Source organism: Dendrobates tinctorius, unplaced genomic scaffold, assembly GCF_039654945.1.
Source record: "Dendrobates tinctorius isolate UK_male_01 unplaced genomic scaffold, ASM3965494v1 ptg000069l, whole genome shotgun sequence".
NCBI lineage: Eukaryota > Metazoa > Chordata > Amphibia > Anura > Dendrobatidae > Dendrobates > Dendrobates tinctorius.
Window position 1 is genome coordinate 33093331 of NW_027361737.1, and position 72089 is coordinate 33165419.

The 72089-nt window shown below is 44.4% G+C and overlaps 1 long non-coding RNA gene across 2 annotated transcripts; it reads left to right on the forward strand.

Moving 5' to 3' along the window:
• Window positions 1–1092: 1092 nt before the first annotated feature.
• On the forward strand, window positions 1093–53412 carry LOC141095340 (uncharacterized). Of its 2 annotated transcripts, none has more exons than XR_012233354.1 (4): window positions 1093–1393; window positions 31211–31273; window positions 31503–31653; window positions 52739–53412. It is a non-coding gene; the product is annotated as an uncharacterized lncRNA (long non-coding RNA). The 2 variants fall into 2 exon arrangements; XR_012233355.1 differs by lacking the exon at window positions 1093–1393 and adding an exon at window positions 1428–2199.
• Window positions 53413–72089: the final 18677 nt, after the last annotated feature.

The following is a 72089-nucleotide window of genomic DNA, read 5'->3' on the forward strand; positions in this document are numbered from 1 at the left end:
CATCAACATTAAAAGGTTTGTGCTACGTATTTATAAAGACTATAGTCAAGAATCAGCAGATCTGTTACTAGTTTTCACAATACAAACTTCATAAAAGTTAATTAGATCCCTAAGATCAGAAAAGGCTGATGCACTGACTTTGAAAATCCATGTTGGAAAGACTGTACAGTATATTCCTCCTGCTAAATGAGCATTTTATGAGTCCAGAACTGAAATCATAATACAATAATTTTTAACATAATAATGAAAACTTTTCAAAATTGATTTTACAGCCAATCTGATGTTAATTTTCATAGTAGGTACATCAGCAGCAACAGGTCTAACAGATCTATTTAATAATGTATATAGTTTGATAATGAAATCTGATGACAGATACCCTTTAATACAGCTACAATATAAACATTCATGCTTTATGGTTAATACTGATTATATACATGATTTCTTTAAAAAATAGCATTAATTTATGAAATTGCTCCCCAGAGGGGTTGCGTCAAGTATGCCATAGCTGGAATGACTCCTTGCAGTAGCTCCCACCTGCTGCTTGAAGAGGTCTATGACATTTCTAAGGGCAATGTAATAATAATGTATATGGACAGCACAGTGGCTCAGTGTTTAGCAGTGTTGCTTTGCAGCGCTGGGATCCTGGGTTCAAATGCCACCAAGGGCAACATCTGCAAAGAGTTTGTATGTTCTCCCCGTGTTTCTGTGGGTTTTCTCCCCATCCGAATTCTTGGTGATAGGGAATTTAGATTATGAGAATAATTATTTAATTGATTGATAAATGCTGCTTGTATTACTCTGTACGAGGCCAAGGATGTGCCGGACTGACAGGCTCAATCATCTTTCACTTGCCCAATATTACCAGTGACAGCAGAGGCTCAGAGGGAACGCACGGCCATTGTGTTTGCACTGTTTGGGCCATTTCTTATGTCCGTCAGATTGTTTTACAAACCTTAGACACCATTTTACCCGTAATGAATGGAGAGGTACATCTGAGCAGGTCCGTGACAATCAGGAGGCCCCTACTTTGCTCTTCGCGTCATTTCTGGACTCTCGGGCCTGGACATGTTAAGTGATATTATTGGTCTGCTAAATGTTAATCCCTGAAGTGAGCTGGTGTCACCCTCTGGGCCTAAGGGGCCCTTACTGGCTGTCCCCAGGTGTTGTTGAGCTGTCACAGGAGCCGGCTGGCCGGTATGAGAAGAATCTTAGCTGCCCCTCACAGCTGTCCAGAGCTATTGTATGTGGGGGTCTCACAGCTGCACCCCCAACCCCCATCCCATTACAGAAGTCAGTGACAGACAGCTCCCAATCGCAGCCACCTGGCCTCCATCACCCCCGCCCAGATGGAAAGTGGGACTCAGCAGCAGCACTTAGCTCTGTGACCAGGCGGGTGAGGCCTTGAGATCTGACGGGTCACTAGGGAGGGAGAGTGGGGGCGATCTGCTGGAATGTGTTAGTGCAGCACCTCTTCGGGCTAATTGTTACACTACCCTAATGCCACCAGCCAGTCTCCCAGCACTAATCCCCCCCCCAGAAAGTATATATATCACTATCACTAATGAGCACCTACCACACTCTCCTGTAATTAGCGCACTGCTCTGTATACCTGCAGCTACAGCCTGTGCTAGTCCACAGATATTATAGAAGATGTGTCACGCACATTTTTATCTGCAAGCTTGGTCAAAAAAGTCTGTTGCCTTTTAGGCAACTTTTCTCTTTGCATTTTCTTTATTGTGTTTTTAAAGTAGTTCTCCACTTAGGCCTATGGCAGAGTAAGAAAAAAATCAACAAACTCTACTCAGACCGGTGCTACTCCTTCACATTCTGTACTATGTCCTCCAAAGGGCTCCGTGCATCAACTTCCAAAAGGGGGAATGTCACTGAACTGCTGCGGACAATCTGCTGCTACTAATCGTCTGCAGCTTTCACATTCCATCCAAACAGGTAGAAACAGTCCTGACGTAATCCTCCAGAATCTTCTGGATGTCTGCAACAACGACAGGTGTCCAAATACGGGGTTGTTTTTTTTGCCACTTACCACTGATTCTGTGGTCCAACACTTCACAAGAAACCACTGCTTTTTTTATTTTTACTAGAACAGGAAGGTGTGGGAATTGGTGAGGTCTACAGTCGTGCTATTCTGTAATTGATCCTGTATGAACATCAGAGGTGTATCAAGGTTTTCTGGCTCCCAGGGTAAGAATTCAGTTTAGCGCCCCCCCCCTCACACTTAGGGCTCATACTCATTTGCGAGAAAAACGGACGAGTGCAATCCCAGTAAAAATCAGTTTGCACTCGGACCAATGTTATTCAGTGGGTGACATCTCATCTGCATTTTTTTTTCCCAGCTGAAATCGGACTGAGAAAAAAATCGCAGCATGCTGCATATTGCTGCGTATCTTGGACGAGACTCGCCAATACAAGTCAATGGGTGCGAGAAAAAAATTGCACAGCTTGCGGACCATCCGTATGCCGTCCGTTTTTACAGATACCTTACCATTCTGTGGCATAGAACACTAAATGGTCCTGTAAAAGACTGTCCAAAAAAAAAAACAAAAAAAAAACCTCATTGCATACGCATGTCATACAGATGCTATGTGAGAAAAATCGCATTGTACTCGCATGACACTTGTCCGTTTTTCGGTCCTGATATCGCAACTTTTTTTCACACATATGGGTATGAGCCCTTAGGCCATGTTCACACGTTTAGTATTTGGTCAGTATTTTACATCAGTATTTGTAACTTCAAACCAGGAGTGAGCGATAAATCCAGAAGTGGTGATGCGTTTCTATTATATTTTTCCTCTGATTGTCCCACTCCTGATTTTGTTCTACAAATACTGATGTAAAGTACTGACCAAATACTAAATGTGTGAATGTGGCAATAAAGTCATGTGTGACTAGCTAATCTTACTAATTCTCTCAATGCTCAATGAAAAACTGAGAGAAGCAGGAAGAAAACCTTATTGTCACTTGTCCATAAGTATAGTATGAAAATCACATATAAGTGAAGCAGCCATGTGATGACTGAAGGAACATGCAGAGCTGAATCCTGACAGTGAGGATATTACACGCTGTTAGGATTGGCATGCTACATGGCTTTATTTTATAATTAAAGGGCTTGTCCAGGTTTGAGAAGAAAGAATGCAGTCATTCTAGCTGACTGCAGGCTTCTGAATTCTCACAATGCATGCATTGCACACTTTTAGTATTTTCCCTTGCCGGTGGCAAGAGTGGATGGTCATGTGAGCATAAGTATGCAATTTGTATACTTTTGGCCGCATTCTGACTAGCCTCACTCAATTCATTTTGAGTGCTTCCACGCACGTCTCGTCGGAACATTACAGCATGTATGCAAATCACCGGCACGAGAGAATCCGGACAGCGTGTACTGCGCACTGTGAGAATTCAGAAGTCTGTAGAAACATACAATCACAAAAAACATTTTCATCCAGATACCTTATGGATGACGCTGTCTCTGATTGCAGTCGTTCTCTTTCTTTTCTTCTTCAACTTGTCCAGACTCCATGATGACGTTTTCATAGCCAAAGCTCGTCTCTGCAAACGACCATCTCCGGTCTTGTGCAGCACATCACCACGCAATACAATTAAAACAGCAGTGTCATTATAATGCAACAGAATAAAAGTATCTGTCCTGCAGTGAGCCTCTGAATAATTAATTGCCCCTCACTATATTTCTTGCTCAAAATATGACCCACACAGTCCCTTATGGTACATGCCCTCCACACTGCCCTCTCCTTTCCATACTGGGACCCCTCTTCATACTGTCCTCTCACACTGGGTCCCCACTTTAAGGTCCCGTCTCTATGCTGTGCCCCCTCATCACATTTCCCCTCTTTGGCATACTGTCTCCTCCTGGCTGCGCCCTTACACTGTCCTCCCATGCTACTACCCACAACTCAGTCTCTACTCTGTTCCCACTAATACTTTTTTCCCCTCATACTATCTCCTCACACTATTCCTCGTAATAGTTTCCTCACAGGTTTTTCCCCACCTCCTCATACTGTCTCCTCTCACAACCCCCTGCTAATCATACTGTCTCCTAAATTTACCTCCTCACTCTCCATACTACCTCCTCACAGATCCCCCAACTCCCCATACCTTGTCCCCACCCATCCCACTTGCCCACATACTGTGTCCGCATACATTCTTCCCCTCTCTTCATACTGTGTCTGCATACATTCACTCCTCACTACTTATACTATATCTGCACCTATCCCCCCACTCACCATACTGTGTCTTCACCCATCCCCTCCCTCGCTCCCCATACTGTGTCTGCATACATTCCCCCTTTGTTCCCCATATTGCATCCACACCCATCCTCCCCATTCTGTGTTCACACTAACCCCCCTCTCACCATAGTGTATCTGCACCAATCCCCCTCTCATGTTGTTTCCTAAGGCCTGTTTCACACTTCCGTTGTTGGGGAAGAGCAGACATCCACCAAAAATGAAAATTAACGGATCTGCCTCCGTTGTGACATATAGATGTCAGCGGACGCTAATTTGGCCGGATCCGCCGAAGAAGAAAAGTGCAGTAAATTTAAAGCGCCACTAATGTAAGTCTATGGGGGGAAAAAACGGATCTGCCCCTTTTTTGGCTGATCCATTTTTTTCAAAAATTGGTGGATTTTGACTGATGTAAAAAAAACAGAAGTGTGAAACAGGCCTTATAGATTACCCTTCTCGCTCTTGAAACTTTGCACTCATACTCCCACTCACCATATTGTGTCTGCACACATCCCCTCTTACTGTTTCCTCATACATTCCCCCTTGCTCCTCATACTGTGTACACACCCATCCCCCCACACACACCATACTGTTTGCACCCATCCCCCCATACTTTTTCCTCATACATACTACTATACTTTCTCCTCATACATACCCCCATCTCCCACCTTGCTCATCATATTGTGTCTTAAAATTTCACACGCTCCCCATATTGTGACTGCACCTGTCATTTTCTTGCTCCTCAAACTGTGTCCTCAAATCTTACTTCCTCCCCCCGAGTTATACTAAATCTTCTGTGTCTTCTGCTCAACTAGAGCACTTGCTACCAATTTTCGCCTCTGCAAATTTGGGTAACCTTCACAGTTCTATTACCTAATGGGGTTAGTTTAATATAATATAGAATCATAGAATCGTAGAGTTGGAAGGGACCTCCTGGGCCATCTGGTCCAACCCCCTGCTCAAAGCAGGATTCGCTAAATCATCCCAGACTGATGTCTGTCCAGCCTCTGTTTGAAGACTTCTATTGAAAGAGAACTCACCAACTCTCGTGGCAGCCTGTTCCACTCATTGATCGCTCTAACTGTCAAAAAGTTTTTTTAATATCTAATCTGTGTCTCCTCCCATTCAGTTTCATCCCATTGGTTCTAGTCTTTCCTTGTGCAAAAGAGAATAAAGATGATCCTTCTGCAATGTGACAGCCCTTGAGATATTTGTAGACAGTTATTAAGTCTCCTCTCAGTCTTCTCTTTTGCAGGTTAAACATTCCCAAATCCTGCAACCTTTCCTCATAAGACAGGGTTTGCAGACCGGTCACCATTCTGGTTGCTCTTTTCTGAACTTGCTCCAGTTTGTTGATGTCTTTTTTAAAATATGGCGCCCAAAACTGGACACAGTATTCCAGATGAGGTCTGACCAAAGAGGAGTAGAGGGCAATAATGACTTCATGTGATCTAGACTGTATGCTTCTGTTAATACATCCTAGAATTGCATTTGCCTTTTTTGCTGCTGCATCACACTGTTGACTCATATTCAGTCTGTGATCTATTAGTATACCCAAGTCTTTTCACATGTGCTGTTGCTTAGCCCTATTCCTCCCATTCTGTATATGCCTCTTTCATTTTTATTGCCCAGATGTAGTACTTTGCATTTTTCCCTGTTAAAAACCATTCTGTTAGTTGCTGCCCACTGCTCCAGTTTATTTATATCTTTTTGAATCTTCTCTCTCTCTTCTCTCGTATTAGCTATCCCTCCTAGCTTTGTGTCATCAGCATATTTAATCAGTTTACTCTCAATTCCTTCATCTAAATCATTGATAAAGATGTTGAACAATACAGGGCCCAGGACAGAGCCCTGTGGTACCCCACGTGAGACATTCTTCCAACTGGATGTGCAGCCATTTACGGCCACTCTTTGGGTCCGATCACTAAGCCAGTTATAAATCCACATAACAGTTGCCTTGTCCATTCCATACTTAGTCATTATTACAATAAGGATTGTGTGAGATACTTTGTCAAATGCTTTGCTGAAGTCAAGATATACTATATCTACAGCATTTCCCTGATCCACCCAATCAGTGATTCTGTCATAGAAGGAAATTAAGTTAGTCTGACATGACTTATTAATTACAAACCCATGCTGACTCTGTTTAATCACTTCATTCTTATCCAGGTACTGGCATACATGTTGTTTAATAATTTGTTCAAAGATCTTTCCTGGTATAGAAGTCAGACTCACCGGCCTATAGTTGCCTAGGTCCACCTTCTTCCCCTTTTTGAAGATAGGAACAACATTTGCTCTTCTCTAGTCTTCTGTGACTTCTCCTGTTGTCCACGAATTTTCAAAGATTATGGAGAGCGGTTCAAAAATTTCTTCTGCTATCTCCTTCAATACTCTGGGGTGTAATTCATCTGGACCTGGAGACTTGAATTCATTTAGGTTAGCTAAGTGTTTCCTCACCATATTTCTGTTTATAGATATCCTGGATTCTTCTATTCCCTTAATAGGACAGTGAAGAATAGTTGATGTTACATTTCCTTTCTGAGAGAAAACAGATGCAAAATAGGAATTTAAAAGTTCTGCCTTCTCAACATCCTGTCTTACCATTTCATCATTTTCATCCTGTAAAAATCCTATAGCATCTTTGACTTTTCTTTTACTTTTGACATGTCCCCAAAATCCTTTATTATTGCTTTTGACGTCTCTTGCAAGCCTCAATTCATTGTCAGCTTTAGAAAATCTGATTCGGGCCCTGCAGTTTCTGCAGACAGCATTATATTCTTCTTTAGATATGCCTCCCTCTTTCCATTTTATAAACATTTCTTTCTTCCTTTTTAGCATGTGCTTAAGTTCTGTGTTCACCCATCCTGGTTTCCTTAAATGCTTCCTATTCTTCCCTTTTTTTGGAATTGTTAATGATTGTGCTTTGAGAATTTCATTTTTCAAGATTTCCCATCCTTCCTGGACATTTTTGTCTTTAAGGACATCCAGCCATTGGATCCCTCCAATTCTCTTTCTGAATCCCTTAAAATCTGCCTTTCTGAAATCTAACCTTGACGTCTGAGTCTTCACAGGTCTTCCTTCGCTAGTTATCCAAAATTCTAAAACAGCATGGTCGCTACCTCCTAGGGTCCCAGCCACTTTTACCTCCTCAACCATTTCCTCCCTGTTTATAAGGATTAGATCCAAGGTAGCAGATCCCCTTGTTTTCTGCCCTACCTTTTGGAAGATAAAGTTGTCAATATATTATTTATGATTTTCTGTCATCAGTCATGTCTACATTCAGACAACTTTTGGGATACATTACAGTAATTAATTTTATTTTCTACCTCTATAAATCACAGCAATGTGTGAAAGTTTGGAAAAGTGTGAAGTTGTGTCCACTGCATAGCTTCATAGCTAAATAATTAAGAGGAGGTGCAAAGAGTCAATTGGATTGTCTCCTTTAAGGCTCACTCATACGAGCATATACTTCAGACAAATGCTATCCATTTATTTACTGGACAGCACTCAGACCAATGTTATTCAATGGTTTGATGCTTATGCAAGATTATTTTTCACTGATAGAATCTGTCAGTGGAAATAATTGCAGAAAGGATAAATATCAATTGCGCACTCCTTTTGAATTCAAACAAGATTACTTTTATTAAAGTTCAAAACATAGGAGCAACCTTTGAATGTCAATACGTTTCGGCCAAATAGGCCTTTTTCATGACAGCTGCTAAAAAATGAAACAAGGATAAAACATAACATAAGTATATACAGTAGTGTAACATGTATCGGTAGTACACATACATGTGGGTGATTTATATACCTATATACAATGCAACAAGATAATACCACGGCAAGTGTCTTAACATCACTTGCTTGATTATTTACATATCTCAGAGTATCAAATCAGCGATCAAAATGTACTGTCAAAAGCTTGCCAAGTATATCAGCGGGTTCATTTCACTTTACTCTAATGTGCATATGGGCCTTAGCACAGGTGGTACAACCCAATTAATGCACCTAGTAGTCACAGAAGTTTAGAAAATGTCATAAATGTCATGGAAAATTACCACAAGCTAATTTTTAAACATGTACATTGATTATACTACACAAATTAATTACTGCTTCATTCCATGGGTTCCCATAGCTGTAATAGATTTTAAAGGGGGCAATGTATTTGAAATCCTCTTTCTTTTAAGATTTGAGAATATACCAGGTAGCGGACCCTCACTGATGCCATGCTATTGACATGCCTTACACAGGCCAAGCACATTAAATCTACATTACTATGCATAAGTTTTAGGAGGTGTGGAAAAAAACAGCAAAGTAAAAATGCTTTCGAAAGTTGAAGTGTTAATAGTTTTTTTTACCAGTTACAAAAATAAAAAGAATGAACTAAATAGAAATCTAATCAAATCAATATTTATTGATTGCAAATGAGGCTCCCACAGAGCCCGGATCTCAGTATCATAAAGTCTGCCTGGGATCATACGAAGAGCCTATATCTAGAGAAGATCTGTGGTCAGTTCTCCAAGATGTTTAGAATTGATACTTTGATGCTGTGATGAAGGAGGTTCACACCAAATATTAATTTTATTTAGATTTCTCTATTATTCATTCACTTTCCATTTTGATAACTGATAAAGATAAAACTATTACCACTTCTATTTTTGCAAGCATTTTTACTTTGCAGCATTTTTTTCCACACTTGCCTAAAACGATTGCACAGTGCTGTATGTTGGCCAACCAGCAAGCCATCTAATGTGCATTAGGGGCCTTCCGACTCTCCCCAACAGCAAATGTTGGAGAGTTAAAAATTGGCCTCATCCTTGGGAGCATCATTCTGCCGTCTTCCTGCTGAGATTGCAGTAGACACTTATCTCTCCTCAACCTCCATATGCATGTGTTCTTGGTAGGAAGATGCTAGAATGCTCCTACAGAGGACACATGCTTGTTTACAGAGAGGTCAGGAGAGGAGACAAGTCAACAGCAATCTAACATCTATGGCCAGTGCTAAAAGGGTTGATCCACAAGCAAAGTAGATTTTAATTAATAGATCTTGGAATAATAAATTCCACAATTTGATGTGTTAAAATGTTTTCCTATGCTGAAATAATCTTATAAATATACCACTGCTATGTATTGTTTTATATACTGTGTCAAACCATGCAAAGCTGCTCATGGTCAGCGCATTTGCTTCCATCCTTCGCCAGAAGCTGTGGTAAGTCACTTAAGATGGCAGAAGGGGATTACAGCTGCTGCTTTTTGGGGTAGAACATTTCTCTGCCTGTTTTATCACAGGAGCGAGTATTTCTGCTGCATCTCCAGCCAACTAAGCTCATCATAAATCATGTCAGTGACATATAAGCTCCCATAGCTGCTGAGATTTCATGTAATTGACTTACTTTATGATGAGCTTAGAGGGATGGAGATGCAGCGACATCAGAAACACTTGTTCCTGTGATAAAGCAGGCAGGGAAATATGTTCCCTCAGAAAGTAGCAGCTGTATTCCCCTTATGTTTCGTCTGTATAGTTTATCATGAGTGACAAATGCTTTGTCCCCTGTTCAACACATGGGGGATGTGCCGATGATAGAGCTGCAGCAGCTCTGCACGGTTAGATACAGTCATTACACGGTACATAGCAGGGGCTCTTTTATAGGATTATCTTAGCACAAGAACATTTAAAAAAAATCATCCAAACATATTACTTTTCCATTATTCTATTAACTAATTTGCAGGTGCCCCCTGGTGAGGATGGCATTAATCAGTGAAAGGACAGATTGTAAGGACCGCAACTGCTCCAACAGACAACCCAACAGCTCTACTCTCCCACATCACAGGGAACCAGGAAGGAGGACCAATGGTCTCACAGATATTTAGTAGAGATTTTCAGAGATAAGAAGCAGAAGAGGTTCAGTGCAGCATGATATATTTGGGACGTGATGCACAGCATATATGAGGCCAAACAGTGAGTGAGCGATAACCGATTTCCCCTTCACCTCTTGCTTTGGACATTAGATAACTATGATAAAATCACGTAAAAAATTAGAGTCGCTTTTCAGTGTTGAAATGTTTTCAGATGCAGCATTCTTCCAATGCTATAGTGACAGCCAATGTGTTCGGCATTGTGAGCTTTCATCAGTACTCTTACAGCTTAATGCACATATACCATTAACATGCTTAGCATAAATTCCAGACACATATAGTTCCCGAGGATTGTGCTCACAGTTCTGGATACCATTGGGAAAGAGCGGAGGTCACGTATAACATCACAGAGTATATGAAGAAAGAAAGAATAATGCAAGTGCTTATGGCTAGATATGTGCGAACCTTTCAAGGTTCGGTTTGGTTCGGCGAACGGTTCAATGAACATAGCTGAACCTCATTGAATTCAATGGGAAGCAAAACCAAACGCATAGACAACAACTTCAGGGGGGGGGCAAAAAAGCTGCAAAAACAGATCAAATTAGGGGCATACACCAGGAAAAATGGCATCAATTATCACACAGTAGAAATTTGCAAATGGCACAGCAGAAATCAGCCTTGGGCCATACATGAAGTTTCAATGAGGACCTGGTGATTAAGGGAGCGGTGTAAGCCTTCTTATCTGGGAGCCTTGATACCTCATGTGCTATAAAAAAATAATTAAAAAAAATTGATGTGGGTTCCCCTGTATTTTTGATAACCAGCCAGGCAAAACTGCCAGGTGCGGTCTGCAACCCTAAGCGTAAGCTTTGGCAAGACTAGTTATCAAGAATACAGTAGTCCCTATGCTGTTTTTTAAATTATTGAATTAAATAATTAAAAACTGTGTGGGGTCCCCCCATTTTTGACAACCTGCCAAGCTAAAGTTGACAGCTGGGGGCTGGTATTCTCAGGCTGGTAAGGGGTCATGGATAATGGCCTATAAATACCAGCCTGCAGCCACACAGAAATGGCCCATCTCTTAGATGCAACAATTCTGGTGCTTTTCCCAGCTTTTCCCACTTGCCCTGTGGCGGTGGCAAGTGGGATTCATATGTGAAAGGTTGATGTTACCTTTGTATTGTCCAGTGATATCAAGCCCATAGGATAGTAATGGAGAGGCATCTATAAGACACCTGTCCATTACTAATCCTATAGTTATGTTGTAAATAAACACACACCCTGAATAAAGTCATTTAATTGAAAGAATGACACAGATTCCTTTAATGAATCTAAATTAAACCATGCTCACGTCATCACCCAGTCCACAGAAGCCATGGTCTCCTGTAACAATTAAAATAATTAACAACAATATTCCTTACCTGTTCACCGAAAAGATAATTCATTTGCCCCCTCGTCGGGTCTGGCTCTGCTACATCTTTGGCTGTGAACTTTCAGGACCTTTCTGATGGCACTGCGAGCGTGAGAACCTTCTCATGCTTGCGGTGATGTTAATTACGTAATAGGAGCTCACTGCGAGACACTGAGCAGTGGTAGCACACGCTGCTCAGTGTATCTGCTGGATGGCAGGCTGTATAGTCCCATCATGCAGCAATGAAACCTACAATCTAGATGTAGCAGAGCTAGACCCATCTCGGGACAAATAGATTATTATCTTCTCTGCGGACAGGTGAAGAATATTGTTTATTATTTTAATTCTGTTACAGGAGACATTGAATTCTGTGGACTGGGTGATAACCTTTTGTCTGGTTTAAATTAGATTCATTAAAGGAGTCTATATCATTTTTTCAATGAAAGGACTTTATTCTGGCTGTGTTTTTTATACAATATGACTATGGGGTTAGTAATGGGGGCATCTTATAGATCCATGGCCCCTTCCTAGGCTATTAATATCAGCCTGCAGCTCTCTGCCTAGTCTTTGGTGGTTATTAAATATAGGGGAACCATACATCATTTTTAGAGGGGGTCCTATCTTTTTAATAACCAGGAAAGCCTAAGTATACAACTGTGAGCTGATAGTAATAGCCAGGGAACCTTTATGAATATCGTCTCTTTCCCAGAATATTAACATGAGCCCCCAGCGATCGTATTTCTCCCTACTGATTATGAAAATCACGGGGGACCCCAACTCTTTTTTTTCAATTACTTTTTTAATTGTCAACAAGAACAGTAAGGTCACCAGAGTTCATAACAAGTGTTTCTCCTTTTTGCAAGTGCCAGTGCCTGACTGATGAACACCCACGAGTAATGCCCTCAGCACTCTGGCATTCAACACTCCAGCACTGGAGCTACCATGAGACCCAGTGGCTTGAACTCAGGTAACTTTCCAGGTTACCAGAGTTTGCAGCCACCGAGTTTACTGGGAGCTGCGAGGCCCAGAAACCTCATATGAAAATTTGAGGGAAATTTTAAGGTTACTGAAGTTTCCAGCTGCTGGAACACCTGAAGGTTGTGTACTAAGGTTACCATGTGTGTGTATTTTACTGTACTTATTAATAATTTAAAAAAAAATGAAAAAAGTGGAGTGGGATGCCCCGTAATTTTTTTAAACAGCAGAGGGAAAGCCGACGGCTAGGGGCTGATGTTAATATTCTGGGAAACAGACAATATTTTTCCACTCCTGCCTAAAACGTTTGGACTGCACTGTATGTAGGCTACGGACATATGTAGGTAGGGTGACCTGATATAGGATTTGCATTGTGACTCAGGAGCTTCAAATTCTTTCCCTCACATGCGTATAAAGGATTTAAAAACAGTTAAGGTCCCAATACAGAAGAAAACTGGCTTACGAACAATCATTCATCAGCACATCAAACAATTGTTCATCGATGGCACCAAATGCATAGCAGAATACTTTATCAACTGTTAGAATTTTTCTGCTGAAAAAATATCCAACTCTCAAGGAAGATGTTTTGAACTATTACAAACGTTCATCATCTGGTTGCCGGTCAAAATGAACGCTCATTCTTTCTACCAAACCAGCTGTCAATCATTTTTTATGGTGAACTCAGAAATTCTAATAGAGTTTTATCTATGTGTATGGTTTTCCTTAGAGCTCCATGCATTCTTGTGTCCAAAGTTGAGGCTTCACGCTTATGTCCATGTCAATAGACGCCCATTTATTTTGCTGATTGCTCTGTGATGTATCATTTATTTGATAGAGGTAGAAGAATCACTTAAGGAAACCAGTCACTAGTTTCTTATTGTCTGATCAATTCCACCACCTTTTACAGCTCATGTACTTAATTGCACAAAGTTGTCTATTGTCTCCTGACTCTCCCTGTATACCAGTACAAATACCTTTTGAATTGCTCTCTGTTCAATGTAAATTGGATGGTCCGGTTGGATGGGCGTTATTGCTGCGACATCTGTGCTTCTAATGGCCGTCCAACGGGTATGATTGATCTGGATGATGCATCCTGCATCATCCACATAGCCTAATTAAACCTTGCTCCTGCTCAGTAGCATTGCTGGCTTACACAGGCACACTTTGCTCTTCCCTACTGGTTGCAGCACATATGAGCTTAGATGACATGTCTCAGCGCAAATCCAGTTATGTTTTATGCCCTGCCCGCATAAGGGCAGATCAAAGTGCACCTACTCAAGCCAGCGATGCTACTTTGCTGGCGCAAGATTTCCTTGGGGTAGGTGGATGACGCAAGATGCGTCATTCACATGAAAGCCGGAGGATGGCCATTAAAAGAGGCACACATGCCACAGCAATGACACCCATCCAATCAGACCATAAAATTTACATACAGCGCGAGTGCAATTCAAAAGGTATTTTTGGTGGTACATAGGGAGAGTCAGGAGACAATAGACAACTTTGTGGAATGTAGTACAGGAGCTGTAAAAGGTGATGGCATTTGTCAAGACTCTAAAAAACTGGTGAGACAGGTTCCTTTTAAGAGGGTTGCATCTTTTGTACCCCATATATGTCCTTAGTGGGGCACATGGATGGGATAGTACTTCTAATACCAGGTGATCTGTCTATAGCAGAGACATGTTCAAAGCTGAACAGTCCCTTTAAATTGTGTCTTCCACTCATATAAAAGCTGATTACAGGGTTTCCTCCCTTGTCTGACATCTCGTTAGTATCACGGTCAGACACGGGTATGTCTGGCAGACAACAAAGCATATAAATATGATGGGAAAGAAAAGGGAGAGGAGGGCCCTAAAGGTAGGGAGTGAGTGATAGGACACCAACCTGTGCCTGTCCCTAAACTCCTCTAACGCCCTATAGGGGTCCTTCCCCCTGCCGCCGTCACGTACCTACTCCCTGACTGTCATCACTATTGACCCTGGCTAGTGCATCGGCTGGCAAGGATGACAGCCTAACCACTGCAGATGGTAATACACAGGGGAAAAGACAAACACAGGACAGACAATAAAGGGAAATACTCAGCTCCAGCTCAACTGCTAAGCTCTGCAGCAGCAGAGCAAACGGTACCAGGAATCAGAGCTCAAACAGCAGCAACATCACCATCACAGGAGAGCTCCACACTCCTAGCTGGTCTGTATAGAAGAACTCTATAACCAACGAGTATCTGATGGGTCATGTGACTATTTAAAGGGAGGTGGGAGTGGTTACCCGCCAACATCAGATGACCAGCAAGAGGCTAACATTAACTGTTGCTGGACCAAAGGAAAAAAATAAACATTTAAATTTCAGCAGACCCAGAGCTGCCACAAATCCCTTAATGATTTGTGACAGTTACATCACAGTTTGTAATCTAAAACGAGGACATCTGTAATGTTATAATTATCTAAAAATGTAAATCTAGTAAGTGCAATATATAATGAAGGTTTAAGCTGCATTTCAGTCAATGAATGTAAAGAGATTAAACTTGGTTAAGCTACCCACCTAGTGTTCATATTGCTTTCAAATGTGTCTATCACTAAAAATGACACTCTGCCCCCTCTCTGCATCCCTCAATTCCTCTCCTAATGCAACCTGTATTTCTGACAGGAAGGATTTTCATCCTTAACACAGAGCAGCTGGGGTCTATCTTGGATACCCGAGAACAAGCCTTTCAACCTCATAATTCCCAGCTGAGATTTTGGTGTAAAAGTATACAGAGATTCCAAGCTTTCCTGCTATTGTCTGATCTTGCTTGAGATACATGCATTTTTTTAATATTAGGGGATACGAAAAACTGTACAATGGGGCCAGTAAACTGGCCTATAGCATTACTGTGTGGTGCCTCAATAAGGCATTACACTCCTGCCTAAAAGCAACATGATATAAAGGGCACTATGCTACCATGCTAGAACTGCTTATTAAAAAGGCATCCAGCTGGCACTTCTTAGTGGGGCATTGTTCAACTCAAAACACTATTCAAACATAGTTGACATGTAAATATCATGCCGCCAAGAACAGCATTGCATAACTATGGCTATTCATGGCAAAATGTATCATGTTTTGCCACATGTCATATTACAGTAGTTGTGGACCCAATCTTAAAGAGGTTGTCCACTACTTTGAGGTTGATGACCTATCTGTAGGATAGATTGTCACCGTCTGATTGATGAGGTTGTGACACCTGGTGCCACTGCCTAATAGCTTTTCCGTGTGGGTTGGAGAAGTTGCACATTCACCATGGTGGGGTTCCTGCACATTCACCACCTATTGAGTTTAAAAGGGGGCTGATGTGCAGTACCGGTCTGCGGCCACTAAGGAATTGGAGGAGCTGCTCTGTGTAGCTATGTAACTGAGCAGTTCCAGCCGCCGCCGACACTGGGAAAAGCTGATTGGAGGGTGCACCCAGTGATCCACCCCCCACTGATCACACAATGATGACTATCCAAAAGATAGGCCATCAATCTTAAAGTAGTGGACAACCTCTTTAATTTATGTTTCACATAATTTAAACAAAGGAACATTATAGTTTTGAAGTGATCAGCTGGAAAGTAACCAAAGAAAACAAAAAGGCATGCTTACTTTCGGTATTCACCCCATGTTTCAGTATTTCAGCTCAAATGGCCTCAACCAGGCTAAAAGTGATGGTAGTGATAGCATCATGACCACCAGTGAACTGACCACTGCGACCACAGATTAGCTGCAGCGTCAGGTCAAGATGTCCCCAGAATATAGACAAGAATGATGACTGGGTAAGCGTCTGAATTGTTGTGGGGGTTGATTGTGTTGATAAGTTTATATTTTTTAAGCAATGTCAAAAACCTCTTTTAGCCTTGAAATGTCGGTCAGCTGCCCAATTTTTTTTATCAGAATGTGAGGAAGACGAGAACATTGCAGTTTCTTTGGGTGCTGCCGATATCCACTGGGACATAAGCCAAGTATGCTTTATAGGGCAACGCGTTTCAGAGTTGGTCCAACTCCTTCATCAGGCTCAAGCAAATGGAAATAGTGTGAATCTGACAATCGAGTGCCTCTCTTGTTTTTGTTACGATTTTTTTTATTGGAGAGCACATGGACCCACGACCAATTCTGATCCTCAAAATCACATCAGAACAGATCATGCTCTGAGTTTCACAGATCTCATTCTCAGATCCATTATTTTAACAGTTGTTTGAATAGATCAGTTTAATTTAATGGGTCTGTGTGTAGAACTCGGATATTTCACATGGATGTGAGAATGCAGTCTTATTCACACATCAGTAATTGGTCAGTATTTTACATCAGTATGTCTATGTCAAAATCAGAAGTGAAACCTACAGAAAGAAAAAGTATAATTGAAAGATTCTCAGCTGTTCTGTTTTGAGCTATTCATGGTTTCAGCCTACAAATGCTGATGAAATACTGACCAAAATTCAGATGTGTAAATAACGTTTAAAGCCATGTTCACATTTATCCTAAACTCTGCATTTCTTCTGTCTTTCTTTGTATGTGCAGAAAATCTGCATCTTTTATACAGCTCAATATTTTATACCGTTTACAGAATGCAGTTTTCGGAATAGATTGCCATTGTGTATTTTGATGCAGACACCTGCAGACAAAATGCTGTGTGGGGGTAAAAAGCAGTGCTTTCCCATGTGGCAACATGGCCTTAGGGTACGTGCACACATCTTTATCAGGAGGGAATGCTCTGCAATCCTCTTGAGAAAGGGCTAAAAAAAATGCTAAAACGAATAAACATATACTCTGCAAAGTGAAACGACTCACTGTGCACATGTGTAAAAGTGGGGGACCGTGCTGTCATGCTCCTACCACTGAAAACACTAATCGCGTGATGTTTAAGTCATGTCTTGCATAGTTAACGGTAGTTTAGGTAATGACAGTAGGGAAAGATGTAAGTAATGTTTGGGACAAGCCCATTGAGAGTGAAGAGTGCTGCTGTTAGGGTAATTCACAAAAGGAAAGGACAGAGATAGCAAGATCCTGAAGTAAACGATGAGACAAAGTGGTCTTCCAGAAAAGGCTTCTTGGATAGGATGAAGCGTCACGAGAAACCCTGAGCTAGAAAACGCTGAAAGTAACGAGCCTAAATAGGACTGAGTTTGTGATACTAGTGGGGGTCCTGAGCAGCAGATGCAGGGCACCAGTAGTGGAAGAAATAGGATGCAGAACTGCTGAGTGAGGTGAGAGACTTGCTGATCTGGACTGTGGCATGGAAGTTGGGTTGTGACGAAGTAGGGCAAAACAGTGTACTTCACCGACCCAGAAGTCAACAACAGAGGAAGGATACTGTGTGAGTGAAAATGTTTTGTACTGGAAAAGAAATGTACAGTACATAAGATTTTGTAACCGCTATCCCTTGTGCATAACCCTTATGAAGTTACCATTCAGTAAAGACTGTGTTTTTGAATGGAAGTATCCTTTATTGAACGGTAGAACCTATGGTTCTGGCCAGCCAACACCACCTGCCAACACACGGCCTGCACGGGCACAAAGCCTCACAACATGAGTACAAATGTGGCGCCCTTGAGGGTTCAGTCGCCACAGAGGTACTGCACCTCCTCCTGTGGTGTAGTATCCCACTTCCCAGGTAACATGGGGACACCTGACCAGACTCCAGTACCTGCACCCAGCACGGAAACCTTAGAACAGCAGAGCACCCTCTATGGCCCCTGCTTGGTTCATGAAGGGTGCTGGGAGGTGGGTGGAGCTTAGCTTGCACTAGAGAGGGGAAAGCTGACAGGAAGTTAGGTCAGTTCCCCAGAGGAGGAAGCAGAGAGAGGACGTTTATGCAACAGCCTCCTTTGAGCTGGAGCTCCTGGCAAGGAAGGAAAGGAAGAGAGAGATCAGTTCTTCAGAAGAAAGATAGAAAAGGACGGAACGTGAGGAGGAGAGAGCTGGGGACTAGGGCTAGAGCAGAGCCCTTCCCTAAGTTAATGTGCCAAAGGCTGGGCGCCGGTATCCGAGGCTGTGTGTGATACTAAGGATCCTACAGCAGAAACCGGAGGAATAGATGTTGTGACTACTTTATTCCCACCTAAGACACGATGGCACAGCAGTAACGTGTATGTGAGCCGGGACATGATTGTAAGGAGTCCCCGAAGTAGGCTACAACTGCCTGTCATGCGAGTGGCGTTCTAAGTAAGAGCAAGAAAGAGGAACTTGAGTGTAATTCATAACTACAAGTACTTCAGATTAGCGCTAGTAAGGAGACATTTAGAAAAGGCACACGAAATGGAGTGCTGGAAAGGTGTATTCCATCTGCCTGGGAGTTGGCTGAGCCCCTCACCTGGAGGACGAGGCACTGAAGCGGGCACCTGTCTATGCCAGAAACGTAAGTAAAGCATTGGAACTGCATTTAGCTGTGTCATTGCCTTCTTCCTGCGTCAACTCCTTCAGCACTGCTACATCTCTGTGCCTAAACACTACACCATCTACCTCAACATCTACTACTGCTGCCCTGGGACTACAGCTCTGCATGTGGAGAGCTATTACACCCCTGCTGCACCACACCATCTGTCCCAGAGGTGATCTGCACTGCAGCGCTGATCACCTCTGACCAGATACCACAGGTGACGTCATGAACTTATCAATACATAAACTTTATTAATTTCCACTTATTTTACATGGACACCCAGGGCCATGGACCGGGTCACCGCCACCGCGACATATTCCCTTTAAGACACCGGCCCGGAATCGAGTAAAGGAACCCCACCTGCCCTGGGGGTGATCCACAAACACCCAGCCAGAACCCACTCTTTCATTTAGCGGGCCGGAGTGTAAAAGGAGAAGGTGAGTGGCCAACACCCCTCGCCATGCTACACATGTTCAGTCTTTTGAGCTTCTTTTAACAGCTTCAGGTTTCGAAAACTGTGAAGCAATAGCAAGAAGTGATCAGTCCATTTTCAGGCGGCTCACTATTTCTTGTGCACATGCTCTAAATACTGCAATTTGACATCAAATATTGTTTTTTTGTGTGGTTTTATTTTTTGATTATTTCAAATTATTAAGACAGCTTTTTAACTTTACAATATAGTTATAATGTCTATTACATGTGTCACTAGTTGAGTATTCTGTACCTCTGTGATAGCGCTCTGACTTCCTTCACAAGTACAATCAGGGCTGGGACTGAACACTCTGAACTGTTTTAGGCCCTTTTATTTTGGATTAAGAAATACCTAAACAGATTAGTCTCGGCACTTCTGCCTGGAGATATATGGTAAGTGTCTGTCATTGAAAAGCATTGTGCAGTATAGATACTTTTCACCTCATATACTGACTTTGGAAAGTGTCAAAACCTTCAATGTAGACATAACCCAGAAATGTCAGACTTTTCTGCAGCATTGATGACTGTATGATATATTGTGGCTTGAATGAGTGTACGACATACACGGGGTGCACAATTATTATGCAGTTTGTATTTTTGATGAAAAATATTATTATTGAACAATTACATTGTTGTCGGTCCATCCAAAAAGTTAATAAAGCTGAAACCTGATTACCGTATTTAAGAAAGTAAAAGTGATTTGTTTTACTTTCTTAGGAGACTGTGAGCAGAATTATTATGCAGCTAAATGAAAATGATAAATTTTCCCATCTCAATTATTTATTTTCATCTGTTACAGTGACAATAATAATTGAACTCAAAATGTACAAAAATACATGTCTGGCAATTCCCCCCAAAATATTCAGTGGTCAATATAGCCTCCCTTCTTTTCAATAACAGCCATAAGTCTCCCATCCATGAAGTCTGTCAGTTTCTTTATCTGTTGACGATCAACTTTTTGGGCAGCACCAACCACAGCCTCCCAGATACTGATCAGCGAAGTGACTGTTCTCCTTCACTGTAAATCTTCCTTTTAAGGGCCCACAAGTTCTCAATCGGGTTTAGGTCAAATGAGGAAGGGGGCCATATCATTATTCTTTCATCTTTAAAGGGAATCTGTCACCATATTTGACCTATCTAAATTATTAATATGGGCATACAGGCTACAGAATGCTGAAAACAATCCTACCTGTGTGTTTCATATCAGATGCCTTGTTATTGAGAAATCAGCTTTGATCACTTTTTGTAAATGACCTCTTCCAGGCTCTGGGGTGGGTGCTGCCTTGAAGATAACTCCACCTCCAGAGCTTATTTTAAATAAAAGGGAGACTTACCAGTGTGAGTAACTAACTTTATCTTCTTTGCAGCTCTCTGAGCTCTGCTGTACTGCAACAATATTGCAGCCCTGTCTGGCTGTGAGCTGGAAGCTGAAGCTGAGAGGAACCTGCAGATGTGTCAGTTATAATCACACAGAATTCTGCAGTGAGATCAGGATAGCAGATATTATACATCACACTGGTAACGCCCCCTTCATGTAAAATAATCTCTGGAGGCAGAGTTATCTTCGAGGCAGCGCCCATCCCATGTGTGTGCCACGTCATAGCTGTCTCCCTCCCCCTGCCTGGAGTTTTTGCTGCACATGCATGAGCAGTGTGACTTCCGGGACGTTGGCCACAGGAGCGATGCACTATGCATGATATGCATGCACCCATCTACATGGATTGATCGCAGGTGACCTTTTATTGTATATACCAAATTGTAAAAATGCCTCAGTACCCACTGACTAAGCTGTACATGAAATGAGTGTTGGGGTGCTGGGTAGTGTGGTTATTTAGGACATCATGGCACATGGTTTGTATTAATTTGACTTGTGTATGCCTATCTGCCTGCACTTAGGTGCATCCCTTCTGACTGAGGGGTATTCATGTAATAGAGAGACACCTGAGTGTTTAGGCACTCTCATTCTTTACTTCTTCTTGTACTGCTCTTATCTATGTACTATACCAGTATATGTACTTGCAGTCTCTATGAGCAAATATATATATAGATTTTCCTTTTTTTATTCCAGGTGTTATATGTAACAATACATGTTATTCTATTTTCATATCACCTTAATTGTATACCATACACTGTTATAACCATCTGTACATTTTCATCTGCATATATGTCTATGTTCACATGACTTGATATAGAGCAGGGGTCTCCAACCTGTAGCTCGGGAGCCACATGTGGCTCGCGGCCCCATGAATTGTAGCTCGCGACTGTCTGCCAGCTTGGTGCATTAGCTCCAGGTATAGCAAACAGGTATGAAGAGTACATCTCAAAATGGTGAATTTTGTGTGTAGCCCTGCACAGAAGAGCAGATCTGGATGCACATTTAATAGTCTTGGGGGTTTAGAGATGTTTTAGGTATGGTACGCTGGAGGATGGTACTACCTGTTAGAGGAGGTGCTCAAAGCTGGATGTGACGGTGTGTTGGGAGTCCTTGATGGGAGAATACTGAATGGGGGAATTGTGGGAACCCCTGGATCTCTGTGTACTGCTTTGGAGTGATTTCTGCGGAAAAGCTTTCGCTATCATTATACCTGTATTGGGGGCTTTGGTTGACACTACTTTGAAGGGGGTGGGAGCTGGATGTGGCTCACAACCCTCTCTCAGTGCTGAATGTTGCTCTCAAGGTCAGAAAGGTTGGGGACCACTGATAAAGAGTGATATCTGTAATTACAAAATGCCTATAATGTATGTATACCCACACTGCTCTATATCTGTGTTTTTATGGTTTTTAAAGGGGCTTTTTTATAGGTTTTTATGTCTACTTATCTGTCAACAATAATAAAGATTAAATTTATATGAGATTATATCGATATACATGATTTATCACTCAATTTAGTTGTAATTATTTGGATATGATATTCGGTACATCTCTAGTACCCTCAAAATCTATAAATATTTAGAAATCATAATAAAATGGGTCTATATATCCTTATTTATGTATTAAGCGCCCAACCTATAGCCTGGTGGAAGTCATTAATATAAAGTGCTAAAAGATAATTTCTCAACAACAAGGCATCAGATATGGGACACACATAGGCTTGGAATGGCCCATAGGGTAACAGGGGAATCCCCCAGTGGGCCCCTGTGCAGATCTGGGCCCCCAACCCCACTGTATGAGAAGTACTTGGCATAATTCAATTGATTCTGTATAGAAAAAGGCCGCATCTAATCATTCATTAATTAAACTACCCAGTTTATTATTATATAGCGATATAGGTAAATTTGTGAACGACGGTAGTGTAATATTTGTATGCAATTGGGCCCCCAAAGTCAGTGTTACTGGTGGGCCCTTGGCACTCCAGTCCGACACTGGACACACAGGTATTATTATTTCAGCAGTCAATAACCTACGGTATATGCTTATATTAATAGTTTAGATAGGTCAAATATGGTGACAAATGTGGTGGCAACCAAGCAGTGGAGACTTTGATGCAGCGATAGAGCACTGTCCTGCATAAAAAACAGGGTTTTCTCGAAAGATGTAGACTTTTTTGTGTACCACTGCTTGAAGAAAGTGTCTTCTAAAAACTGGCAGTAGATTTGGGAGCTGATTTTGAATCCTTCTAAAACCGAAGTCCAACTAACTCATCTTTAATAATGCCAGCAAATAGGAATACCCACACTTCCACCTTTCTGGTGTCTGAGTCATTACTGTGGGTTGCCCTCCCAGGGCTGTGGGGTACTCGGTATCGGGCCGGTGCCAGGGGAATGTGTCACAGCAGCGGTGACCCGGTCCGTGGCCCTGGGCGCCCAAGTAATGGGGGAATGTAGTTAATGGAATAGTTTGTGACGCCACCTGGGGTGTTCGGCAAGTAGGATGTTAGGCCAATGCTGCATGCAGATCCTCTGGGGCTGATGCTGTGTTGCAGCCTACATGGTGTAGCTCCCCACAAGTGAAGCTGTAGCCCCAGGGCAGTGTGGATGCAATGGAAGAGGAGAGGTGCAGGCGGCGTGGAGAATGGTACCCAGCTGTAGCGGTGCTGAATGTGTTAGCGCACAAATGAATGGAGGACACCGGGGCTTATAGTTCCAAAGCTTTACTCACAGTCCGTTGTACACACACAGGTGCCTGCCTCCGGGCCGTGTCCTCCGGGTCAGAGACTCAATCAACCTCACACAACAGTGCAAATAAACCCTCCAGGGTAACGAGAGTTATTAATGCTGATCCCCTCCTGGGGTTCTGGAAGCTGATTGGGAACTGCCAGCAGACGAAAAGAATGCATCTACAGTACTCAAATATTCCTCCTCCAGTGGGGTGAAGCTTGTGGTTTTCTGTACCTTTGGTACACTCTGGCCAATGGGAGCAGTAGGTGGTTTCTGCCGAGATGCTGCTGCTTGGGGTACCGCAGTCGGGGATCGTCGGCGGAGGTCAACTGGACCATTCCTATCCATGGGTTCTGCTCCCAAAGCTAGGGTCAACCCCGGGGCAGTAATCGTACCTGGCGTTTCCAGCCGCGGTTCTGGCTCCGGTATAGGCATGAGACGGTGGGCCGCTGTAGGGATATCCACCGGAATGGCTGGTATGGGTGCCGGCGGTGGTGGAGTGGATGGTGGCTCCGAGTCCGCAGGGGCCTCCGGTGGGACCTGCGCAGCCGCGTCAGGTCCAGGCGAGAGCACGGCCTCGGCTCCCGGGGTCTCCGGTGACTCCTTCGGGCAGGCCGCGACTAGCTGTATGGACAGCGTGGAGGTGTAAACTGGCGCTGCCTGAGGACAGTCCAGTGCAGCGGTGTCAGGTACCGTTGATGAAGGTACCAGGTCCAGAGGTGCCGCTGGTGTAGGCCCCTCCTGGGCGTGCGGCCTGCTCAGCCTCGATAAGGCCTCCTGCCTCAATCGCAGACGGCACGTCAGCTGGGTGATGTCATCCTCCAGCTGCTGGCGGTTCATCTCAGAGACTGGGTCGGAGCCTTCAGCCATGGTGCCGGGGAGATCCATCTTAACCTCCGCGCGCTCTACAGGCCTCCTTCCCTCTCTCTCCAAAATGGCGTTCTGGCGTTCTTCTACCCGCCTCAGCCCCTTTCCCGCCACTGGCTTCTTCTGCCCCTCCTTCTGGGGACGGCGTCTTCTTCCAGCGCCTCCATACCAAGCCAGTATACGAACCCCTCGGGGGGTGGGCCATGTTGCTGTCACATAGTAATTCAGGCAGGGGAGGCCCAAGACTCTTTTCATAGAATCATAGAATCATAGAATCGTCGAGTTGGAAGGGACCTCCTGGGCCATCTGGTCCAACCCCCTGCTCAAAGCAGGATTCGCTAAATCATCCCAGTCAGATGTCTGTCCAGCCTCTGTTTGAAGACTTCCATTGAAGGAGAACTCACCACTTCTCGTGGCAGCCTGTTCCACTCATTGATCACTCTAACTGTCAAAAAGTTTTTTCTAATATCTAATCTGTGTCTCTTCCCATTCAGTTTCATCCCATTGCTTCTAGTCTTTCCTTGTGCAAATGAGAATAAAGTTGATCCTTCTACAATGTGACAGCCCTTTAGATATTTGTAGACAGCTATTAAGTCTCCTCTCAGTCTTCTCTTTTGCAAACTAAACATTCCCAAATCCTGCAACCTTTCCTCATAAGACAGGGTTTGCAGACCGGTCACCATTCTGGTCGCTCTTTTCTGAACTTGCTCCAGTTTGTTGATGTCTTTTTTAAAATGTGGTGCCCAAAACTGGACACAATATTCCAGATGAGGTCTGACCAAAGAGGAGTAGAGGGAAATAATGACTTCACGTGATCTAGACTGTATGCTTCTGTTAATACATCCTAGAATTTCATTTGCCTTTTTTGCTGCTGCATCACACTGTTGACTCATATTCAGTCTGTGATCTATTAGTATACCCAAGTCTTTTTCACATGTGCTGTCACTTAGCTCTATTCCTCCCATTCTATATATGCTTTTTTCATTTTTATTGCCCAGATGTAGTACTTTGTATTTCTCCCTGTTAAAAACCATTCTGTTAGTTGCTGCCCACTTCTCCAGTTTATTTAAATCTTTTTGAATCCTCTCTCTCTTCTCTAGTATTAGCTATCCCTCCTAGCTTTGTGTCATCAGCAAATTTAATCAGTTTACCCTCAATTCCTTCATCTAAATCGTTGATAAAGATGTTGAACAATACAGGGCCCAGGACTGAGCCCTGTGGTACCCCACTTGAGACATTCTTCCAACTGGATGTGCAGCCATTTACGACCACTCTTTGGGTCCGATCACTAAGCCAGTTATGAATCCACCTAACAGTTGCCTTGTCCATTCCATACTTAGTCATTTTTTCAATAAGGATTGTATGAGAGACTTTGTCAAATGCTTTGCTGAAGTCAAGATATACTATATCTACAGCATTTCCTTGATCCACCCAATCAGTGATACCGTCATAGAAGGAAATTAAGTTAGTCTGACATGACTTATTAGTTACAAACCCATGCTGACTCTGTTTAATCACTTCATTCTTATCCAGGTATTGACATACATGTTGTTTAATAATTTGTTCAAAGATCTTTCCTGGTATAGAAGTCAGACTCACCGGCCTATAGTTGCCTGGGTCCACCTTCTTCCCCTTTTTGAAGATAGGAACAACATTTGCTCTTCTCCAGTCTTCTGGCACTTCTCCTGTTCTCCAAGAATTTTCAAAGATTATGGAGAGGGGTTCAAAAATTTCTTCTGCTATCTCCTTCAGTACTCTGGGGTGTAATTCATCTGGACCTGGAGATTTGAATTCATTTAGGTTAGCTAAGTGTTTCCTCACTATCTTTCTGTTTATAGATATCCTGGATTCTTCTATTCCCTTAATAGGACAGTGAATAACAGTTGATGTTGCATTTCCTTTCTGAGAGAAAACAGATGCAAAATAGGAATTTAAAAGTTCAGCCTTCTCAACATCCTGTCTTACCATTTCATCATTTTCATCCTGTAAAAATCCTATAGCATCTTTGACTTTTCTTTTACTTTTGACATATCCCCAAAATCCTTTATTATTGCTTTTGACATCTCTTGCAAGCCTCAGTTCATTTTCAGCTTTAGCTAATCTGATTTGTGCCCTGCAGGTTCTGCAGACAGCATTATATTCTTCTTTAGATATGCCTCCCTCTTTCCATTTTATAAACATTTTTTTCTTCCTTTTTAGCATGTGCTTAAGTTCTGTGTTCATCCATCCTGGTTTCCTTAAATGCTTCCTATTCTTCCCTCTTTTCAGAATTGTTAACAACTGTGCTTTGAGAATTTCATTTTTCAAGATTTCCCATCCTTCCTGGACATTTTTGTCTTTAAGGATATCAAGCCATTGGATCCCTCCAATTCTCTTTCTGAATCCCTTAAAATCTGCCTTTCTGAAATCTAACCTTGACGTCTGAGTCTTCACAGGTCTTCCACCTCTAGTAATCCAAAATTCTAAAATAGCATGGTCGCTACCTCCTAGGGTCCCAGCCACTTTTACCTCCTCAACCATTTCCTCCCTGTTTATAAGGATTAGATCCAAGGTAGCAGTTCCCCTTGTTTTCTCCCTTACCTTTTGGAAGATAAAGTTGTCAGCAAGAGAGGATAAGAATTTCCTTGACCTGTTAGTTTTGCCTGAGAGAGATTCCCAACAAATGTCTGGATAGTTGAAATCTCCCATGACAACTATGTCATATTTTTTGGAGAACTTGGCCATCTGATGCATAAAGAGTTCATCTATATCTTCGGCTTGCACAGGCGGCCTGTAGTAAATGCCTACAATGGTGTCCTTTCCATTGTTCTGTCCTTGTATTCTTACCCAAACAGTTTCCACAGAACTCCCAGTCTCTGAAGCTTCAATCTCTGTGCAGATATACGCGTTTCGAACATACAATGCGACACCCCCTCCTCGTTTATCAAGTCTGTTTCTTGCAAATAAGTTGTATCCTTCTAGTCTTGTATTCCAATCATGTGTATTGTCCCACCAAGTTTCAGTGATTCCAATTACATCATATTTCTGTTCCTGTGTTAGTAGTTCCAATTCTCCTTGTTTGTTGCCCATGCTTTGTGCATTAGTATAGAAACATTTTAGTTTGTGATTGGTTTCTCTTTCTCCAATATTTTTATTAATTAGATTCTTTCGTCTTTGTTCTTCCTTTCCACTTCTAATAGCAGAGTTCTCAATAGCATTTGTCAGGTGTATGGCTTTTTCTGGTCTTTTGCTTCCCTTCCCATGTTGTTCTAGTTTAAAGCTCTCCTTACAAGTGTAGCAAGGCGACTTCCAAATACATGCTTTCCAGTCTTCGTAAGGTGCACCCCATCTCTAGCAAGTAGTCCATCGTATAAGTAGTTCACTCCGTGATCCAGAAATCCAAATCGTTGCTGACGGCACCATCGACGTAGCCAGTTGTTCACCTGCAGAATCTTATTCCACCTCCTTGTTCCATGGCCATCCACTGGGAGGATGGAAGAGAAGACCACCTGCGCTCCCAGTTCTTTCACTTTCTTGCCTAAGTCTTCAAAGTCTCTGCAGATGATTTCCAGGTCGTTTCTTGCGGTGTCATTTGTCCCCACATGTAGTAGCAGGAATGGGTAGTCATCCAGGCCCGGATTGGCCATTTACCCAACCGGGCATTTTCCCGCTGGGCCGCCATTTTCAAAAGGTGATGGGCCGCTGGCGGCGGCGGCGGATCGGCCTCTTTTTTTCCTGCCGCCGGCCCTTTAAATTTTCTGGCAAGGCGGCAGGCAGCGGGGGTTAAACACGTGACGCGACGTGGTGACGCTGACAAGGCCCTGCCCCCGGACCGCAGCAGGAGCAGAGGAGACCTGGCGGCCGCGGCCATTTGTAATGAGGCAGCGGCACCGCTTGGCGTGGGTGGCGGGCGTCTGGACTGGGTGAGTCGGAGTCGCCCTGGGGCTGGGGCCGGGCTGCCTGGCGCTGGTGGCGGGCCCATGATGATGTGAGTGAGTGACTCTCTCTGTTGATAAAAAAATACTGCCCTGGGCTGGCCTGCTGTCTGTCACTGTGTCCGCTATAGACCCTGCCTGATTAAACAGTGTGTGCGGTCACACCTCACGGTCCCCTGCAGAGAAGCATAAGGCTGCTGAGTGCTGAGCCCAATCTGCCCCCTGGCAGGACACGGCAGCTTCCCCGACAGGACACGGTGACGGCAGCCCCCCCGACAGGAAACGGCGGCCCCCCAAAAGGACACGTCAGCGCAGCCCCCCTGATTGGACACAGCAGCCCAACGACAGGACACGGCAGCTTCCCTGACTGGACACGGCAGCCCCTCCCAACAGGACACGGCAGCCCCCCCGACAGGAAACGGCGGCCCCCCAAAAGGACACGTCAGCGCAGCCCCCCTGATTGGACACAGCAGCCCCCCGACAGGACACGGCAGCCCACCTGTCTGGACACGGCAGTCCCTCCCGACAGGACACGGCAGCCCCCCCGACAGGACACGGCAGCCCCCCCGACAGGACACGGCAGCCCCCCCGACAGGACACGGCAGCCCCTCCCGACAGGACACTGCAGCCCCCCCGACAGGACACGGCGGCCCCCCAAAAGGACACGGCAGCGCAGACCCCCTTACTGGACACGGCAGCCCCCCGACAGGACACGGCAGCTTCCCTGACTGGACACGGCAGTCCCCCCACTGTCTGGACACGGCAGCCCCTCCCGACAAGACACGGCAGCCCCCCAAAAGGTCACGGCAGCCCCACCCCAACAGGACACGGCAGGGGGCAGATGGGGCACAGCAGCCTCATGTGTCCCTACAGGGCAGGGGGTCTCTAGGACGCTGCTCATCAGGATTTATAGCTGAGGAATAGGTTCACCTCCCAGAGATGTCATGTACAGAAGCACACTAATAGATATATATATATATAACTGAGGCCGGCCTCCAGCATGAGATATATACGGCATATACAGGGCAGGACTGGGGGGCCGCCATCTGCCTGCGCTGATGTGTATGTATATACAAGGTCTGGGGGGATGTAGATGCTGGGTCTGGTGTGTATTCACAGGTGCTGGTGGATATACGTTGTTGGGGCTGATGTGTATACAGGTCCTGTATATACAACAGTCCCAGCACCTGTATATACCTAGCCCCAGCAATGTATCTCCACCAGCACTTGTGTATACACCAGCCCGCCCCTGTATATACACCAGACTCCAGCACCTGTATATATCAGCCCCAGCACCTCCATATACATATGAAATAAAAATCCTTTATTATAAATGAAACAAAACACTTTTTTTTATTTAAAAACTAGCTGAAGAGCTCGGCGTTGCCTGAGCATAGTAACCAACTCTGGTTAGTTATAACAAATTATAATGATTATATTGCTCATAAAAACATTTCACATCATATATTCAACACTACAGATTTGTAACACAAATTAACTAATTGATTACCCAAGTATTGATAGTATTTTATTTTCAACTCATTCAAGATTTTTGTTTTTTCCTTTCGGTGCAAAGATGAACAGATTTTTGGCAGTTCCGACTCTTGAACAGATCACGTAAAGTTGACCATGAGAAAAAAGCATGGAGATTGCAAGTCGATCCCTACTACTTTAAAGGACTGTCCCTGAGCCTTGTTAATAGACATTGCAAATAGCAGTTGAACTGGAAACTGGAGGCATTTAAAATCAAAAAACTAATCAGATGGAATGAGTGGAATTCTTGGCATGAAAATGTCCTCTCTTTTGCCACATCCTGTTTCTGAGCTGTGTACCTAATCCTATCCTGTGTGATACTGACTGCTGAGCTGTGTAACTAACCCTATCCTGTGTGATAATGTCTGCTGAACTGTGTACCTAATCCTATCCTGTGTAATACTGACTGCTGAGCTGTATATCTAATCCTATCCTGTGTGATACTGACTGCTGGGCCGTGTATCTAATCCTATCCTGTGTGATACTGGGCTGTGGGCTCCCCCTGCAGTCTGTGTCAGAGGGTGGTCTGTGTTGGCACGGTAATAAATTATGTTATTTCCAGCTTTACAGAAGGACAATAACACCATAGAAATGACATGAATAGGCAAAATTGTTTGGTGAATTGGAACGCGCGAAGTTAAAATTTCGCCTTGCAACATAGGACACTCTCGGGCTCCAGACGTGTGACTGCAAAATTTTGTGGCTGTAGCTGCGACGGTGCAGATGCCAATCCTGGACATACACACACACATACATACAAACATACACACACATTGAGCTTTATATATTAGATAACAAGCACAGTTATACTCACCTAATGCCTAATTCCACCAAAGCCCTCGTTCTCCTGAAATAAAACAAAAAATAAAAAACAACAATATACTATACCTGTCCATCGTTCTGTCATACGCCTTAATCCATGTCTGGGGGCGAAAGGTCTAGCAGACATCTTAATTGGGGTTTCCCCTTACAAAACTAAAAAGTGTCAGTGGGGTCACAGCACATACTATAGGTACAGTCACAGAAGACTGAATCTCCCACATATTAAAGGCAGTGAGAGGGACTTGTATTGTAGCACTTACAAAGTAATTTTCCCCTATTGAACCCCCTTTGTGTTCTCACTCACTATGGTAACCCATTAATGGCCACCATAAAGCAACACATTTTTCCCACAAACACAGGATACTCTCTCACAGTGAATTCCTTTACAGTACCCTCCACATACACAGCATGATTCCCATTCAATGCCCACACACAGTGATGCCCACACACAGTCCCCACCCATACACACACACATTAAGATCTCCAGTGACCCCAACACTGTATGATGGTCCCTACATTGTTCCCCAACACAGAATAATGGCACCCAAAGTAATCCCTTCCACATACAGTGGTGGTGGAAGTGTGCGTCAATTAAAGTCATTTAATTTTTTTTCGTTTTAATTAGATGTGTACACCAAAATCCGAAGGGTCAAAAAGCAGGAAAGAGAGCACTATACTACATGTGAAGGTGAGTGAAAGGTCTCCTGCAGTATTATTTTGCATAAACGAATGAAAAAATTTGGATTGTGATACAATTTCAAAATGGATGCATCATCAAATGTTTTCAAAAGTGGACATGGATTCATGAGTATTTGAGTGGTGATGCACATTTTGTTATTGTATTTGTTTTGTATTGTTTTTATATTTTTATTTACTACTTTTTAGTAAAGTGCACCTGTCACCTCTTTTTGCCGCAGCAAGATAAGAAAAATAAGTTTGGGGGGGCGGTCCGATGCAGTCCGGTCTGATGGGTGTCGCAGCTCCAGGTCCGGCGCCTCCCGTCTTGCGATGTCGCCATCCTGCTTGGTTCGTGTCTACCCGGCATCGCGCTCCTGCACAGGTGTCTGAGTGAGTATAATAAAACTTATTTGTCTTATCTTGCAGGTCGGATGGGGGGGCTTATCTACAGCATTATAGTATACTGTATATCAGCCCTGAAAGGCGGTGGCCGCATCTTATAGCGGCCAGAACAGCTGACAGGTTCCCTTTAACAGTTAAAATTATACAAACAGCATTTATTTGTTAGTCGCTTAGCACCACTAATTTCACAGCACTTTACAGACATTATCTTTACTATCCCAATTGGGGCTCACAATACAATTTCCCTATCAGTATGTATTTGAAATGTGTTAGAACCCTGAAGAAACACAGACAAACCTAGGATGCACTGCAAAAGTAAAGCTTGTGAACAGGGCCAAAGTAAAGCTTGTGAACAGGGCCTAGGTGAGACATTTTACTTATACATCATATAGAATTCTCTCCAGATTTATGCATGGCATGCCTATAGGAGCTCAGAGATGTTCACTGTCAACATGACATAGGTATATTTTATGATCTTAGGTTAAGTAATAAATACATCAAATATTATACCATGAGTTATTACTATTAAGCAGCATCATTTCACAAATAACCTAACAAAAATATAGCTTAGACTTTTTGTAGAGTTACAACTTGGGTTACACTACACAAAGCAATTTCATTAATTCACAGATTGGTGTTATTGATGCAAAATGGATACAACCACAGCCAAAAAAAGGAAAGGTGGTGCAGAGAAGGTCAGGGAAAAAAAGAAGAGGAGTCTGGAAGCTGATGCAGCAAAATGTGCAAAGTTATCAGACTTGTTCTCCCGCACAACTGTTCTAGCCACAACACTTACAACAGCTAATATTCCTCAGACAGTGACGGAAGACGAAATAACATCTGAATCGGTACCTGCATTTGACCCTTCTTCAAGTGATACTGAAGCTGAGGTTGTTACATTAACTACTGTTGTACCAGGAGATGCCTGTTCATCGTGTACTGGATCGGAGCCAGAGCCAGTCACATCCGTATCCAGTATTGTACCTGTGGCTTCAATTTCTCAATCTGTTCCATCATGTTCTATTGAGTTTTCACCATCAGATAGTGCTTCTTTTAGTGTAGAAACCACCTCTGGAGAAAGCATCAACTACTTTGCACGCCCTTCATCAGGCCAACTGTCTTTATTTTTCAAAAATCACCCACAACAAGATACCGAAGAAGATCCTAACTTCCAAAAAGTCTTCTTACGCAAAGATGGATCAAACAGAAGATGGCTGACATACAATATTAAGAACAAATCATTATTTTGTACTGTCTGTCTCGCATTTTCAAAGCCTTCTACAACTGGTCCATTTATAGATGGGTTGAAAGATCGAAGGCACGTTTATCAAAGATTAGAGGAACATGAGAAAAGTAATAGTCACAGAGGTTGTGCTGAAGCATATTTTCTAAAGGCAACCAGTGCAGATATTGGAAGCCGCCTTCTTCATAATCAAATGTCAATTCGCCGAGAGCAAGTTCGAAAAAGAAGACAAGTACTTCATAGGGTAATAGACATAATAAAGGTGATTGGAAAATGTGGACTCAGCTACAGAGGGGACAAAGCTGAAGCAGCATATATGTTAAAGAATGTGACTTTAGGTCATGGGAATTTTTTGGAACTAGTTCTACTGTTAAGCAAGTATGATGTTTGTCTGCAAGAGCATGTAAGTGAATGCATTGAAAAAAGCCAACAGCAGCATTCCAAAGGTGCTAGAGGCAGAGGATCACTATTAACATTGCTGTCAAAAAACACTGTGAATGGAATCCTTGATGCCATCAAGCAACTTATTCAAACTACTATTGAAAAAGAAGTAAGGGACGGTGGAATGTTCTCCATCCAGATTGACACATCACAAGATATAACTTCACGAGAACAGATGAGCGTTATAATCCGTTATGTCACTAACCAAATCCATGAAAGGCTGCTTGCAATAGTAGACTGCAAGTTAACCACCGGTGAAGCAATACACCAGCTTCTAATGAACGTTCTCACTTTATGCCACATAGACGTTACAAAATGCATTGGCAATTCCACTGACGGGGCAGCTAATATGCAAGGGACTTACAAAGGCTTTTCAACTTGGTTAACAACTGTCTCTCCTGGCCAAATACATGTGTGGTGTTATTCGCATATCCTAAACCTAGTTTTGTCAGAGAGCACCAAGACAACTTTGCAAAGTGCATCATTATTTATGCTTCTCAACGATGTAGCAACGTTCATTAAAGATTCATATGTTCGAATGGATTTGTGGGAGAATGTAAGCCAGGACCCACTCCATCGTAGGCTTTCAACAGTAGCTGAAACACGTTGGTGGTCAAAAGATGTTGCTTTGAAAAAGGTTTTTGGATCCTTTGACAAGCCAGATTCTGCTTTATATGTCAGTCTCATTGTCATGCTTAGAATTTTCTATTCTTCAAGCAAGCATAACGCTGATGCTCGTGCAAAAGCTAAAGGATACTGTGACTGCCTGCTTAGATACGAAACAATCATTACAGCCCAAATTTTTTTACGCATATTTGAACTCACCTCTCCATTATCTAAGTATTTGCAAACATCTGGCATGGATATTTTAACAGATTATTGGATGGTGATGGACGTGCAGGAGAGTCTAAAAAGTTATGTTCGATCATTTGATGAGGTCAAAGAAGCTGCAAATAATTTTGTAAAATGGGCAAATGACCAACTTCAAGAAAAATATGGAGAATTTAGCTTTGTAGCTTTGAAATTGAAAATTCTTTGCCTGAGAAAAGAATTAGAAGAAGAAAACTAATGGCAGGTGAAGTAGCCCAAGATGAGGTACATGCAAATGCAGAAATCGCATACAAGGTGAAAGTTCATAATGTCATCTTGGATGCTGTCACACAAAGCATGGAACAACGTTTCACCGCAAATGGGACAATATATGCAGACCTTGCCTGCCTTGATCCGCGAAACTTTAATTCCATAAGAGAAAATGGATTAAATAGCCCTACTTTGGATGAGACAAGCAAACGCTTGATTAAATTTGATGACAGAGCAACACCTGAGAATCTTCGCAGTGAGCTGCGCAGCCTGACTTTGCACTGGGAGAAATTGAAAAGATCGCCCTTAGAAGAATATAATATTAGAGTGGCAACAGACACAAGCCAAGACGAGACCATTGATGATACAGAACTAGTGACGAAAAGCTGTTCATCATGCAAGAACTGTTCTTTGTGTGTCTATCAATTACTACAGCGCTATAATCTACTTACTGATGCTTACAATATAATTGGACAGGCATACAAATTTCTTCTAAGTCTCTCCATTACACAAGTTGCTTGTGAACGAAGCTTCTCTACATTAAAATTTATAAAAAACAGATTAAGAAACAGCATGAATCAAAGTCACCTAGAATCTTTCATGTTAATGGCTACTGAAAAGGACATACTGATGAAACTTGATGGAGATGATATTATTGACAAAGTGGCTGAAAAAAGCAACCTATTGTCAAGAAGCCTTAGGTAATTAAAACGGCATCACCATTCCTTTTTGGTTTGTTATATTAGAAAACAAACTGCAATAGCTGTAGGAAGTTTTCTTTTTTACATTAATATGTACTGTAAATTTAGAAATGAAGTTTACTGGAAAGGTACAGCATAGCCATAGGTTTATAATTGGGGAGCAAGGGTCCTTTAATACTGTTCTGAAATGGTGACCTGCCAGCTGCTCCAGTGTGACATTCAGCGCCAGAGCCAGAGGTCACAAATCAATGCATATCCGAGTGCCTCATTCTGCCTGAGTAGCATTGGGAGCTTGTGACGTGACTTGTTCTGACTTCCAACCAGTCAGACGTTACAATCACAAGATCGCAACGCGGGACCGGAGCAGTGCTGAAAAACAAGCCGCAGGAGAGTGACTAGTCTAAGAACATGGACAGAGGACTTAAATTTAAAGCAGCAAACACAGTGCTGAAAAAAAAAGTTAAAGTTTTGTTAGCTGGGAATGGCAACTTTCTGGGCATTATGGTGTATTAAACTGTATTACAGTCAGAACACTGATGCAATAAGTGTCCAGAGATGTTTTAAGTTATGTGGTTTACAAGGAACGTGACTAAATAATTTTGAGTGTTTACGACTAAGCATTGCACTTTTGTTTTTAAAGGGGTTGACCACTAGTAGATAACCCCTTCTCAATTACTATATTCCACCATGTAATATAATAACAGCCTGAACTCATCTCTGGTGTTGGCAACATTCCAATCGGCAACATCGGCACTGGGTCTCCTGGGGCTTGCAACAAACTTTTGTCACATAAGCCCTGCAACCAGTCAGCAGCTGATAATGGGCAAATGAACTCTTACTTTCTAACGTAACTGATATTCAGAGAGGGCAGCAGCAGCAGTTCTCACTTCTTCTGGATGTCAGTTTACTCTAAAGTAGGTAAGTGTGAAGCAGCCTATTAACTGCAAGGCTCATGCGACATAATGTCATGCAAGCCCCAGGAGACTCAGTAGCGATGTTGCTGGAACAACAGCACCAGAGAGGAGTGTAGACTGTTATTATTTTACATGGTGAGATATAATAATTGAGAAAGGGTTGTCTGAGTATTGGATAACCCTTGAAAGTACAGTGCCTTGCGAAAGTATTCTGCCCTCTGGAACTTTTCAACCTTTTCCCACATATCATGCTTCAAACATAAAGATGCCAAATGTAAATTTGTGGTGAAGAATCAACAACAAGTGGGACACAATTGTGAAGTTGAACAAAATTTATTGGCTATTTTAAATTTTTGTGGAGATTCAAAAACTGAAAAGTGGCGCGTGCAATATTATTCGGCTCTTTTAACTTAATACTTTGTTGCTCCACCTTTTGCTGCGATTACAGCTGCAGGTCGCTTGGGGTATGTCTCTATCAGTTTTGTACATGGAGAGACTGAAATTCTTGCCCATTCTTCCTTGGCAACCAGCTGGAGCTCAGTGAGGTTTGATGGAGATCGTTTGTGAACAGCAGTTTTCAGCTCTTTCCACAGATTCTCGATTGGATTCAGGTCTGGACTGTGACTTGGCCATTCTAACACCTGGATACGTTTATTTGTGAACCATTCCATTGTAGATTTTGCTTTGTTTGGGATCATTGTCTTGTTGGAAGACAAATCTCCGTCCCAGTCTCAGGTCTTTTGCAGACTCCAACAGGTTTTCTTCAAGAATGGTCCTGTATTTGGCTCCATCCGGCATCTTCCCATCAATTTTAACCATTCTCCCTGTCCGTGCTGAAGAAAAGCAGGCCTAAATCATGATGCTGCCACCACCATGTTTGACAGTGGGGATGGTGTGTTCAGGGTGATGAGCTGTGTTGCTTTTATGCCAAACATATCGTTTGGCTTTGTTGTCAAATGTTCGATTTTGGTTTCATCTGACCAGAGCACCTTCTTCCACATATTTTGTGTGTCTCCCAGGTGGCTTGTTGCAAACTTTAAATTACATTTTTTATGGATATCTTTGAGAAATGGCTTTCTTCTTGCCACTCTTCCATAAAGGTCAGATTTGTGCAGTGTACGACTGATTGTTGTCCTGTGGACAGACTGTCCCACCTCAGCTGTAGATCTCTGCAGTTCATCCAGAGTGATCATGGGCCTCTTGGCTGCATCTCTGATCAGTCTTCTCCTAGTTTGAGATGAAAGTTTAGAGGGATTGCCAAGTCTTGGTAGATTTGCAGTGGTATGATAGTCCTTCCATTTCAATAGGATCACTTGCAGAGTGCTCCTTGGGATGTTTAAAGTTTTGAAAATCATTTTGTATCCAAATCCGGCTTTAAACTTCTCCACAACAGTATTACGGTTACGGACCTGCCTATTGTGTTCCTTGGTCTTCATCATGCTCTCTGTGCTTCAAACAGAACCCTGAGACTATCACAGAGCAGCTGCATTTATATGGAGACTTGATTACACACAGGTGGACTATATTTATCATCATTAGTCATTTAGGACAACATTGGATCATTCAGAGATCCACAATGAACTTCTGGAGTGAGTTTGCTGCACTGAAAGTAAAGGGGACGAATAATATTGCACGCCCCACTTTTCAGTTTTTGCATTTCCACAAAAATTTAAAATAAGCAATAAATTTCATTCAACTTCACAATTGTGTCCAACTTGTTGTTGATTTTTCACCAAAAATTTACATTTGGTATCTTTATGTTTGAAGCATGATATGTGGGAAAAGGTTGAAAAGTTCCAGGGGGCCGAATACTTTTGCAAGGCACTGTATATTGCAATTTTCTTATGTTATTTATCTTTTCTGACATGCTGCATTTTTATGAATAATGAATGTTTTATTCATCTTGTGAATTAATAACGTAAAATACCTCAATCAGCAGACCAAAGTTTGCTCAAAGATTGCACAGATTTTTTTGGTTAATGTTTTTCATTGTCTCAATGTTTTGAGATTGTATTTTCACTATATATTTAATTTTTGTAGTGGAAATACTATAACTTAATAAAAAAAAAATTTGTTCTTATGATGACTAGAGTTGAGCGATACCGTCCGATACTTCAAAGTATCGTATCGGATGGTATCGGCCGATCTTTAAAAAAAGTATCGGTATCGCCGATTCCGATACCGGAAGTCCCATTCAAGTCTATGGGACTTCCGGTATCGGAATAAGAAAAACCCTTTCCTGCCCTTGTACAGCCTCTCTGGGGTCTGTACGGGCCTTTCGGGGGGCTGTGCCGGCCTGCCAGGGGGTCTGTGCAGGCTCCGGTGGTCTGTGCCGGCCTGCCGGTGGTCTGTGCAGGCTCCGGGGGGCTGTGCCGGCCTGCCGGGGGGCTGTGCCGGCCTGCCGGGGGGCTGTGCAGGCTCCGGGGGGCTGTGCCGGCCTGCCGGGGGGCTGTGCCGGCCTGCCGGGGGGCTGTGCAGGCATCGTCCGATGGGACTACAAGTCCCATCGGGCGATGCCTGCTACCATGACAGTGATTGACACATTAGCCAATGATGGGACAGTAGTAGTCCCATCATCCGGCTAATGTGTTAAATGTTAAAAAAAAAAAAAAAAAAAAATACTACATACATACTACATGCATGCTACATACATACTACATGCTACATACATACTACATATATACTACATACATACTACATACATGCTACATGCATACTACATGCATGCTACATACATACTACATGCTACATACATACTACATGCATGCTACATACATACTACATATATACTACATACATGCTACATACATACTGCATGCTACATACATACTACATACATACTACATGCATGCTACATACATACTGCATGCTACATACATACTACATACATACTACATACATACTACATGCATGCTACATACATACTACATATATACTACATGCATGCTACATACATACTACATGCTACATACATACTACATATATACTACATACATACTACATACATGCTACATACATACTGCATGCTACATACATACTACATACATACTACATACATACTACATGCATGCTACATACATACTACATGCATGCTACATACATACTACATGCATGCTACATACATACTACATGCTACATACATACCACATACATACTACATACATACTACATACTACATATATACTACATGCATGCTACATACATACTACATGCTACATACATACCACATACATACTACATACATACTACATACATACTACATGCTACATACATACTACATATATACTACATGCATGCTACATACATACTACATGCATGCTACATACATACTACATGCATGCTACATGCATGCTACATACATACTACATGCTACATACATACCACATACATACTACATACATACTACATATATACTACATGCATGCTACATACATACTACATGCTACATACATACCACATACATACTACATACATACTACATACATACTACATGCTACATACATACTACATATATACTACATACATGCTACATACATACTACATGCTACATACATACCACATACATACTACATACATGCTACATATATACTACATGCATGCTACATACATACTACATATATACTACATGCATGCTACATACATACTACATGCTACATGCATGCTACATACATACTTCATACATACTACATGCTACATACATACCACATATATACTACATACATACAATACATTCATACAATACATACATAGACATACAGTACATATAACATAGAGTAACATACTTACCAATACTTGTCACATTGTTCCCCGAAGCCATTGTCTTTTCCGGAATAAATATTAACATAACAAACCACAAAAATACTCACCCACGATCCGAAGCAGTCCACGAGTGTGTCCCACGACGATCTTGGGTAGAGAACTGCAGCATCAGCTGTTGCTGCCGTTCTCTACGGGCTGCAGGAATCCAATGACGGAAGGTAGGTATCCTTCCGCACTGTATTCCTCCGCCACTTAAAAAAAAAAAAAGTCCCTAGTCTCACTTTATGCCATTGCTGTGTGGGAAATTCCCACACAGCAATGGCATAAAGTGAGACTAGGGACTTTTTTTTTTTTAAGTGGCGGAGGAATACAGTGCGGAAGGATACCTACCTTCCGTCATTGGATTCCTGCAGCCCGTAGAGAACGGCAGCATCATCTGATGCTGCAGTTCTCTACCCAAGATCGTCGTGGGACACACTCGTGGACTGCTTCGGATCGTGGGTGAGTATTTTTGTGGTTTGTTATGTTAATATTTATTCCGGAAAAGACAATGGCTTCGGGGAACAATGTGACAAGTATTGGTAAGTATGTTACTCTATGTTATATGTACTGTATGTCTATGTATGTATTGTATGAATGTATTGTATGTATGTAGTATATATGTGGTATGTATGTAGCATGTAGTATGTATGTAGCATGCATGTAGCATGTAGTATGTATGTAGCATGCATGTAGTATATATGTAGTATGTATGTAGCATGCATGTAGTATATATGTAGCATGTATGTAGTATGTATGTGGTATGTATGTAGCATGTAGTATGTATGTAGTATGTATGTAGTATATATGTAGTATGTAGTATGTATGTAGTATGTATGTGGTATGTATGTAGCATGTAGTATGTATGTAGTATGTATGTAGTATGTATGTGGTATGTATGTAGCATGTAGTATGTATGTAGCATGCATGTAGTATATATGTAGTATGTAGTATGTATGTAGTATGTATGTGGTATGTATGTAGCATGTAGTATGTATGTAGCATGCATGTAGCATGCATGTAGTATGTATGTAGCATGCATGTAGTATGTATGTAGCATGCATGTAGTATGTATGTAGTATGTATGTGGTATGTATGTAGCATGTAGTATGTATGTAGCATGCATGTAGTATATATGTAGTATGTATGTAGTATGTATGTGGTATGTATGTAGCATGCATGTAGTATATATGTAGTATGTAGTATGTATGTAGTATGTATGTGGTATGTATGTAGCATGTAGTATGTATGTAACATGCATGTAGTATGTATGTAGCATGCATGTAGTATGTATGTAGCATGCATGTAGTATGTATGTAGCATGCAGTATGTATGTAGCATGTATGTAGTATGTATGTAGTATATATGTAGTATGTATGTAGCATGTAGTATGTATGTAGCATGCATGTAGTATATATGTAGTATGTATGTAGCATGCATGTAGTATGTATGTAGCATGTAGTATGTATGTAGCATGCATGTAGTATGTATGTAGCATGTATGTAGTATGTATGTAGTATATATGTAGTATGTATGTAGCATGTAGTATGTATGTAGCATGCATGTAGTATGTATGTAGTATTTTTTTTTTTTTTTAACATTTAACACATTAGCCGGATGATGGGACTACTACTGTCCCATCATTGGCTAATGTGTCAATCACTGTCATGGTAGCAGGCATCGCCCGATGGGACTTGTAGTCCCATCGGACGATGCTTGCACAGACCCCCGGACATCAGCACAGCCCCCCGGCAGGCCGGCACAGCCCCCCGGCAGGCCGGTACAGACCCCCACAGGGTGCACAGACCACCGGCAGGCCGGCACAGCCCCCCGGCAGGCCGGTACAGACCCCCACAGGGTGCACAGACCACCGGCAGGCCGGCACAGCCCCCCGGCAGGCCGGTACAGACCCCGGGCAGTCCACACAGCCCCCCGGCAGGCCGGCACAGCCCCCCGGCAGGCCGGCAGAGACCCCCGGAAGGCCCGAAATGACGGCGCATCATGATGCGCACACACCGCGCATCATGATGACGTCAGGCCGTCAATCAACTGAACTTCCGATTCCGATGCCGAATTCCGATATTGAAAAAATATCGGAAGTCGGTATCGGAATTCCGATACAGCAAGTATCGGCCGATACCCGATACTTGCGGTATCGGAATGCTCAACACTAATCATGACTTCTTCCTGTTAAGTTTATTACACGTGTGTTATGATGGGAAGTTCCAGCTACAGTACTAAACTATTTGATGTACATGTATGTTTTCCACCACTTGTTTTTCCGCAATGCTAATATAATTACAAATGGTAGCTTTGTGGTTGATTCAAGTAAGAGCAATCCACCTTTATAGAAAGGCAATATGAAGCAGAATTACCACATGCAAACCTGCAACCAAAAAAAGCGTTGTGAATCTATCCTGTGGGACCATACTTTAAAGACGTCTGTTCTATGTAAAACATGTTTCTGTGGATCTGTAGAATTCCCAGATATTTCTGATTTAACAAACTGTAGAGAAAAGGTTGTATTGAAGATACCCTCCCATTTAAAAAAAAAAAAAAAATGTATGTGTGTATATATATATATATATATATATATATTATAATATTATTATAGCACGTGGGCTGCTTTGGTTGGTGTGCCAGGGCTGATTTTCAGTCCCAGTCCGGCCCTGTAGTCATCTGTAGGTCTGAAGAGTCCTGATATCCTGTCAGACACATCTTTAATTTTTGCACCTGGAAGACAGCACATTTCTCTTGTAGTTATATCCGGTCTGCAGATAGCGGCCTCTGTTCCTCTCAGCAGGGAATCCCCCATGACCACCACTCTCCGTTTCTTCTTCACAACATTTTTCTTTCTCCATCCAGGAGGACTCTGAGGGCGTACAAGGTTGCTGTTTGTTGGCAAAGTCTTATCCTGATGTATTTCTTCATCGTTTTCCTGCGTGAGAGCCTGGTACTGGTTTCTGAGCAGTATGGGTGCTGACTGCCTCCTGATCCTCCTGCTTCTCTGGGTCACATGTCTCCATTCCTCTGTTTCTTCAGGTGCACTTCGAATTTCTTCTCTTTCTGTAACATGAAGAGATAATTCTGCTCTGTCCAAGAACTCTTCACCTTCCTTAATGATCTTCAACGTAGCTAACCTCTCTTCGAGATTTTGCAACTTTTCCTCCAACAGGGACACAAGCTTGCATTTGTGGCATGTGAAGTTTGGCTTTTCCACTGGTAAATCTGTGAACATGTAGCAAGAAATGCAGCTCACCAAATGGCTCCTGGCCTCTTCCATCTTGAGATTTCTTAAAAACGATGAAAGATGAGCCAAATTTCGGCGCGCGGTCTTTCCGATTTCCTCTTTTCAGCTGCAACCGCCAAAACCCAGTGATCGTTGAGCTCGCGGAGACTCTTCACTTATCCCAGAAGGCACTGGGAATATGCAAATGATCTCCTCAAGACTCTTCCCCTGGTTTTCCGATTTCCTCTTTTCAGCTGCAACCGCCAAAACCCAGTGATCGTTGAGCTCGCGGAGACTCTTCACTTATCCCAGAAGGCACTGGGAATATGCAAATGATTTCCTCAAGACTCTTCCCCTGGTTTTCCGATTTCCTCTTTTCAGCTGCAACCGCCAAAACCCAGTGATCGTTGAGCTCGCGGAGACTCTTCACTTATCCCAGAAGGCACTGGGAATATGCAAATGATCTCCTCAAGACTCTTTCCCTGGTTTTCCGATTTCCTCTTTTCAGCTGCAACCGCCAAAACCCAGTGATCGTTGAGCTCGCGGAGACTCTTCACTTATCCCAGAAGGCACTGGGAATATGCAAATGATCTCCTCAAGACTCTTCCCCTGGTTTTCCGATTTCCTCTTTTCAGCTGCAACCGCCAAAACCCAGTGATCGTTGAGCTCGCGGAGACTCTTCACTTATCCCAGAAGGCACTGGGAATATGCAAATGATCTCCTCAAGACTCTTCCCCTGGTTTTCCGATTTCCTCTTTTCAGCTGCAACCGCCAAAACCCAGTGATCGTTGAGCTCGCGGAGACTCTTCACTTATCCCAGAAGGCACTGGGAATATGCAAATGATCTCCTCAAGACTCTTCCCCTGGTTTTTTCCTAGGACCTCCCATCTCTTCACGCCCTTCTTCTCCGCGCCAGCGGCCATTTTTAGTATTCATGTCACAGTCTATTAAATTGGGTCTTCTGCACATTTTCAAAAGTTCAAAGTCCAACAAATCTCAGGCACACAGAACCCGATGGCATTGGGTCTCGTCATCCTGTTCGTGATGCCAAATTGGAAGAGGAGAGGTGCAGGCGGTGTGGAGAATGGTACCCAGCTGTAGCGGTGCTGAATGTGTTAGCGCACAAATGAATGGAGGACACCGGGGCTTGTCGTTCCAAAGCTTTACTCACAGTCAGTTGTACACACACACAGGTGCCTGCCTCCAGGCCGTGTCCTCCGGGTCAGAGACTCAATCAACCTCTGGGCAAGTTAGGATTCTCCCCTCCAACACTCCGCCAACATGTACCTTTCTGAACGACTCCTCTATAGCGCCTTAAAGTGTGAAGATCTCCTAGTACTGAGTTACACTGGAGTTCCTCCTGTCAGATGTTCCCAAGAACTCTACTTGTATGGCAGACAGCTGTACCCTGCTTCGGGGACTCCCTTCTCCTGAGTCCCGGCTCTCTCTCCAATTGCTGTTGTGCCCCACATCTTAGATGGGAGTAGTGCATTTACAGCCAACTACTCCACCGGTGTCTGCTGCAGAACCATAAGTGTCCATACAACCTCGGGGACCGGGCCCCGGCCTTGCGCTGAGAACCTATAGGCAGGGTTCCTCTTCTAACCCACGTCCTCTCTGTTCTCTCTACTACTTTGTTCCGTACTTGTCTGTCTTTCTTATGGAAGCTTAGGTTTCAGTTCTACACCTTTCTTTTTCTTTTCCTTTCCCGTGCCAGCTGGCTCAGATCACTGAGGCTGCTGCAGCACTCCTTCCTCCATCCCTTCTTCCAGGGATCCTCACTCCTGTCTGAGTGACTTCCTACCCGACTGACCTTCTGCCAGACTGACCCTGTCATCCTACACTGTCCCACTCTTTTATGTATCTTAACTCCACCCACCTCCCAGCGCGTCCAGTGTTCCAAGCAGGGAACCACCAAAGGTGCTCTGCTACCCTCTGAGCAAGGAGCCACAATGTGGTTGTGCAGAACTACCCTGTTGTGTGGGGTGCAAGCGTTGGAGTATAGAAAGGAGTTCCCACCTTACCCGGATTGTGGGGCACTACACCTTAGGAGAAGGTGCAGTACCTCTGTGGCGACTCAGCCTCAGGGGCGCCACAACTGGACCAGTCACGGGCCCATCCATCTGGTCTGTTAAGAATGTCTCTCATCACATCAGTCCATAAAAGCTTTGAAAAATATTTCTTGGCCCAGTCATGACATATCCACTTTTGTGTCTTGTTAATTGAGGATGTCCTATTCTGATCCTCAAAATCGGATCAGAACAGGACATTCTCTGGCCCGCATGGATTTCATTCCCAGATCCATAACTTTCATGGATGTGTGAATGGACCTATAAAACTTTACGAGTCCGCGTGCAGTCAGATAAAATCTGGCAGCAGACAGATGTGGAGACACAGGACGTTGAAAGGCGCTCCAGTCTGCTAACCGAAACTGCATGGACCAGGGATCGTTACGCTGAACGCCCGCTCTCTCTTTAACGTGGGTGTAACCAGGGGTGCACCTACCATGAGTCAAGTTGATCACTTTGCCTCAGGCGGTGGTGCATCCCTGAAGATAGGCGGCGGCAGATTCTCCTCCCCTGCATCTGCTCGGTTGCTCATAAATGGCTGCTCTGTGCGCACAGGACCTGTGATGAAGTCACAGGAGGGGAGAAGTCAGGGGTCACATGATCAGGGGCCTCAATGTGTGCAGGACTCTGCTGTGCTGGTTGTCATGGTGCTGAATGAGGGGAAGTTTATGTGTGGGGTCGGGAGGGGTTTACAGGGTGGATGTGGCAGAGCCATGTGTGTACAAAGGTGTATGGAGTGGAGCCGTGTGTGTACGAGGTGTATGGAGCGGAGCCGTGTGTGTACGAGGTGTACAGAGCAGAGCCGTGTGTGTATGGGGTGTACGAAGCGGAGCCGTGTGTGTACGGGGTGTGCGGAGCGAAGCCTTGTGTGTGCGGAGTGGAGCAGAGCCATGTGTGTACAAGGTGTACGGAGCAGAGCCGTGTGCGTACGAGGTGTATGGAGCAGAGCCGTGTGTACAAGGTGTACGGAGCAGACCCGTGTGTGTACGAGTTGTACGGAGCGGAGCCATATGTGTACAAGGTGTATGGAGCAGATCCTTGTGTGTACAAGGTGTATGGAGCAGAGCCATGTGTACGGAGCGGAGCCGTGTGTGTACTTGGTATACAGAGCGGAGCCGTGTGTGTACGAGGTGTACGGAGCGGAGCCGCGTGTTTACAAGGTGTATGGAGCGGAGCTGTGTGTGTGTGGGGTGTACAGAGCAGAGCCACGTGTGTATGGGGTGTAAAAAACATAGCCCGGGGTGAGAGAAGTGTACGGAGCTGAGCTGTGTGTGTACGGAGAGGAGCCGCATGAGTACAAGTTGTACGGAGCGGAGCCATGTGTGTGCAAGGTGTATGGAGCAGAGCCATGTGTACGAGGTGTACAGAGCGGAGCCGTTTGTGTATGGGGTGTACAGAGCATAGCCACGTGTGTATGGGGTGTACAAAACGGAGCCCGGGGTGTACGAAGTGTACGGAGCTGAGCCGTGTGTGTATGGAGAGGAGCTGCATGAGTACGAGTTGTATGGAGCAGAGCCACATGTGTACAAGGTTTATGGAGTGGAGCCATGTGTGTACGCGGTGTACGTAGCGTGGCCGTGTGCGTACAAGGTGTACAGAGCAGAGCCTCATGTGTGCGAGGCATACAAAGCAGAGCCGTGTGTGTATGAGGTGTGCAGAGCCGTGCGTGTACAAGGTGTATGGTGGAGAGCATTCATACCTCCCAACCATCCCAGATCCAGCGGGACAGTCTCGATTTTGAGAGTCTGCTCCACTGTTCCGGCCGGGAGCTTATGTTCTCGCGACACAGGAGTACACAGGAGCCCTGAAGAGCATTTTAAAACTTGCACGTGACATTTCACCAGAAGTGACGTGCTGGAAGCTGACTGGAAATTAGGTAATTTCGGGAGGAGATTGTGACGGAACCATGGAGGCACTTCAGGGAATACTTCAGATCTACCTTCTCCAACAGCACGGACAGCGGTATCGCCTTGGAATCAGATGCCGGCCACGTGAGCGGATCGTGATATTTCCTGCATTGGGAGGCTCAGGTGTGCACTACAATGGGAGCCGGGCTGCTATAGTATCTTTAGAGAATCTTTCTTTCTCTCTCTGTTTCTTTCTCTCTCCCTCTGTTCTTTCTTTCTTTCCCCTCTTTCTTTCTCTCTCTGTTCTTTCTTTCATACTTTCTTTCTTTCCCCTCTTTCTTTTTTTCTTTCTCTCTCTGTTCTTTCTTTCGCTCTTTCTCTCTCTGTTCTTTCTTTCCCCTCTTTCTTTCTTTCCCCTCTTTTTTTCTTTCTTTCGCTCTCTCTGTTCTTTCTTCACCTCTTTCTTTCTCTCTGTTCTTTCTTTCTCTCTCTGTTCTTTTTCTTTCCCCTCTTCCTTTCTCTCTGTTCTTCCTTTCTCTCTCTCTGTTCTTTCTTTCTTTCTCTCTCTGTTCTTTCTTTCTCTCTGTTCTTTCTTTCTTTCCCCTCTTTTTCTCTCTCTCTGTTCTTTGTTTCCCCTCTTTCTTTCTTTCGCTCTCTGTTTTTTTCTTTCCTCTCCTTTCTTTTTCTTTCCCCTCTTTCTTTCTTTCTTTCTCTGTTATTTCTTTTTTTCCCCTCTTTCTTTCTCTCTCTGTTTTCTTTCACACTCTGTTCTTTCTTTCCTCTCTTTCTTTCTCTCTCTGTCCTTCCTATCTCTCTCTGTGTTCTTTCTTTCTTTCTTTCTTTCTTTCTTTCTTTCTTTCTTTCTTTCTTTCTCTCTGTTCTTTCTTTCCTTCTTTCTCTGTTCTTTCTTTTTTCTCTCTCTCTGCTCTTTCTTTCCCTCAGTACCAGTCACTGTGCCCATAGTATCAGCCACTGTGCCCTCAGTACCAGTGTGGTCAGCAGAGCTAAATGGGTGTGATTGGGGCATGGATATGAGTGTGACTAGTTGTGAAATGGGTGTGGTCAGGGGCATGGCCTAAAATTGACACGGGCCAGAATGGAGCACGAGGGCCAGAATGGAACACGAGGGCCAGAATGGAGCACGGGGGACCAGAATGGAGCACGGGGGGCAGAATGGAGCAGGGGGCAAGATGGAGATAGATGGTGTAGGATGGATATGATGGAGACAGATGGGGCAGGATCATGGGACAGCATGGATACAATGGAGACAGATAGGGCAGTATCATTGGACTTCACAAGGGGGGCAGAATGTATACTCATGATGGCAGGATGGGAGAACATACGGCTGGAGCCAGGAATTTGACACATGGGGGCCAGGATATACCATAGTGGCTAATTAAGGGATTATCTGTGTAGCAAGGTGGATATTAAAACAACCTTTATTGGGTAAAATTGTAAAAAGCCAGATTAGTCAAACAACAAAAACAAAGGGGTACCACAGTCAAGGAAGTACTCTATAACCAATGAACAGAAAAGGGGGGGTTGTTAAAAAGGTACTACTGGCCTCTCAGATCTTCAGTATTAATCTGACCTGATAGCAAAATGACTATGGGATTATCCCACTGGTTTTGGCTTACAAATACTGATGTAAAATACTGACCAAATACTGAACATGTGAACATGGCCTAAAGGGGGCATATACATTATTTGTAGTTCTTGGGGCAAGCCCTTAATGTTTTTTTTTTCTAATGGAGCAAATATATCACAATCCAACATTACGACTACTCATTTTTTACTTTTATGACTACTTATTTTTTACTTTTAAAGGGCAGATTTCAATTTTAGAATCTTATAATATCATTCATTATATGTGAATAATTTGGCAGAAAATAATAGTTTTATAGTTTTCCACAATGTCACAATGATTTATTACAGTTGGCTGACCATCAGTAGAAGCCGCTGTTCCTTTAATAGACAGCTTAATCCAGATATCTTCTACTACAGTATGCCTTGGTGAATATAACTTCATTTTCTCCCTGTAGTTGCACAGGGCTAAAATGCTCTTTCCCTTCAGATTAACCTGATATCTACAGGGAAATATCACTTCATAAGATGACAAGTTTCCTTTAAGGCCTGTTTCACACATCCATTTTTTAGATCAGTTGAAATCTGCCAAAATGGCGGAAATCGGATCCGTTGGCGGATTGAAATGAACGTGTGTCAAAGGACCGTTATTTTGACGGATCCGGATGAGAGAGAGAGAGATTTTTTCAGCCGCCAGAACCGAGTTTAGGGTTAAATTTCCGGCTGAGTCAATTCCTCCGGGCATGCGCACAGTAAAATGTGGATCCGGCCGGCCAAAAAAACGTTGCATTGTCCGTCCGGGCAAGTCGGCAGACGAAAAAATTTTGGTGGATCCGTATAAAAACGGATCCAACGGATGACCATCCGTCAAGATCCGCCGGTAATGCAACTCAATGGGAAAAAAAAACGGATCCGCCCAAAAAATGGCGGATCCTTTTTTTTGCAAAACGGCGGATTTTGACTGATGGTGACAGACGGATGTCTGAAAGAGGCCTAAGCTATATTGACATGGAAAATTAAAAAAAATTGCCAGTAAGGTTTTAATAAATATGGTCAACATAAAAATGGTTTCTCTGTTATAACAAGGAACTATCACATGAAGATTACAAAATCCCTTTTCCTTGGTGAACCAGTATTGCCAAGTGTCTAGAAATTCCAGGACAGTCTGTAAAAATAGGGATCATTTTTGCCGTCCATAAAAAAATTGAAGACATCCACAATTTTTTTTGAAGATGAAGAAACTTCTACAATTTATTTTGACTGTAATTATCATAGTTTTACGATTCACAGTGAATGCAGCTGATGTCTTTATATTAGGACTAGCTATGAACCTGTTCTACGCCCGGGCGGCGAGCATTTTTATTGGTATATGGTCTCCCATCCTGGTATGTGCTGCCCCCTCCTATCCTGGTGTGCATGGCACCCCTCTTCCCTATCCTGGTATGCATGGTACCCTCACCCCCCCAGTCATGGTAAGCATAGCACCCTATTCCTCATCCTGGTATGCATGGTCCCCTCACTCCCCTTTCGTGGTATGCATGGTCCCCTCACTCCCCTTTCGTGGTATGTATGGTCCCCTTGTGGTAGGGGGCCGGATTGGGGGGTGGTCTACTGCTTACCACGACCGGACGATGCAAAGACGAGACGGAGGCAGAATTCAGTTGTAACAGATCCGTGTTTATTGACCGTCCTCCTGACGACCTTAGCCATGCACCGCAGTTCCTTTACAGCTCTCCAAATCCAGGCCTGGGTACCTTTCACCTTTCCTTTAGCTGTGATGACGTCCCTCTTGGATCTTTCGCTGGGGCTGTCCTAGACCAATCTACCGCCAGCGCTTCACCTGCCCGAGGTCGTCATCCAATCGGTACCCCCGGGGCCTCGTCTGTCCTGCGGTACGTCGTGTCAAGGCCACCCCCCTGACTGTCTTCTCCTGTCAGTCCTCTGGTCGAGCTCTTCACCGTTCTCCGTCTTCTGTCCTGAGCTCCTCCCGGGACTAACCTAACCTCTGGAACCCCAACCAGTCCTATTTATTCCCTCTCTCACTGGGAATTTCCCTCCTGGGTTCCTATCTCTCCGCCCCCCATGACTAAGCAGTTTCTATAGCTGTAAGCTGATGTTAATTCCTGAACTACACTCCCCCCTGCCATCTTGCGGTTAAATTTCGGTACTGCACGCCCTTTTCTGTCTTTCCCTGCTGTTACCTTTCTGTCATTACCAATCTCTGTCTGTAGTGCACACAGCGTCCCCTCCTACTTCCAGTCAAGTCTGTCCGTCAAGTCACCGTCCCCACACCCTCACCCCCTTTTCGTGGTATGCATGGTCCCCTCATCCTCCTTTCGTGGTATGCATGGTCCCCTCACTCCCCTTTCGTGGTATGCATGGTCCCCTCACCCTCCTTTCGTGGTATGCATGGTCCCCTCACTCCCCTTTCGTGGCATGCATGGTCCCCTCTCCCTCCTTTCGTGGTATGCATAGTCCCCTCACTTCCCCTTTCGTGGTATGCATGGCGCCCTCACCCTCCTTTCGTGGTATGCAAGGTCCCCTCACCCCCCTATTCTGGTATGCATGGTCCCCTCACCCCCCTTTCGTGGTATGCATGCTACCCCTCACCCTCCTTTCGTGGTATGTATGGTCCCCTCACCCCCCTTTTGTGGTATGCATGGTCCCCTCACTCACCTTTTGTGGTATGCATGGTCCCCTCACCCCCCTTTTGTGGTATGCATGGTCCCCTCACCCCCCTTTTATGGTATGCATGCTACCCCTCACCCCCTTTCATGGTATGCATGTTCCCCTCACCCTCCTTTCGTGGTATGTATGGTCCCCTCACCCCCCTTTTGTGGTATTCATGGTCCCCTCACTCACGTTTCGTGGTATGCATGGTCCCCTCACTCCCCTTTCGTGGTATGCATGCTACCCCTCACCGTCCTTTCATGGTATGCATGGTCAACTCACCCCCCTTTCCTGGTATGCATGGTCCCCTCTCCCGCCTTTCCTGGTATGCATGGTCCCCTCACCCCCCTTTACTGGTATGCATGGTCCCCTCACCCCCCTATCCTGGTATGTATGGTCCCCTCTCCCCCCTTTCCTGGTATGCATGGTCCCCTCACCCCCCTTATCCTGATATACATAGTCCCCTCACCCCCCCTTTCCTGGTATGCATGGTCCCCTTACCCCCTTATCCTGATATGTATGGTCCGGCTCACCCCCTTATCCTGATATGTATGGTCCCTCTCACCCCTATCAAGCTACACACATACAAAAAAGCACACATTTATTCTCACCCTTCTTTCCTGTGCTCCAGCGCTGCCACGTTCTGCTGGAGTCCGGGGGAGGAGTCTGGCGCCGGAGTACGCGCATACCCATAGCACTGTCCGGCGCCATATTGCTGAAGACACACTGCAAATGTGTCTTCAGTAAAATGGCACCGGATCGTGCTATGCGCATGCGCGATTCCGGCCGCACGCCTGTCCCACCCCGGTCTCCGGCCGAATGGAAGCGCTGCGGTAACGCTCCTCCCAGTCAAGGTAAGTATGTATGTATGCATACCGCCATCTCCGGGCACCATACACACTCCTCACCGCTGGATGCCTCATTCTGTCTGAAGCCAGACTGCGTAGGCACGTCGCGCTTGCACAGTCTATAAGGGCTTCGAACAGAGTGATGCTTAGGCTATGTACACAAGTAGCAGAAAATTGCTGCTTAAAAACAGGACTCCCTTCCCAGAAGCCGCGCATTTTTTTTCGGCGAGGTTTTTGCACAAAAAACGCGCGTTTTTTAATGCGTTTTTTTCCGTGCGGTTCCAGACCTATAGAGATGGCCAGAAATGCGGAAAAATCTGCGAAATTAATGAGCATGCTGCGTTTTTTACCGCAAAGCGTTTTTTTCGCGGTAAAAAACGCATCAATATGCAAAAAAAGTGCAAAATTCATATTTTTAGCGTTTTTATAGCGGATTTATGGGCAAAAACGCTAAAAAAACGCTGTGTGTGCACACAGCCTTACATTATAGATTATAGGCTGTAGACACATATCATTTATAATCATAATGATTTATTATACTTTTCCAATATATCTGTAAAAAATATTGTGTGTCCATGATTTTTTGATAAGCTGGCTAGAAATAAAAAGGAAAGTCAACTTGGTAACAATGTGGTGAACTTTACTGCAGGACGAAGAAAGAAAGTGTCTTGTTAACAAACCCACAAGTGTAAATCCAACAGCTGCGCTCAGTCCACAGAGATGGAGTCCCATGTCTATCATCAATCCAGCGATTACAGAAGACAGCTCCCCTGTAATCTCCAGTGAGAGGGACAGAATTTGCAGCAAATCCCGATCCAAGAATATGACAGTTCTAGGGTTACACTATTTACTCAGGATAGAATGATGGACTGACAAAATGTGTTTGTTTTGTGTTTGTTAATTAAGACTATGTTCTTTTACAACCACTGGAACATGTAATCTTCCATTCTATACAACCCCGAAACTGGAGAGCCACAATCAGCACTAAGAGAAAGCAAAGTGTGGAGAACATTCCAGGAATCTCTCACAAGTAGGCAGTTCACTCAATTTTCATGTTCATCTAAAGTGATACACACTAAGAACGTGAGTGTGAACAGTCACAAGTTCAGAGCGAGATAAAAGCATCAAAGTGAAAAATATCCAAATCAAAGCCCACAATATGATCACTACCGTTAAATTACCAACTTACCATGAGTAAGACCTGAATGGTCAAAACGTGTCGGTTTCAGACCACCAGGGACCCCATTTGTCATCATGTCTTTCCATTTTTGATGCTGGATTTTTAAGTAGGTTATCAATAAAATATTGGACTTTTTTCTGAAATGGAGTTTCATGCTGGAAGTTTTTTTTTGTGCATTTGCTACAGACAACGCCCTTAATCAAGGTGGCTCCGTGCATGGACTGTTAGGGCTGGCGGAACGCACCAAATTATGAAGTAGTAGTAGGTGCGTTCGCAGCCCGGGTTCCACCGTGCAGAGGTGGTACACTGCTGCTAGACAATGGCGGAAGAATAGAGTGGCGTGAAAACAGTCACACGTGGGTTACGTCACCCAGTGTGAACAGGAGCGGACTCTGTTAATTCACAGAGCCGCACAACCGCTGAACGTGGATGCCGGAGCCTGTTTAGCTCACAGAGCCCGGCCAAGGAATGCACAGCAATCGGCCACAGAACTCTACCCCAAGGACACGGGGTTAGAATCCCTCTAGGCCCACTGAGCGCACGGCGTCGCTGCCACGAACACTGCTATAGACGCTGGCTATGGAGTGTGGAGCACTTGCACTGAGGCGTGCTGAGTCACTGATGAAGACTAATGCCTGACTCAGACTCTGACCTACCTACGCCTAAGCCTGGGCGCTAGAAGGCTAGGCTGCACAACACATGCGTACTAAGGGTAGCGGTTTCATAATGAGTCACCAGAGACATTCATACGTGCATACATCACTCACTCCTTATAGTCTGAAAATACAGTCTATCCTAGCACATGGCCGAGCGGCCATATGACCCTTTTATAGCCGCGAGCGTCCGGGACCTTCCTGGCTTCTCGGATGGGCCAATCCGAACAGGAGAAGGACCTGAGCATGTGACCTTCGATCTCCAATGGGAGATTACTCCACGGACATGCTCAGTGGCCTGACATGGGGGACTTAGTCCCTGTAGAATCTCGCTGCTGAGCAGCATGTATTGCCATAGCTGAGCCAGAGGTGCAGCAGCAAGCAAACTCACGGAGCTGGTCTAGGCAGAGCGCCGGGACCGATGAGTTTGCTGAGCAACCTCCTCTGCGGATGGAGACGAATAGGAGACCGCCGGAAGTAAGGCTTGGGATTCCTGCTGTGCAGCAACAGGAACCCGATGCCTAACATGGACCAACAGACGATTATTCAGAGACTGGTGAGCTGACTTCGCTTTCTGCTTTCCCTTTCTCCTCCACATGCATATGGTGCCATTCCCCAACCAGTAATAATGTTGCCATTACCCATCCAGTAATAATGCTCAGCAGTTCTCTAACACAATAAAAAACACACTTTCTTCTCAGCTTTTTGGTACTTGCATTTGAGAAAGCAGCTATGTGAAACATGCATCTGGGCAGCATGGAGGGTCTATCAATCCTGATACACCATGGGTAAGTAGTGCACTTGGCATTAACTTATACATCTTCCTCTGTTGTATGCATACAATATATGTTATGTGACTACAATATATTCCACATATCCTATTGGATTCCTGGTATTTATTGACTATACTATTATAACATGAATTAGATGTAACCATGCTTTACCTGTGTGTTTTGAGGCATTGATGTTCTTCCATCACCTTTTCCTCCTTACTAGACCACTATATTATATATGTAACATGATTTTTAACTATATTTCAATAAAAATTATTTTAAAGATTGTCTGGTGTTTTTTGGCTACTCCAGCAGTCGTGTCTCTAGGTTCAGCAATTCTATAGGAGTACACCACCCTGTTTCACATCTCTTTTTTTATAACGGGAACACAAATGTGGCGCCCCCAGGAGTATGGCCGCCACAGTGACTTTGCCTTCCTCCAGGGAGGGTGATGTCATGCTTGGAAGCAGTGAAGGGGTCTCTCTCGCAGTTAACCTATACATGCAACACAGTTCCAGTCCAGGCCAGCAGGGGGAACTCTGAACCGGATTTGATGGGATGAGTGCTCTCTGAGGGCCAAGAGGAAGGAGTGGTCAGTTAGTGTGAGGAGAGAAGCTGGAGGTTGAGCTGAGGAAGGAGAGCTCCCTCACAGTGAGAGCGCATGAACTGGAGCCTGGTCTCCATGGTTGTACGGATACTAACGGTCCTGCAACAGAAACCAGAGAAGTAGGAGGCTGTAAATGCCCTACTCTTATCTAAGACTCGGAGGCACAAAAGCACGGAGTGAGCCAAGAGAGGAATATGGCTACAGCTGTCTGCCATATGAGGAGTGCTTGTAGAAGAGAATTAGGAGGAACTTCAGTGTAACTCAGTACTAGGAGTACTTCATTCAAATAAGCGATAGGAAGGAGACTGCACAGCCCTTCTGCGGAGAGAGAATCCTGAGCTGCTTCCAGGCTAGCCTGCTCCGGTACCATGTGTAATCAGGACCCTGGACTGCATTTATCAAGTAAAGGTACAGAAACTGCACCCTGCTGTGTCTTTGTCTGCTTTCTACCCTTCCGTCACTGCTACATCCCCGTGCCAACCACATCTACACTGCCCTGGGATTACAGCTTCACCTGTGGGGAGCTTTTACATCTTTGCTGCACCATACTATCAGTCCCAGTGGATCTGCACGCAGCGTCTGCTTAACATCTGACTTGCCGAACACCACAGGTGGCATCACAAACTATTCCAATAACTATAATCCACCATTTCCATTCCCCCATTACTTGGGCGCCCAGGGCTACGGACCGGGTCACTGCTGCTGTGACACATCCCGTTCACACCGGCCCGGTACCGAGTACCCTGCAGCCCTGGGAGGGCGATCCACAAAACTAGTGTTGTGTTCTCAACCTGGAAATATGTTATGTGCTGTATGAATATTCTGTTTGCTGTATCCCATATAAGTATATTATGTACAAATAAATCCAGTGTTACCAGTGACGTTCTATGAAATTCAAGTCAGTCTTCTGTACTAGCCCACTACAACGTAACATGCAGAGATTTTTAGCTCTTCACTTTTACCCAACTCTAAATAGACTGAATAACACCCTTCACTCCCTAATTCCATCCCCTGTTGCCATAGGCTAGTTTTGTGCCTCCCACACTCCTTCTACCTCCATAGAGTTATAGTGCCCCTTCTTTACCTCCACACAGTAATAGTGCCTCCTTTGTGCCCCAACACAGAATCATGTCCTTCTTTGTAGCCCAATACAATATTTATGTCCTCATTTGTCCCATACATTATAGAAATGTCCCTTTGCCCCCATACAATAGTAACAATAATAATAATAATAATCCCCCTATTCCCGCATCAATCTACTGATGTCTCCCTTAGTGCCCTTTGATGTTTCAATTTTCAAATAAAAAAAAAATTAAACTCACCCCACCCTGCTCCCAAGACAAACAGTGAGATCCTCTTTCTCCTGCAGCCACCGGCCATGTACAATTGATGTGATGATGTGATGTCATCACATTGCCTGACTTCCTGTGGGCTCTCTCGGGCTCTGATAAGCTGTAGGCTTAAGCAGCCTGTGACCCATCAGAGCTAGTGACCGAGAAGGAAGCCAGGGGCTCTATGCTTCGCCACAGTGTTTCATTGCATCTACATCATGTAACCGCAGATACGGTTAAAAGCAGTGCCTGTCCTGTGGTCTGGGTGGGCCTTCTTTCCATATAGGTCTGATTGCTGATGAAGTACTATATTAACATTTGAGTACTTAACCACATTATAGTGCACTATAATATTATGACAACACTATTTTTGCTGCTGTGGTGTAGTGACCACTGTGTCCGCTAGGGGGCACTGTGTGGATGTCCTAAGAGAGAGGATGAATGGCAGAATACTGGATGACCGTTGTGTATCTCAAGGTGGGTGGCCTTGAGATGGAGACTTTTGTGTGTGTTGATCAGCAGTGATAATGCTGAGGTGCTGTTTTAACATGTCTGGGAGAAGTCTCCAGGTAGCTGGTGAGTTGGGCGGAACTAGTTACCTACAAATCCACCCAGGAGTGTGGTTAAGAGCGATAGTGTGTAAAGAGTGTGAGAATGGTTCAAGGACATGTGATGAGGTCATAGCCATGTGACCCCCGGTGGGCGTGGCTATGGACCATATAAGGTGGCCAGGGTAGGTCACATGGATGGATGCTCGGACCCGGTTGGTCCGTTGGGGAAGGTCCTGCTGGGAGATGTGTCTCCTTTCCTGACAGCAGGTGAATACTGGGTTGAATGGCTGTACGTGCCTGATGATTCCCTGGAGGGAATGGATGTCTGCAGCATGATGAAGGAACTATGAGGAAACCCTGACGTGGGTGAGATATCTGAGGCTGAATAGCCTGCGTATGCATAACCTGTGTGACCACAGGGATTACAGAGCTGAACTCTGTCATGGACACTATGCTGATTCTATGAACTGTATGTTTCTGCTGTGGGTTTAGGTTGCTGAATAAACCGCATGGACTATAATTGTTTTATTGAAAACCCATGCCAGATCTGGTGTTGTGGTGGCCAAGCGAGTATCCCCTAGCCGAATGACAGCGCTACCTCAACTCCCGACACATAAGTGCACGAATGTGCAACATAGTGCCATTGCTGTAAATGGATCTTTAGAACATGAGGTGCTGACAATTTATACTGTATTACATAGTGGAGTATCAATATGGAAATGGAAATATTGAGGATCCAGTCTGGGAAGAATATTGCTGAAATTAACCTAATATTGACTTGCAGACTGAAGTTTCTAAGTTTCTTGGTGGCCGTGCTAATTTGGTTTTGCTGCAGTTTGCAGATTTGGCTAATAACTCCCCACTAGAGTTGAGCGAAACGGGTCAAAAAAATTCAAAAGTCGCCGACTTTCGCCAAAGTCGGGTTTCATGAAATGAAACCCGACCTTAGCATGAGGTCGGCCACGAGGTCGGCGACTTTAGCGCCAAAGTCGCGTTTCAAAAGATGCTTTAGCGCCCTTTTTCAGCCAATCAGGAAGAACGGACACTGTGGGCAACGTGATGACATAGGCAGCGGTCACCACCATCTTGGAGAAGGGCATGCAAGTGATTGGCTTGCTTTGTGTGGCGTCACAGGGGGTATAAAAGGGCCGGGACGCCGACCGCCATGTTACTCATGCTGATCTCAGAATAGGGAGAGCTGCTGCAGCTGCTGATTCTGTAGGGAGAGCGTTAGGAAGGCAAAAAGAAAAAAAAACTGCTTCTGCTGCTAGCGCTTTTCACTGTAGTTACTGTGCAGTGAAAGGTGAAGATTTTTGCTTTTGTGCAGCAGCGCTGGTGGTGATTGGCCTGCCTTTTAAGGCTAGCTGCATTGCTGTGTGCACACTGGTGTTCAAACTGCTTTTTTAAAAGCAATCCAAATTGTATTGTTTCGTCCTGGTGAGGTGGTGATCGTTCATTTTTTCACACACCGTTCAGCGGTGTACGCTCCTCACACAGTACCGTGTAATGGCTGTTATCACGGCCAAATTGAAGCTATCTACGTGTGTGACTCTGTAAGGAAAAGTTGAGGAGTTTGTCCGTTCTTACAGACCTACACCTTATAGTTTTGTCCGTTTTTCAAACACTTTAGTATATTTGCTGTTTGATTGCATTCAAAACTAGAGAGAGACAGCGTGTGTCAGTCCGTATACAAAAACACGGAGCTTGACAATTTTACATACACCGTACAGCGGTGTACGTGCACGCTCCTTTCTCAGTACCGTGTAACGGCTGTTATCACGGTCAAATTGATGCTATCTACGTGTGTGACTCTGTAAGGAAAAGTTGAGGAGTTTGTCCATTCTTACAGACCTACACCTTATAGTTTTGTCCATTTTTCAAACAGTTTAGTATATTTGCTGTTTGATTACATTCAAAACTAGAGAGACAGCGTGTGTCAGTCCGTATACAAAAACACAGAGCTTGACAATTTTACATACACCGTACAGCAGTGTACGTGCACGCTCCTCTCTCAGTACCGTGTAACAGCTGTTATCATGGTCAAATTGATGCTATCTACGTGTGTGACTCTGTAAGGAAAAGTCGAGGAGTTTGTCCATTCTTACAGACCTACACCTTATAGTTTTGTCCATTTTTCAAACAGTTTAGTATATTTGCTGTTTGATTACATTCAAAACTAGAGAGAGACAGCGTGTGTCAGTCCGTATACAAAAACACAGAGCTTGACAATTTTACATACACCGTACAGAGGTGTACATGCACGCTCCTCTCTCAGTACCGTGTAACGGCTGTTATCACGGCCAAATTGAAGCTATCTACGTGTGTGACTCTGTAAGGAAAAGTCGAGGAGTTTGTCCATTCTTACAGACCTACACCTTATAGTTTTGTCCGTTTTTCAAACAGTTTAGTATATTTGCTGTTTGATTACATTCAAAACTAGAGAGAGACAGCGTGTGTCAGTCCGTATACAAAAACACGGAGCTTGACAATTTTACATACACCGTACAGCGGTGTACGTGCACGCTCCTCTCTCAGTACCGTGTAACGGCTGTTGTCACGGCCAAATTTTAGCTATCTAAGTGTGTGACTGTGTAAGGAAAAGCCGAGGAGTTTGTCCGTTTTTACAGACCTACACTCTAGGGAGATTCCAATTCTGCCCAATTCTATATACACCTTGTAGTTTGTCATACACTAGGCAATTTCTGCCGGTCACATTGCTGTGTTATAGACACAGGGCCTGACAGAATCCAACTGTGTCCTGAAGTGTAGAGAGATTCCAATTCTCCACAGTCCTCTATCCACCTTTCTTACAACATCCAGAATCTGCCTGTCACATTGCGGTGTAAAATAAACAGGGCCTGACAGAATCCAACTGTGTCCTGAAGTCTACAGAGATTCCAATTCTCCCCACTACTATATACACCTTGTACCTTGTTTTACAGTACCATATAGTTGGTGGTTTTTTGGGTACATTATCCCCAAAAATGAGGAAGTGTGGTGAAAGAGTCCGTGGAAGTGGGCGGGGGTTGGCAGCTGGTAATGATGGTGTTGGTGTTGGTGGTGGATCTGCTGGTAGTGGCAAAAGCAAAATAGCACCTAATGCAGGAGGTGTTGAGCCTGCGTCATCGTCTGGCTCCACAAGGCCTCGAAGGCTCCCTTTTCTGGGAGTAGGTAAATCGCTTTTAAAGCCGGAGCTTCAAGAACAAGTTTTGGCTTACATTGCTGACTCCGCCTCCAGCTCTATCGCCTCCTCTTCTGAAGTTTTAAAAAATAAAAGCACTGAGTCATCATTGGAGGCTCATGTTCATGAACCACACCTTTCCTTGTGTCCTTCACCCCAACCAAAATTGAAGGATGCGGCAGGCCACACTACAGATTACTCCATGGAGCTGTTTTCACATACCATGCCAAATAGTGAATTACCCAGGCAAAGATGAATCTGACATGGAGTGTACTGATGCACAGCCACTGATAGATGATTCTGCTGGTACATTCAAATAAAGCAAAAAGATGCCAATATCAGTCCGAAATGACAAATATTTCCCATCCAAATTTTCAATATATGGCAGCAAATGAGATAAAATATAATAATGTCACCCACAAGTGAATTTAAAATAAGATGCAAGATAAATGGGTGATCCTCAGAGGATACTTGCAAGCACCCAAACGCATCACATAAGGGATATAGAATGTAACTGATAAAACAGATAACAATCTATATAATGGATACAGCATGAATGAAAGGTTAGAACAATGCTATAGCCAATTGCACATGTATGCACATATATATTTCAAAGGCCAGACCAACAGGTTCATAGCCTTCCATAAACGAGATTTAAAAAAAAAAGGAACAATCTCACCGGTTTATGCAGATGGTCAGGAGTCACCAGGGATACTCTGTATACCACAGCTAGCCCTATATTGCACATGCCCTGCACTTTCCCTATAAGGCTAGCTGTGGACTGCCCTTGTAAGGGCAGGAGCCTGGGGATTAGTTAATGGTTAGCATGTAAGGGAACTGACAGGGTATTGTCTTCCCATCGCTACCTTCCTGTAGGTATACAGAGTATCCCTGGTAACTCCTTACCATCTGCATAAACCGGTGAGATTGTTCCTTTTTTTTTTTTTTTGAAATCTCGTTTATGGAGGGCTATGAACCTGTTGGTCTGGCCTTTGAAATATATATGTGCATACATGTGCAATTGGCTATAGCATTGTGCTAACCTTTCATTCATGCTGTATCCATTATATAGATTATTATCTGTTTCATCAGTTACATTCTATATGCCTTATGTGATGCGTTTGGGTGCTTGCAAGTATCCTCTGAGGATCACCCATTTATCTTGCATCTTATTTTAAATTCACTTGTGGGTGACACTATTATTATTTTTGGTACTTTTTAATTGGTGTATTAAAAGTTATATTTTATCTCATATGCTGGTACATTCACTCAGAGCACTACATTGTCCTCGCAGTGTACTGAGCCAGAATCTGACCCAGATGAAACTCAGGTGCCCCTTCCCGCATACTATACCACCATACATGGTGACACAGAGGAAGGTGGACATGACATTGAAGAGGAGGTGATGGATGACCCAGTTGTTGACCCAGATTGGCATCCATTGGGGGTAGAGGGTGCCGCTGCCAATAGCTCAGAAGAGGAGGAGCATCCGCAGCGGGCATCGAAATCGCAACAGCTGTTATCTGGCAGGCCCGGAGCAGTCCAAAAACGGGTTACAAAAACCAAAAGAGTTGCAGGACAGCTTGGCCAGATGGTCAAAATAGCACAGCGTGCAAAGCCTTAAAATGTCTTCCATAGTTGGAAGAGTGCAGTGTGGCATTTTTTTGAACAAAATCCTAATGATCTTGCAAAGGTTATCTGTAAGAAGTGCGCAAAGACCTTTAGCCGAGGGAAAAATCTGAGAAATTTGAATACCAGTTGCATGCTAAGACATTTAACCATCATGCACTTGCAAGCGTGGACGGACTACCAAAACTCACGTACCACATGTGCTACTGCTCCCAAAGAAGGTAGTCAACAACGCTACATTGTTTCCCCCACTGTAAGTCCACCGGTTAGCACACCACCAGCAGCAAATGTTGAGTTGCCGTCGCAAGGGTAAATCAGTCAGGGAATCATACTGTTATTGCAATGAAAGACTGAATCTAGGCCATCAGAAAGAACACCAACTCCATCACCATCATCAACCCTCTCTCAGTCTGCCATGTCCACCGCTAGTTCCAACATATGCAGCTCTCAAGTCCAGCTCACCCTACCAGAGACTATGAGGAGGACAAGAAAGTACTCATCCTCTCATCCGCGTACACTGGATTTGAACGCCCACATTTCCAAACTAATCTCGTTAAAGATGATGCCCTATCGGTTGGTTGAAAGCGCAGCTTTCCGCGAACTCATGGCCTACGCAGTACCATGCTATGACCTACCTAGTCGCCACTTCTTTTCTCGCAAAGCCATCCCAGCCCTCCACCTTCATGTGAAAGACCGCATTGTCCATGCACTCAAGCAATCAGTGAGTGGAAAGGTGCACCTCACAAACTGATACATGGTCCAGTAGGCATGGCCAGGGCCATTACGTGTCCATCACTGTGCACTGGGTTAATGTGGTGGATGCAGGGTCCACAGGGAACAGCTGTGATGGCACAGTGCTGCCTAGCCCACGGTATAGGAAACAGTTGGCTGTAGGCATTCGACCCTCCTCCTCCAGAAGCGAAAGCTCGTCCACAGAACGCAGTCGCACGAGCACTGCATCCGCAGCTGACAGTGGTGCACATGATGTGTCCCACTATCGATCAGCTAGTGGAAAGCCTCAGCAGGCTGTGTTGCAGATGATGTGTTTGGGCGACAGACACACGGCGGAGGTACTGGCCGACTACTTTCAGCGACAAACTGAGTCATGGCTGGGCAGTCTACATCTTGAGGCAGGCAAGGTAGTTAGTGATAACTGCCTGAATTTTTTGGCAGCCATAGCCCTTTCAAAACTCAGACACATACCTTGCTTGGCTCACACCTTGAACCTGGTGGTGCAGTGCTTCCTCACTAATTATCCAGAGTTAACAGGCCTGCTCCATAAGGTTCGAAGACTGTGCTCGCACATCCGCCGGTCGCCGGTACACTCCATTCGTATGCAGAAGCTGCAGCGATTGCTCCACCTTCCCAAGCACCGCCTAATTATCGACGTTGCAACAAGGTGGAACTCCACCCTGCACATGGTTGAGCGGCTGTGCGAACAGAGGCAGGCCGTAATGCATTTGTGGGAGGATACACGGGCAGGCACTTTGAGGGCAGACATGGAGTTGACAAGTGTGCAGTGGTCGAAGCTGAAAGACCTCTGTAAAGTCCTTCAATGTTTTGAGGAATGCACACGGCTGGTAAGCGCAGACGACGCCATCATAAGCATGAGCATCCCACTTATGCGTCTGCTCATGCAAACTTTGACGCACATCAAGGAGCAGGCGTCTGCAGCCGAGGATGATGAGGAAGAGGAGGAGGGAAGCCTTGATGACAGTCAGCCATTGTCTGTTCAGGGAACTGTCGTGGACGAGGTGGAGGAAGAAGAGGAGGAGGAGGATGATGATGGGGATGATTATTTAGGGGAGGAGGATGCTTCTAGTGGGGCAAGAGAAAATGTTGGCGTGGCAAGGTCTGGTACTGGGTTTGTGCGTGACTGGAGGGATGTGGATTTGCGTGAAAGTGCTCCTCCACCCAGCACTCGCAGTGCATCATTGACACCGGGAACATTGGCCCACATGTCAGATTATGCCTTGCAGATCCTAAAAAGGGACCCCCGCATTGCCAAAATGATGAAAGATGATGACTACTGGTTGGCCAGCATCCTGGATCCACGCTATAAAGGCAAATTCCAAAACATCATGCCACAGGAGAACCTTGACCTAATATTGGCTAACAAGCAACTCTGGTAAACCGGTTGGTTGAGGCATTCCCAGCACACAGCAGCAGTGATGGTTGTCACGCGAGCCATAGGGGCCGGGGGCAACTTGGAAGAGGTGTTGGTGGTGCACACATCAGAAGTGGCGTTGGAGACAGGGGTTTCATGACCATGTTGTGGACTGATTTTTCAAGTCCCGCTCACACGACTGGAAATACTGCATCAATTGAAGGTGACAGGAGACAGCACTTGTCAACTATGGTTACAAACTACTTTTCCTCCCATATTGATGTTCTCCCTCACAGGTCATTCCCATTTGACTATTGGGCAGCTAAACTGGACACCTGGCCTAAATTGGCACAATATGCCTTACAGGAGCTCGCTTGCCCAGCTGCAAGTGTGCTATCGGAAAGAGTCTTCAGTGCTGCTGGAACAATCCTGACAGAAAAAAGGACCCGTCTGTCGACCCAAAATGTGGATGATCTAACCTTCATTAAAATGAACCATGCATGGGTTTCCAAGGATTTTGTCACACCTTACCCTGATGACACATAGGTTGACAGAAAAATGGCTTTCTTTGGTCCGCCTCTTCCTGGGACTTGACTAATTTCGCTTTTAGCAGCAGGTGAATGTCCCACATCAACATATGCCATTTTGTAAACCTCCCTAACTGGGCTGCCTCCTCCCCCCATGGCCGGGGTCACCACCTAGCGCAAGCAACTGTGTGAGTGCCGTTGCCCTGGACAGGTGGGTGGGCCGACTCTTGGGCGCGGGCACTGGCACAGGGTCCCTCATAGTGCAATCAAGTGTCTCTGATGGTGGGGGTGCACACCCGCCGTCAGACACACCGCCGTACTATGAGGGGCCCAGTGTCAGTACCGATGCCCACGAGTGGGCCCCCCTTGCTTGGGCAGGGCCCCAGCATTTGCAATGTTTACCTCTCTCTGCTCCTCCGCTCTGTTGTCTGGGCTATCAAATCCTTCACTGGGACTGCCACTACAAATTTGGTGAACTGATAGAAGATGATGGTTAAGACGTAGCTATGCTCTGTCCCGCTGGCCGGGATCTAGCTTCAGATGATCAATGACTTCCATTTCTTATGGACGTCGACTCACAATGAGATGCAGTGGTGGTTTCTCATCAGCTTTCACAGTTTTCCTACCCACAGACGTGTGACATTCCAGTGCACATTTTTAAATGTGCCCTCTCATGCCAATCCAAATGAATTGCCTACGGCCTGTGGCTTCTGTCTTTTGCACTCCAAAGTTACGTGACAGAGCATGTTAGGCAATGAGCACCATGCTTACATCTCTCCCTGTGATCAAAATTATATGGATATGAGTAATGGCGATGGGATCAACGGTACTGTGATACAGCAACACTTTCTTCACAAAGAAAGGTTTTCTGTTATGATGAGTCACCGAAGGAGGAAAAAACAAAATACCAGCTAAGTCCAGAAAAACCAGAGAGGTTGAAAGCTATCGGATTGCAGACCCCTGAACCTATCCACAACAACTAGCAGTAGCCATGGGGGGTTCCTACGGTGCCCTAGACCCCTCGATCACAGCCGGAGAGCTACATAGCCTAAAGACAGAAAGGGGAAAAACTAAACTGCCCCAGAGCAGACCCCAAAGCAATAGGCAGCCCCCAACATATAATAATGGTGAAGAAAGATGAAAACACTAACACAGATAGAAAGATAGGTTGAGCAAATGATGGGGCCCAAGCTAACTACAAAGGACAGGATAGGAAAGCTGCTGTCTGCCATCCGCAAAAACCCTATCAAAATGAGCCAACCGACTGATAGGAAAAACAGGCCCTGAAGTCGCTAGGCTTCAAAAGACTATATCAGCACTCAGGTCTATTCTGAAGACAGAGCAAAAGATCAACAGATCAGAGACAAAAATGGAATTCAGCTCACCCCCGGCCGGGGATGGCAGAACTCCCGAAAAACAAGGCAAACAAAAACAAAACTGAAGAGTACAAAGCAGAGCAGAAAAACTTAGCTTTGAGACGCAGGAATCAGACTGGTCTCCAAGAATCCAGCAGGAAAGTCACCAGCCAGGAAGAAGGGCGTCGGCAGCCTTATATCCAGTCCTTAATTCCAGCCACCCAGTTATCATCTAGCTGCCCAGGTGTTTGGTAATCAGTCTCACTACCTTCCTTCACCAGAGGAGGGAGTTCATCAGACCTCAATGGTGAAGGGAAAAATGAACTCATAACAGTTTTCGCTGTCTCCACACACTAATTAATTGAGGGTCTGCATCGCCTCTGAGAATTGTGATGGAAGTTTATCCCATGAATAGGAATTCCTAGATTTCTGCAATCACTAGAATTTATGTCAGTAATTGTATGCATCTCATTTCCTATTGCAGAGAGTCTGGACTTGTCTTACTGAGACAGAAATATATATGAAGATTTAAAAATACCACCAAAAGTGTATACTGGTGTACGCTTCAAATACATTTCCTTTTTTCTACTTTTTAGATTGTTGTCTAATCCATACTGAGAACATGGAGATTTTAAATATTTAAACTATGCTATATATACCTGCTATCCAGTGATAATGTACCCTTTCTCAACTTTGTCCAATCACGTCTAATCCATACTGGGCCTGAGACCGTCTGAGCCTGCCTCCTGATATATAGACCTACGTTTTTAATGTGTAAACTATGCTATACATACCTGTTATCCTGTGATACGGTACCCTTTCTCACCTTTGTCCAATCACGTCTAATCCATACAGGGCCTGAGACCGTCTGAGCCTGCCTCCTGTTATATAGACATAGGTTTTTAATGTGTAATCTATGCTACATATATACGTGTTACCCAATGAAACTGTACCCTTTATCAACTTTCTAGAATCTGGTTGAATCCATACTGGGCCTGAGAACGGCTGCCAAGCTGTTAAGCAAGCTACAGCAACTGTGGTTTGGACACGTAATTTTTTGCATTTTTTCAGGAATGCCGGTTAGGCCTAATTCAGGAATTGCGGCTGACCTGCACTTACTGGGAAATCATCGTTCGCGCGGAATAATTGGAATCACAGATCCCCATCACTAACGGTGTTCTGCAGGTTATCTGCACCTGTAAGCGACAAAAGCTGGTCCTTTCAGTGTAGCGTGCATGCAGCCCCAGACATGTAACCCCATGATAGACCACGATAGTGCCAGAGCTTCGCGTATCCCTCTAGTAAGCTTGACGCGTACCGCGGGGGCATGCCGAAGTCTCGTTCGTTAATGGAATAAAGCTGACAAATTGCTAGCACAACTACAAACGGACATACCACACCACACACACAATCGACAAAGCTTTCAATATGTGCATCTTTTCTTGAGGTGGCATGGTTGTGGTTTCCCGGGTGGAGTCCAATTAAGCCACAGGCTCCACTCCTGGTGGTGCCCTTTTGGACATTCCTAAATGTTCAGCTTTGCAATCATACTGCCCCCGGAAAGCAAACACTTTGCCTTCATGGACGCTGTTTGGAGGTTCGTGGGAATAACGCCGCCCGATCGCCAGTTGGCATAATTTATTGGTGGGAAGTCCGACGGTATATGATCGTGTTCGATTTCAGAATTTTTTTTTTGGTTGGTATTTTACATTTTTATTTCAGCCTTTCTTGACTTCATAAGGGAATGACAAGCCTATATCTGTGTCTCCTCCACCTCCTCCTTTTACTCCTCCACCTCTTTTCTAAATGTAGTTGCCCTTTTCCATATGTAATTTTTGTCTTCTGAGCATTTTCTCTGCTTTGGGACACCTTTTAAGGTGTTTTGTAATTGTTTTCTATGTGTTTGTATGTGTTTGTGTTTGCCTGCCATTGTTTTCAATGGGGTTCGACGAACATTCGACGAACTTGCCTCCTGTGTGACGAACCAAAACACTAGCGTGGTGGCTCAACACTACTGATATATAGACGTACATTGTTAATGTTTAAACTATGCTATATATACCTGCTATCTGATGATACTGTACACTTTGTCTACTTTTTATATTCTTGTCTAATCCATACTGAGCCTGTGAGCGTCTCTGTGTGACTGATGGAATATATATGGAGATTGACAATTATCCTTTGACTGAATAGAGCTGTACGCTTCTGATACAGTGCCATATACCTGATGTTATTTTGTGTCTATTTTGTGCAAAATTTTGAAGTTTGGTGGAAGAGGCCGTGGACGTGGGTGCAGGGGGCCAGCTGGTGATGATGGTGGTGGTGCATCTGCTGGTAGTGGCAAAAGCACAATAGCAGCTAAGGCAGGAGGTGTTGAGCCTGCGTCATGGTCTGGCTCTGGATCGCCTGGAATGATACCTTTTCTGGGAGTAGGTTAACCGCTTTTAAAGGCGGAGCATGAGGAACTGGTCTTGGTTTACATTGCCGAAACAGACTCCATCAAATATGCCCGCCTCTTCTGAAGTTTCAAAAAATGCAAGCACTGAGTGGTCAAGTGCTGGCTCCTGGTCAGGAAGAACCCCTTTCCTTGTGTTCTGCACCCCCACCCAAACTGAATGAGGCAGCAGGCCACACTTCACATTAGTCCATGTAGCTCTTTCTATCATACCATGCCTGGGTTATCAAGTCAAATCGTGAATTCCCCAGTCCAAGATGAATCTGACATGGAGTGTGGGTGGCCAGCCAGGGCAGTGGGGCTAATCGGTACCGGGCCGGTGTCTCACAGGGATGTGTCACGGTGGTGGTGACCCGTTCCGTGGCCCTGGGCGTCCATGCAAAGGGGTGAATTACGTTTATAGGTGAATGATACGTGACGCCACCTCTGGTTTCTGATTAGATTGACCAGCGCTGCAGTGTCGCTTCTGTGGGACAGATGTTGTGGTGCAGCTAAGATGTAGAAGACCTGCACAGGTAGGGCCGTAGTCGCAGGGCAGATGAAAGAGTTGGGAGATGGTGTGCAGTGCAGGATGTAGCTGAGCCGTGCGCCAGGTGCAGGAGAAAGATGACAGGCACAGTCGTGCAGTTCCTTTACCTGTACTTGGTAGGTGCTGTCCAGGACCCAGAGTACAGATGGAGAAGGAGTTGGTCAGCCTGAAAGCCAATTTGGATTTCTCTCTCTGCAGATAGGTAGTGTGGCCTCCGTTCTAGCGCTTATCTGAGGTACTCGCAGTGCTGAGTTCAATGAAGTTCCCCCTGTTGACTCTCTTTTGGAACTTTCTCGCATGGCTGGCAGCCGTAGCCTTTTCCTTCTGGCTCACACACGTCGATGCTGGGGCCTCCGAGCCTCAGTTGGGTACAGAGCATTTACAGCTGCTACTTCCTCCGGATTCTGCTGCAGGAACGTCAGTGTCCCTACAAACTCGGAGACCGGAATCTGGACCATGCGCTCCAGCTAGGAGTGAGCCTTAACTCTGCTCATCCACCAGCTCCCCTTCTCACATCCACACACTTCCCTGCACAGAATGGCCTAACTTACCTCCCGACCACAGAGAGCAGCTCCTCAGCAGTCATGTTCAGAGGTCTCCCTGCTGGCGTGGAGTGGGAAATGTGTTGTGTGTTGGTTTAACTGCTAGAGAGATCCTTCGTTGCTCCCAAGCATGACATCACACTCCCTAGGAGGAAGGTAATGCCACTGTGGCGACCGTACTCCTGGGGATGCCACAAGTGCACTGATGCCCAGCCACTGCTAGATGATTCTGCTGGTAAATTGACCCAGACCACTACATTCCCCTCACACTCTACACAGCCAGAATCTGACCCAGAGGAAACTCAGGTTCCCCTTCCCGCAAACTATACCACCTTACATGGTGACAAAGAGGAAGGTGCAGATGAAAGTGCAGGTTCCTTGAGCTGGTGGTGGGCATACTCATGGGCGATGGCACTGGCACAGGGCCCCTCATAGTACACAAAAGTGGAGGACCCACCCCCACCCGCCGTCAGACACACCGCCACACAACGCCGTACTATTAGAGGGGCCCTGTGCCACTGCCGTCACCAACGAGTGGGCCCCCCCTGCTTGCTCAGGATCACAGCACTTGCAAAGTTGAAATACTTACCTCTCCCTGCTCCACCACCATGACATCTTCCGCGTTTCCTGACAGTGATAGTCTGATCAGAGAGTGCAATGACATCACGTCTGTGCGCCCTCTGCCTAAACAGCCAAGTGCAGTAAGATGGACGATGGGGACGATGAGGAATCCAGATTAGTACAGGGATTCCATAGCAAGGAGACTTATTTAATTGTTTTCAATGTTGGGACAGCAATTTTTGGGGAGTACTATACTCTGGAGAATGATATATGGGGCCCACCATACACTGGAGCATTCCAAAGGTGGACATCAGACACTGGAGCAGCATTTACAGGGCACATTATACACTAGAGCATTAGAAATGGGGCCCATTATATATGGAGCATTATTTGGGCCCATAAGACAGTGCAGCTTCATCCATGGGGACCAACATATACTGTAGCATTACGTGGAGCTCATCATATACTCTTTCAAACATTATGTGGGACCAATGATTCTGTATGGAGAAATATATGGGCCTCATTACTCTGTATAGCGCACTATGCGGTGGCCATAATACTGTATGGTGTAATATACTGTCCATTTTTGGAGCTATTAAAAATGGATATCAGTCATGAGATGTAAAAAGTGAAGTATTTTTCATTGTACTATGCCGCTATTTCTCTGCGGTATCGGAGCATCATGAGTTGTGGTATGTGTTAAAGGGGCGCTCTTTGGCCCAGGGCACATGAAAACCTGGAGCCAGCCCTACCCCCCCACAAATTTAGCCAAATAACCCCCATTTTTAAGTGCGTAACTGGTATTATGAAGTAAATTAAGGTTGAAAAGCTTCAGTAATCAGAATTGATGTATTTGGCATTCAAAAGGGCACTGTAGGTGTGTTTCCTGTCCTCCACTCCCTGCCGACTTTGCTTCCCCATTGACTTGAATTGGGTTTCGTGTTTCAGTCGGCCTTCGACTTTTCACGATAATCGGCCGATTTGGTTCGACCCGACTTTTGCGAAAGTCGGATTTCATGAAACCCAACTCGACCAGAAAAAAGCAAAGTTGCTCATCTCTACTCCCCACCATTTAGTCTACTAAAAGACTCCACTATCAGATAGATGTAAAGCATAACCTCTATATGCCCTGAGGTGTGTATACCAGCAGTGCACTGAATGATTCCTGTATATTTCACAGCACAAAAATGATGAAGTACATTCCTAAATGCCCTCATGCTGGTGATTTCAAAGGCATCGCTTGTAACGTTTCTGCACGCTGTGTTCCTTGTGCCCATGCCTGACTTGTAAAATATCTTGTTCTTCAAAGATTATCTGTCAAGTGATAAATCATTTCAGGTCCATATATGAGAAATGTTACAAAAGGCTGCTAGGGATTGGACAACCCCATCTCAGACTTGAGGACCAATTTTCAGAAGAGCCACAATAACAATTCTAATTTTTATTGCAGCGAAGAGGTGGAGAAATGAAACATTGATTCTACCCAAGTCAGTGGCCTGATCAAAGATACTTTACTGAAAGTACTCCATTTTTTCCACATCTGTGAAAAACTTTTTACTGTGTACTGTATAAGTATGGCACAATTTGTGAAATAAATTATCCTAGGAGGCCCTCTTCATTAAACTTGGAGATGGAGCATTGCTTATTGATGATCATTCCATTTTAAGATCTATTTGAGTCTTCGGCCTCAGTTTTATATAGAACAGAACAAATACAAAACTTTCCAGTGTTATTGGAGGTATTAGTACTGATCTCTTTGGTTCATTCATAGAATTAAAAAATAAGATATTTACTGAGAAAGAGCAGCAAGAGATTTATAAGCCGTTCACAGGGAATTATATAAAGCCTGTAGGCATTCTAATTTTGGGCAATAATGCCCACCACTTCAAGCATTGTAGAAATCGCTACCTTCACTCTATTCCTACAGTGCATGTCTGTCCCCTATTCTCGGGATTGTGAGGGTCCCAGCCGTTGGACCCTGGACATGTCCATAAGATATCACCTATCCTTTTGATACGT